Source organism: Mus musculus, chromosome 14 (assembly GCF_000001635.26).
Source record: "Mus musculus strain C57BL/6J chromosome 14, GRCm38.p6 C57BL/6J".
In the NCBI taxonomy this organism is placed as follows: domain Eukaryota; kingdom Metazoa; phylum Chordata; class Mammalia; order Rodentia; family Muridae; genus Mus; species Mus musculus.
This window is the reverse complement of record NC_000080.6, coordinates 30517539-30578486: the sequence shown is the minus strand read 5'-3', so window position 1 is coordinate 30578486 and position 60948 is coordinate 30517539. Positions and strand designations below refer to the sequence as shown.

At 48.4% G+C, this 60948-nt stretch overlaps 2 protein-coding genes and 1 non-coding gene across 5 annotated transcripts in view; all 3 read right to left on the bottom strand.

The window, feature by feature from the left end:
* Positions 1-3762: 3762 nt before the first annotated feature.
* Positions 3763-29356, bottom strand: Tkt (transketolase). Its single transcript, NM_009388.6, has 14 exons — positions 29107-29356; positions 19649-19766; positions 18622-18735; positions 17803-17900; positions 12808-12999; positions 11427-11545; positions 10130-10323; positions 9348-9512; positions 8375-8531; positions 8154-8284; positions 7441-7524; positions 7242-7335; positions 6157-6279; positions 3763-5150 (listed from the first exon to the last, which is right to left on the bottom strand). The coding sequence occupies exons 1-14, from the start codon at positions 29211-29213 to the stop codon at positions 4975-4977; spliced, it is 1872 nt and encodes a 623-aa protein (NP_033414.1). The 5' UTR covers positions 29214-29356; the 3' UTR covers positions 3763-4974.
* On the bottom strand, positions 6279-6338 carry Mir3076 (microRNA 3076). Its single transcript, NR_037237.1, has one exon. It is a non-coding gene; the product is annotated as a microRNA 3076 (primary transcript).
* A 22074-nt stretch (positions 29357-51430) lies between the features above and the next one.
* Dcp1a (decapping mRNA 1A) overlaps positions 51431-60948 on the bottom strand; it is a 47571-nt gene continuing 38053 nt past the window's right edge. For 2 of the 3 annotated variants that reach the window (XM_006519656.3, NM_133761.3), the window contains 4 exons: positions 58810-59568; positions 56832-56897; positions 55541-55759; positions 51431-55261 (listed from right to left, as the gene is read on the bottom strand). In XM_006519656.3, the coding sequence (XP_006519719.1) occupies positions 55181-55261; positions 55541-55759; positions 56832-56897; positions 58810-59568 (1125 nt within the window). In that variant the 3' untranslated portion in view covers positions 51431-55180. The remainder of the gene's footprint in view (positions 55262-55540; positions 55760-56831; positions 56898-58809; positions 59569-60948) is intronic. The other variant, XM_006519655.4, reaches the window with a different exon arrangement.

Sequence of the window (60948 nt, the reverse complement as noted above, 5' to 3'; positions counted from 1 at the left end):
TTTTTAAACTCTCCTTTTTTCTTCCTTCCTTCCTTCCTTCCTTCCTTCCTTCCTTCCTTCCTTCCTTCCTTCCTTCCTTCCCTTTCTTTCTTTCTTTCTTTCTTTCTTTCTTTCTTTCTTTCTTTCTTTCTTTCTTTCTTTCTTTCTCTCTCTCTTTCTCTTTTCCTTCCTTCCTTTCCTTCCCTTCCTTCTCTCTCTCTCTTTTCTTTCTTTCATGTGCATTGGTATATGTGTGTCTGTGTGAAGGCGTCAGATCTCCTGGAGCTGGAGTTACATGCAATGGTGGACTTCCATGTGGGTTCTGGGAAATTGAGCCCAGGTTCTCTTTAAGAGCTGCCAGTGCCCTTAACTGAGCCATCTCTCCAACCCCTCCGTTGTGTTTTACTATGCAGCTGGAGCCCAAGACAAGACATTCCTATAGCTTTGGACTCCTCTGTACTTCCGGACATTGTTAGTCCCAGTCCAGGGGGCTGGGAATGTCTCTCTCCTGTGTCAGGCTTGGGCTCTTGAGGGACAGCTCCTGGGACAAAGTTTTCCTGCCTTGTCAATTGGACCAAAGGGCTCATGCACCCCAAGGCAGTGACGACTTAGCCTATGTCCGTGCTGCAGGGCCTCCTCCAATCGGCACTCAGATGCCTGTGGGTGAGTTCCTGTTTCTGCACCATACAGAGGGTCAAGAAGCCTGGCTTGAGGGCGTCTACTGAGCCACCACGTGGGCTGGAGAAACCTTGTGGTGCCGCAGGCCCTCTGGTCCCTTCTGCCTGCGTAGGAAAGAGTCTCTAGAGTAGATGGGCAGAGATTAGGATGGGACAAACAGCCAGACACACGAGTGGTGTTGGATCTGAATGTAATTTACCAGTCGAGCATCAGACTTTTATAATACAGAATAAATTGCAGAACAAGGCACATTGAATTATTCCAGGTGCAAAAGGAGTGACTTCAAAAGGAACCAGATAAATGTATATCACCACCAGAGATAAGCACAGAAGCAAGGGGAGTGACTACAAAGGGAATTTGTAGGGACCAGATAAATGTTTACATTAGAGATTAGCACTTTCTGCCAGGCAAGAGTTTTACACTTAGAGTTAATTGCCTCAGGGTAGTTAACTCTTGACACGCCTCAAGAATAATGTAGTGTCACTGACCCCAAAATTCTCTAGGCCTCGTTAATTCTTATCAATATCTGAAGACTGTCTAATTTCAGTATAGTATACTAATTTGCTCTTGGCATGGAATGTAGTCTGTAATAAGAATTTCTATCTCAGTGAGAATTTTAGTCTCTATCTGTAAACTGCTGAGTAAAATGGCAAGTGCTTAATTGTTTACTGAATGGGTAAAGCTCCTTGCTGCTATCTGGAGTCTAAGAACACTGGGAAAAGGCTTTAGCTATGTTAGAATACAATCTTAAAAGGCATTTACTATAAGGTAAAGCTATATAGAGTGCACGTGGATCCATACACTAGACTAAAGTGGATTTGGAAAATTAATTTTATGGGTTAGGGAAATAGCCAAAGATCCGGGAGAAAGTTTCCTTGAAACTTTTTTCTCATGAGAAAGCTTTCAGACTTTCATCTGTTAAGCTGACTCCACCGGAGTCCCTGGCATTGTGGCTAACACTCCTGCCTGTATTTTATACTTAACTTATTTTCTGTGACTAATACTGCAAATCCACATGTCAATAAATCCCAGCCCCCTGCCCGAGGGGCTTGATTTCGGGATTCTCATCCAGAGACCGCTATGGCTTTCACCTTTTCCCACTCTCAAAGGGAGGACTCGAGGGGCAGAGGTCCAGATTCCTCCCACGTGCACACACCCAGGAAGGAAGGGGTGCTTGGGAGAGGTGAGGATGGATGTCACCCCAGCCTTGGAGCCAGAAATGTGGATGGCAGCCAGGGGGATGGTGGATAAAAGGCGCATGTTCCCTCTTCAGGGGTGATAATATGTCGCACAGCTTGGTGAGTCTACTAAAACACCATTGACTTTTATTTTGAAAGGGTGAACTGTACAGCATGGATCTCAGTAAACTTGACAGGGCAATGTTAATAACAGTCATCTTAAAGTCTAACAGCTAAGTATGCCGGGCAGCTTCCTGAGTTCTGGGCCTGACTCACTGTTAACTGTAGGCAGCCCCATGTCTGTAGTCACCGGAAACCTGGTGCTAAAGGCTACTTGCTTGCCCTGAATGAACTGCTCTGAAAAGCAACATCTCTGAGCCCTTACCGGACAGTGTACTGATGGTATTGTGGAATGTATCATAGTTCATCCTCCCGGCAGCCCAAGGGAGCTGCCTTTATTCCCATTCAACGGATGAGGCACAGGAGGCTGGGGAGAGGACTCTTCCTCCACAGTGCAGGAGGATGGAGGCAGGACTGGAGGCAGGACTGGAGAGAGCTGCTCCTTTACAGTTGTGATCTGGAAGGTTTGCGAGGCTCCCCAGCCCTGCCACCTATGCAGCTGAAGACTGAGAAATGAGCAAGGCACTTTCTTCCTGTTACCATGTCCCAGTGCCCACGTGGTGTGAGTGACAGGAGACCTTGCTTGCTTCAGCCGGCTACAGGAGGCTCTCGCTGGCCCAGGGAAAGTCCTACCTTTGTGCAGCCTTGAGCCTTGGCCCTGACCAGGCCCAGGAGCTACAAGGAAGCCTCAGGTGCTCATGGCGGTCTTCTCACCGTCCCAAGGGCTGAGGAAGAAGTAAAGGCTTCCTCAGGTTCCTGAGGCCTAGGCATTTGGGATTCCAGCACACTCTAGAAGGCTTCTCACTAAAACCCCAGACCAAACCAAACCAAACCAAACCAAACCAAACCAAACCAAACCAAACCAAACCCACAGCAGCTTCACCTACTCCTCAGAGTTCCTGGCTCCCTAAATGCCAGGTGTTTGATGTTGTAGACTGAGTGAGTTTAGGTGACTGTGCCTCAGGAGCACCTCTGCCCGTTTACTCCCCAGGCATCTATCTGGCTGCCTGCTTAAGCTTTAACCATCTCCTCAAGAGAGTGCAGGCCGTGGAGAGCCTGAAGGTGAGAGAAGCCACCTTCCCCATCTCTGCTCTGGAAGTCACATGTTCCCCAGACCCCTACCTCTTGCCATGTTAGGAACCTCATACAGGCTCCTTGAAGCCATCTATGTACAATTCTGCTGCCTGGCCCAGGCACCTGTGAAATCCTCAGAGCACCGCACCAGCTCAGGCACTGGCATTTCTAGTTCTTATCCCTCACCCCTCACTCAGCCTTGCACATCCCTGGGCCCACAGACAAGCAGCAGCAGGTGGGTGCAGCAGACCCTCTCCGGTGCTACGGTTGGGAGTACTTGTCCCATTTTCTTCTGGAAACATCTTTTCATGAGCCTATAACCTCTAGGGAGAACAGCAGTTTTGCTGACACAAAGGGCACTAAGCTGCAGGCACCTTCCATCGTCCTACAGGACAAGGACTTTTACATATGGTTGACTACATAGCATCCCCTTTAAGGAGGCCACAAGGACAAAAATGGTAGCCACAAAAACCCGAGGTGCAGTCCTTTACTCTGCATACTGGGCTGTAGTTAAGCCAACTTAAGCTCATCTCCGTGTAGGTTATAAATGAATGGTTATTTTATTTGACCATTACTGGGGGGTAACCCCTAATCTACTTTCCTAACTGCTGGCCTGGCTACCTCCCCAGCCGTGTGCCCCAGACACTTGCCAGTTTCTCTTGGCCATGTGCTCAAGGTCCATTCCCCCCACCACCTCAACTCCCAATCCCACCTACCTCTAATCCTCCAGTAATTGACTGTAGCCATTTTATTTAAACAATAGTTTTAAATTAAGGAAGAAGGTTTGCACAATAAAAGCCTGTAGACTTTTGGGTACAGAATTTAGCATTGCAATACATAGACCAATCCTTAGCACTCAGCCAAGTGGAATGCCTTCTAAAGTGGTTTCTTGTAGTAAGGATTAAGTAAAATGCATACAAAGTTCAGTAATGTCACTGTCACCTCCACCTGCTGTGAGCTTTACAGAGTTCAGAAAACACCATCCCTAGTCTCCTTCCTCAGATTCCTCTGTAGGGGTGTGCTTAGCACTGTAGTACCATAAATGGCCACCAGGTGGTGACCAAGCACCCAAGCTTTACTGTTTTTGTTCAGAACTACATAACATATTGTAGTTATGTCCAGACTCAAAACTCGTGGCTGAGAAGTTCCTCAATTGTCCTGACAGGGAGATGGCTTGCCTTCTTTTCTCAGTGAAGGAGAGTTCCTGACATGCGGAGCTCAAGGCCTCCCAGGGTGTGCCCTAAGATCACCCACTGAGGAGTCTCTGTCATCTCCCTGAGACAACCTACCTGCTCTGCTGTTTCTGGAGTTGGTACCATACAGTTCCCTGGCATGGAAGGATCGGGCCAGGCAACTCGCTAGCTGAGCAGTTTGTCGACAAAGGGCAAACATGCACATAGCTCAACAAATGGGCCCCATCCTCCCTAAGGGCACTGCGGAATTCCTAGGAAACAGCAGTGACCACCCATAAAAGGAGGAGTTGTGGGACCTTGGGGGCCATGGTGCAGCTATGGAGGGCCCAGGAAGGTTTTATAAGGCAGGAGGGAACTCCATGGTGTCATTTAGGGTACACTGGCAAAGGAAGGGGCTGGATCCTAGTTTGGCTAAAAGGCAGGCTGCAATGAGTGTCCCCAGTTATGACTTGGTGGGAGCAGTTGTGGCTTTGCAGAGGCTGAACTGGAGAAGGGGATTCCAGGGGACACCTAGATCCAGGGGACACCTAGATCCTGACCCCAAGCCTAGAGAGCCAGCTCTCTCCCTCTCTCCCCAGTCTCCTTCTCATACTGGCACTGGATATGTTTATATCACAGGAAAAAAAAAAGAGTCTGAGGATTAATTTTTTTCTCAAAACATATATTTACCTCCCCACTCAGTACACCTTCGCCACCTCTGCCAGAACCTCCCTGGAATGTGTAGTTCACCCACCCAGCATCCCATGCCCTCCCTAGCCCTTGGTGACAAGGCCTTTCACAGCTTGCACAATGGCGTCCTTGTCAATACCGAACATCTTCAGTAGCTCAGCTGGCTTGCCACTTCGTGGTACTTGGCTGACAGCCAGGCGAGTGACCGTCACTCCAGGTTCACCCACTACGGCAGCAGACACTGCCTCTCCTATGCCACCTGTGCAGAGGAAAGTCAGAGAGGTCTTAGTCCTGAGCCAGAGATGACAAAGACACAGCCCTTGCCGGAGCAGACATCACTAATCCACCAGGGTTCCCATGATTTATTCTAAGTCCAGATGTGCACTTTCTTTTTGTCACTTTTTCTTTGCCACTTGCCTGATTTTACACAGTGCTGGGGATTGAACCTAGGGCTTCATGCACACAAGGCAAGGACTCTACCATCAGAGCCCTACATCTATTTGTTTGTAGCTTTGACTGGCCTAGAACTCCCTATGTAGCTCAAGGTGGTCTTGAATTCAGAGATTCACCTGTCTTCACCTTCTGAGTCCTGGGATTTAGCCTCAACATTTAGCTTTATGTAATTAAAAAAAAATTGTTTTTAAACGTGTACCGAGTGTTTTTCCTGCATGTCTGTGAGCCACATGCTTGCTCCACGCCCTCAGAGGCCAGGAGAGGACACTGGGGACCTATAGATGCTTTCGAAGGCTATGTGACTGCCGGGTCTTCCCTGCTCCTTGAGTTAATACTTTAAACACTTCTTTATCTAGTATGTGTGTGCACACATATGGTACAGCTGGGGGTCAGCTTGACTCCCACAAGTTGTGCATTTGACCTTAGAGTCTCAGCTCGTCTCTCCTCAGAGGCTCCTGTAAGAACAGGCATGCACTTATAGAGGACTCAAGAAGACACTCGGTACTGTCTTTCCTGTTTGTTCCTGTCCAGCCATCTTACCTCCTTGATACGAGGCCCAGGAGTTCAGCTGTGGCCAGAAAACCCAGAGCCTTCATCAGTATAGCTGAGACCTGGCCTCTTCTGAGGCTTTAGGCTTTGGTATAGGGATCCAGCTAACCCATTTGCCGGCTGGCTCTACTCCCCGAGCCCCTGCCAGGCCGTGAGTGGCAAAGGCGGACTGTCCTCAGAGGAACTTAAAGTGGTGTCTACCTCTTGCCTCCCCTACTGCTCTCTCTGGCCTTCCCTCGCCAGGCTGGTGCAGCCCCAGTTACCTTCGTAGTAGTGGTCCTCCACGGTGAGGATCCTGCCTTTGGTTGCTCGGGCAGAGTCTAGGATGAGTTTCCTGTCCAGGGGCTTGATAGTGAAGGGATCCAGCACCCGGATGCTGATCTTATCTGCAAGGGAAGACCAGAGTGCGGCTAAGAGAAAGGCTGGCACTGAGCTTCCCCTGTGTTAGAACAGAACTCCAATGGCCCCTTATCCCGAATGGGGCGTCTTGGGCCTAAGAAGAACTACTCTTTGGTGGCTAGCTGTCTGTCCACTTACTCTCACCATTGAGAATAGCTCTTCTCCCTATTCTCTCCTGTTTGGGAGAGATAGTGGTCAGCTGGGTGCCCTGTGGACCGACTGTTAGAGCAGACTATGGGGCTCTTATCCTCCTATGCCTTTGAAGATAAAAGGAAGACTTCAGATATCTGATCTAACATAAAGGTTTTTGGGATAGTGGGGAGAAGAGCTGTAGCCAGAGTGACTTTCTCAGAATAAAAGCCACCTCACCACACCCAGCTGCCTAGACACCCTGTCTGGGTGGAGCTTTCTTGACCTCTCAGGCCCAGCTTGCTACAGCCTCAGTCCTGTTCACCCCCACATTGCACAGGCCACTCAGGTCACCCAACCAAGGGACCACCTTTTGCTTCCTGGTGCTCACAAGCTTGAGATGTGACGTGTCTGGCGATCTCACTGAGAGGACGAGGCTGACGCTCTGTCCCTACGGTATCACTAGCTAACAACATTATACTTATAGTAATAATAACAGTATGAATGCCAAGGCACACCTAAGGCCTTGGGACAGTCATAAAGGCTAAGTGCCAGTTTACACGTGGGGAATCGGAGACACAAAGACGGTGAATAAGTCATTTAACTAGTGACCGGCTGAGCTGTGACTTCAGTTTTCCTGGCAGGCTCCATGGCCTCCGATCTGATACAAAGGGATCATAGGTGAGGATAGTCACCAGTCCTAGAACATAGCATGGACATGGCGTAATGGCTCAAAGGGTGGCTTCAGTTATTGTCATCATGACTTAACTAGAGATTCTGTGTGACCAGCCTGTGACCTCCCTGGTCCCTTTCTTCTTACCTTTCTTTAGACTCTCTGCAGCAGCCAAGGCCTCATGCAGAGTTACACCAGCCCCGATCACTGTCACTTGGTCATCCTTGCTCTTCAGGACCACCTGCGGGTGACATGGGGACAGTGAGGGGCCAGAGCAGGGTCTGAGAGTAGAAGCAGCAGCAGGGTGGGTGGCTCCCTCGGGTTCTCATACACGAAGGGCACTGACCTTGGCTTGGCCGACCTGGAAATCCTCATTGTTGCTATAAATAATGGCATTCTCTGGGCGGCTGGTCCGGATGAAGCAAATGCCCTGGGATTGGAACAGATAAACTGAGAAACACGACAGCTTGGTCTTCTAGAGGGCCACCCTTCCTAGATACAAGCCTCATTTAGTCAGTCAATTATAACCTGGGCACAGTCATTGTGTCCTGGCGCTATGGCAAAGAGATGGGGCTGGTTCCCTGTAGCTGGTACCTCTGAACACAGGAGAAGAAGCACCCACAGCCTGGCTAATCTCAGACTGGAAGCAACTTCTAAAAGGTAAACTGGCTTGGCTTCTCAGTGGGGCTACTCCCCAGAATGCCTCGGTAAGGCTGGCCCCGGCTCTCGGGTGGGACACGGGAAACTCTGTATGCCAGTCTGAGGCAAGTCAGTTATTGTCCTGGACCAGAGACTCGGGTTACTGTCCTTCAACCCAAGGAAGGCAAACACCAGTGGTCAAGCTGGCAGAGTGCCCATCAGCTGGCAGTGTCTGCCATGATGCATGACGAATGGTATGCTTTGATTTTCTCAGTCTTGTTTCTTTAAGGTATACACACACGAGGGACATGGCCAGGAAATGCCTCCCTAGGCAGCAAGTGACCAGCTCTACCTTGCGCTGGCCTCCTCTTCTGCCTCTGTGGAAGAGCTAGCTTCCAAAAGAACAGCCACACGACTAACCTTTGTGTTGGCTGCTAACTCCACTGCCTTCTCTGTTGCAACTCCATCGCTTGGGTAAAAGACGGTGGACATGGGGACTGACCGGAACATGGCCAGGTCTTCGAGGGCCATCTGAGAGGGCCCGTCTTCCCCTGGAGTATTGAAAAGAGGCTGATGATTGGCTCCAGCTTCCAGCGTGCCCTCCCACACGCACTGGTGCTTAGCAACAGGTCTGAACTCACCAATGGACACACCACAGTGGGAGCCACAGAGGTTGATGTTGCTCTCAGAGATGGCGGCCATGCGAATCTGGTCGAAGGCCCGTGTGAAGAAGGCCGCGAAAGTACTGCAGAAGGGCACTGTCCGGTCACGTGTGGCACAGCCCACGGCAATGCTCACCTGAGGGCAGGAGGGCCAGATTAGCCCTGAAGAACAGGGAGCCCAGAACCCTCCCGAGGCCACATGTGGGAGGCAGAAGAGGCTGCGATCCTAGTATGCTAACCCTCGAGAGTTGCCTGGGTACCCGTGGCTCTGTCATCTGTTTCCCAGCCCCAAACTCCTTTGACTTGAAATGATTATTTCAAAACTCTTAAACTCAGTTTCCTGGGCATGGTGGCGCACGCCTTTAATCCCAGCACTCTGGAGGCAGAGGCAGGCGCGGATTTCTGAGTTCGAGGCCAGCCTGGTCTACAAAGTGAGTTCCAGGACAGCCAGGGCTATACAGAGAAACCCTGTCTCGGAAAAACCAAACAAAAAAAAAAAAAAAAAAAAAAAAAAAGACCAAAAATCAACAAGTTTCCTTTGACACCAGGATGGTTGCAATCTATAATCCCAGCAACTTGGGGCATAGGAGGATCGGGAATTCAAACTAGCCTTAGCTACATACTGAAATCTAGGGTGTCCTGGGCTACATAGGAGCCTCCTCCTCCCTTTTTTTAAAGGCTCTATAGACCAGCAGGTCCCCTTTACCTCCATTATCTGTCCTATATACAAGCTCCTCCCTTGGGAATAATCATCCCCAAAATTGGCTACCCAAGGTCAAAGGTCAATGTGGGTTCTAGTTACTCTGTGGTTTTCTTTCAGCTGACCCACGGCTGTCACTCAGCACTGTCAATACGGCTGCCCGAGGGAGAAAGAGGGCTTCCGCCTGCTGCTACCTGTCAGGATAGCCCTGCAGCTGTGGCTGTGTGTCCTTCACCCTACCCAGGCACCCACCATGTTTTGCTCGGCAATGTAGCACTCAATGAACCGGTCTGGGTGCTCCTTTTTGAAGAGCTCCGAGAAGGTGGAATTCTTGGTGTCTCCATCCAGGGCAATGATACGGTCACTGGCGTGGCCCAGCTTAGCGAGGGCCAGTCCATAGGCCTTCCGGGTGGCTATCTGTGGGCAGGAGCAAAGGCTCTGAGGACCACTGAGGCATGTGCGAGGATGGGGTCTAGAGTCTTGTCTGACTCTATGGGGTTTTGAAGCTTCCGAAGGATGAGAAAAATGGGAACCCAGGAGTAGTGCACGCTTGTAACTCTAGCACTAGGGAGGCGAAGGCAAGAGCATGCTGAACTTAAGGCGTCAGGGAACTGAAAAACAACAACACAAAGAGAGAAACAGAAAACGAGGCCAGGAACTGCACACACACAGGAGCACAAGGGCCCAAGAGCCAGAAGGCTCAGCTGTAGGCTGCATGGATGGGTTTATGCAATGAAAAACCTCGATCAAGACAGCTTTGCCTAGCTTTTGCCAGACTATGAAAAAGTCCTGATCTCTACAATCATTTCAACTAGAAGCTTACTGTGCAGCCTTAGGTAAGTCCCCTGGCCTCTCTGAGCCTCTACAGGCTTCATAACTCCCCCATCAGGGAGCAGACAAGGAGCCCGAGCTCTTAGGCCACACTCATCCTCACAGCCCCCAGAAGGCACATCTTGGCGAAGACCGTGGGAAGCCAAGGAAGCAAGTAGGCCCACCCCGGTTCCAGTCCATTCACAAAAGAGCCATCCAGGTACCTTGTCCCCCACTTTGTAGCTGGGTGGCGTAGGCATTCGGATGTTAGCAATGTCCACGGATGGGGCATCCTCCTGAGGGGGCGTGGCCAGGATCTTCTTTTTGCTCTGAACCTGGCTGTAAATCTCCTGGATAATCTGCTCGGCCATGTTTTTGGGGAGGGGCTTCCCGTGCCACGCCTCCTTGTCTTCAATCCCTGTAGGACAGGAGACAGGAGGTCAGGTAAGAATGCCCACAGAGGAAAATCAGGGCAACAGTGGTGTCACAGCAAAGGACTTCTGGCCACCACTCAGGGAAACGGCTCAGATAAACAGGAAGAGGAGGAACCATGTGGAGGCAGATGTGGGTCCCCTTTGCCACTGTCCCTGCAGGCCCTGACCCCAGGCTCCACATCCTTGTCAGAAGACACAGGGAGAGAGAAAGTACTGCCAAGTTTATCTGACACATTTGTGAGCAGAGTCGGGTCCTCTCAGAGCTTTACCATGCGAGGACCAGTGAGGCTTATCTATCTGAGGACACTTAATGCCACTGCTGCCCAAGTAGATCCAAGAACAGACCAACCCTTCCAGGCTGCTGAGCTACCTCCAAACCTGCACGGGTTGCAGGGACTAACTCAAAACTGTCAGGCTTAGAAGCAGACACCCTGACCCACCACATCATTGTACCAGCTCGTTTTTCCTTTATGAGACACAGTCTCACATAGCCCAGGTTAGCCTAAAACTCTCTTCTGTTCCACCACCAAAGTATTGGGACACAGACAAAAATATACCACATATTCCTGGTCCTATCTTCTGTCTTTTTTTTTTTTTAAATAACTATTTGAACTAGGTGAGAGTTCTCACTGTCTCTGATCATGTATACTCTGATTTTTCCATCTTTAAAGTAGGCAAGGGTTAAATGAGGAGGCCTTGGGATCCGGCATTCACCCCTGGTGTTGCATAGGGACTATGCCTGCTTCACCCCCAAGCAGGAAACCCTCATCTAGGGACTGTCGAAGGCCTCTGCCACACGCTACTCCATTGCACTGCCTCCTTGGTGAGAATTCAGGTCTTTCCAGGAGCTCCTGGGCTGTACAGTGCTATGCTATACTGCAGCCCAGGGCAGATGGCCAGAGCAGGCAGGGACAGTCCATTAAGTGACACCCTACACTAAGGTAGGGTACAGGGGTTTTTCCTTCAGGAAACTTCTGTCCGTCCATTTGGCTCAGTTGAGACCTGTCACTTTAAGGAGCAGCCAAGAGCAGGCATTTTTCCAGCTCAAGGGTGGTGGCTGTGGGGCTGGGGAAGCTCACATACAGACCTGTGATCCCTCGGCCCTTGAAGGTCTTGGCAATGATGGCTGTTGGTTGGTGCTTGGCCTGACCAAAGGCCTTGCACAGCTCCTCCACGCTGTGTCCGTCCACGATGATGGTGTGCCAGCTGGGGACAGAGGCAGCACAGGGTAAGGGGCAGCCAGGTGCCAGAGAACCCTGGAAAGCCCCCAGGAAAGATGTGGCCCGGCATCTGGGAGCTCCATACCATACCACATGCATACCATTTCACTGCCAAACTCCAGCTGCTAAGTCTAAGTCACTACTGTTTCCAATCTACACTCTGCTTCCTTTGCTGAGTTTTAATTTCCCTCTTTCCAAACAACCCAAAGCTTAGCTTATGCGCTGCCTTTTTTCTCCTGATCCACTCATTTCCTCCTAAGCCATATTGCAGGCAATGCACTGAGTTTGGAAGCCACTTGTTATTAGATTCACAAAACGCTTGGCTCAGTGTTTATTTGGAGGACACACCTGACCTCCGCAGATGCTGCCAACTCTTCTACACTCAATCACGTTATCCACCACATGTCAAGGAACTGGGACAACTCTGTGCACCTAGCTGGGGAGCGAAGCCAAGGACTTGGACATGCTAGGAAAGAACTTTACCATTGAGCTAGGCCCTCGCCATCACCTTTGGGCATATTAATGAAGATTGTATGTATGTAGCTCAGTGGTAGTAGCACTTGCCAAACACATGAGGCCCCAGTCCCATCCTCAGAAACACACACAGAAACTATAATTTGTCCAAGGTCATGGGTCAAGTTTACATAGGCCCTAGAGGATTATACTCAAGTTTCCAGCCACATATGATCTTGAAAAGACCCTGCAGGCTTGTTGTAGTCATTTCCTTATCTACACAACCGAAAGAATATTCCTAACCCCCACCTCTTCCCTTCGTAAGGTCAAGATACCTTGATGGCTGTACCCCCCAACAGTCACAACAAGATTCATTACAAAGGGCAGCCATGATGCTCACCCAAGTCCTCAAACCCTGTCCTTTAAATCCCCCTCAGGCAGTGTGGCCCCTCAGAGCCACCAGCTCCATCCAGAGTATCTCGTCTTTGGGGCTGAGGAGCCATGCTGAGGTGAGGAGCCTTCAGGCTGGCGCATGCTTCCCTGCTTTGCAGCACTTGGTTTGGAATTCACTGCAATGAAATCTCAGGTAGGAAAGCCCTGACATCAGGTCTCTAGGGGAGGAAGCCTGTCCCTAACCCCCAGGCTGGCTTGGGTCCCCAAACACATGGGTTTCCTGTCCCATCCTCACGGTCAACTTACGGAGCCTGTATACAACTGTGTCTAGGTGGTAGGCTGTACAACCATGTAAAAGAGCCCTTGCTTTAAAGGAGCCCCTCTCAGGCCATCCGTACGTACCCAAAGGCCTCACAGCGCTTCTGGTAGATGTCCACCTGGTGCTGCAGCGGGGCTGGGTCGCTCTGGCCCAGGCGGTTGATGTCAAAAATGGCAACGAGGTTGTCCAGCTTGTAAATTCCAGCAAAGGCCATGGCCTCCCAGACGGAGCCCTCGGAGACCTCCCCGTCTCCCAGCATGCAATAGACTCGGTAGCTGTGAACAAAAGGCAGGTTGTAGGGCTGGTCCCTCTCCCCTGGGAGTGTGAAGCTCTCAATACCACCCTTCCCAGAAAACCTATCAGGCAGCCTATGGAGAGCGGGCAACAGGGATCTGGAAGGGTCATCAGTATCACTAGGATCCTAATGGCTGGCCCACAAGAGATGACGGGGACAAGAGGAAACTAAGGAGACATGGTCGGAAGGACTTGAGAGGCAAGTCCTCTAGCAGGAGGGGAACTTGGGAGCCAGGCTCAGTCCACCTAGGGGAAGAACAGGCACAATTGCTTGGCATAGGAACTAGGTGTCTCAGAGGCAGGCTCCTTTGAAGCCCAGGACTTTGTCCTAGGCCTTTCTCCCGTGGGGCTTCCTCTCAATACAGGCAAGTGTGGTCTTCTCAAAGCATAGCGGCGAGGTACGAGCATGAAATCAGGACACGGCACTCAGAGAACACAAGTTTTGTCATGGAAGGGTGGGGCTAGAGCCAGGGGACTGGTTCTGAGAGTCCCAGAAGAGGTGAGGGTCTGGAGGTGAGGTAGCAGCGCCATAGCTGGTGCAGGGCCCTGAACTCAGTGACATTCTTGAGATGAATTCTCCAAATCCAGAGACCAAGAAAACATTCCACAGTCAAAGGACTTGTCTGAAGGTTACTGCATCCTGGACTGGCATCTCCTTGCTATATTAAAATACATGCAGGAGGGGTGATAGGATGGGGGTGGGGTACCCCTACATCTTGCCTGGTGTCCAACCATGTGGCTCCGGCTGGCCAGGCTCACAGAGGACATAGATACTCCCTAGCTGTTCCTGAGAAAGGCCCTCAAAGTGACTGCAGGCCCAGGGCCAGGCAGTCAGAGCTGTCAGCATGACTCAGCACTTCCGCAGCCAGAACTCCCTTCATGCTTCCTGCTTGGGGCTTCTCTTGTAAGGTGTTTGTTAGATGGGATCACTGGTTACCCTGGCTAGGAGGGACTATAACTTGGTTTTCCCAAGTTGCCTTTTCTCTCCCTGCAGGTTACCAGGGGCCCCAAAACCCCAAGGGAGCTCTGGCCTGACACAGCAGCTCCCCATGATAGAAGCCAAAGAGGCAGCCATGTAGGGATCCTGACCTCCACAAAGAGCTTCTTGGGGGGGGGGGGATATATGAATGGTTGTGTCACATGCTCAACACATATCCGGAAAGTCAGACAGGCACCAAGCGGGGTTACAGCATAGTCTTGTATGTCAAGATTAGGGACAAGGCTGGCCCCAGAGGGTCAGAAGACTAACGTGAGGGGGGGACCCTAAGGTCCTGAGATGCTAGTCTGAATAGATGTGGGGGTCTAGAGAAACCCTAGCTGGAGATGCCTGTCCTGTCCATTTGAATACAGGTATCAGTATCGCTCTCTAGAGATACCCAGCCAATGACAGAATTCTTAATACTAGACTTGCTCAGGGTTCAAAAAATTCAAAGATGTTGGGGCTTGGGGAACAAGTCAGTAGAAGAGTTGCTAGCTTACTATAATCAAGGCCTTAGCTTCCCTGCGCCCCCTCCCCCAAAAAATCAAAGATATAAGATGTGCTTAAAAACTTAGGCCAGTCCAAAACCAACAACAGTTTCAGGTTGAGGTGCCTGCCTAATGTGTGTGATTCCTTTTTTTGTTGTGAAGACAGAGTCTCACTATGTAGCCTTGACTCTGCTCTGCAGCCTGAATGGAGGGATTAAAGGCAGCAGGCAGGCTTAATGTTAATTGTGATAAATTCCATCTACTCTACTCTTTAGATAGCAGAAATAAAAGCTCTACTAGATTAGAGGAGAAACTAAAAAATAAATAAGGGTCAGGAGCTGCAAAGATGAATTCATGAGCTCGGATAAAGATAAAGCCAGTGTTCACACAGTAGAGCTATCTGGAAACCACTTCGCATAGAAGGCACGGCTAAACGAAATATAGTATGTCTACAGGACATTATACAGCCACTAAAACAGCCCTGGCTCACTGGGCATGGTGGCGCACGCCTGTAATCCCAGCACTCGGGAGGCAGAGGCAGCCAGATTTCTGAGTTCGAGGGCAGCCTGGTCTACAAAGTGAATTCCAGGACAGCCAGGGCTATACAGAGAAACCCTGTCTCGAAAAACCAAAGGAAAACAAAAAACAAAAAACAAAAAACTTCCTTTGCTCATTAAACACTGAGAAAATGCCCATGAAAGACTGTTTAGATGTTTTAGGGCTCAGCAGGTAATGGCACCTGATGCCTTATTATTCTCCAGTAAACCTCTGGCTTCCACACCTCGCCATGGATGCTATGCGCAAATGGGGCCGGGGAGGGGAGGGAGACTGTGTTAAAAAGCAAGATGTGAGAGCCGGGCGTGGTGGCGCACGCCTTTAATCCCAGCACTCGGGAGGCAGAGGCAGGTGGATCTCTGAGTTCGAGGCCAGCCTGGTCTACAAAGTGAGTTCCAGGACAGCCAGGGCTATACAGAGAAACCCTGTCTCGAAAAATCAAAAAAAATAAAAAAAAATGGGCTGGTGAGATGGCTCAGTGGGTTAGAGCACCCGACTGCTCTTCCGAAGGTCCAGAGTTCAAATCCCAGCAACCACATGGTGGCTCACAACCATCCATAACGAGATCTGACTCCCTCTTCTGGTGTATCTGAAGACAGCTACAGTGTACTTACATATAATAAATAAATAAATCTTTAAAAAAAAAAAAAAAAAAAAAAAAAAGCAAGATGTGAACTTATATTAGGATTACAAATTTGTAAGCCTTTTTATGAAGACTTTGAGGGCAAGAAATATATTATTAGATTTAAATTAGGGCAAGGGGTTAAGAAAAGAAACTGAAGCAGGATGATCAGAAATTCAAGGTTAGCCACAGCAACTTAGCAAAATATAGATAAATAATAAAATGAAGAGCTAAGGTATATGCATGCTCTCTCTCTCTCTCTCTCTCTCTCTCCCTCTCTCTCTCTCTCTCTCTCTCTCATGACTGCTCAGTGCTGAACTGGCAATATCAACATGTCATTCCATGAGGGGCTGTTGTCTTCTGGGAGATCTGAATTTTAAATTATGTTTTTCATTGAACAGCTCTCTAGGATGCAGGTCTTTTTGGAAGTGCTACTAAACTTAGAGTATTTTATCCTTGTAAATAAGAATTTTAGCTATGCAAATGATAGGTCACAAAGACTATTAGACGTGTGTGTAAAGTATTGTAGTTTTGAAAACCCTGGAACAATGTTTTATTGTCCTTGAATTTCAAAGAGTAACATACTAGGAATTTGAAAACACTGAGAAATTTTTTTAAAAAAATTATCATTGATGAATAAATGATCTTAAAAACAAAACTTTTAAAAGACCTTACAGGGATACCACGGCAGTAGCCCACGCAGCTCTATCGGGGTGCTACCGCTGGGTGCCTGGCTGGGCCTGATAATCTCTTGGTGCCCTAAGCGATCTGAGTCCCCCCCACCCTCTGGGTACTGTCTGAGGGCCCAGGTCTCAGCCAAGCCTGGCTCTACGCCAACACAGCCTCTGGGAACTAAAGCCCTTCTCTCTACACTGGCTTGTTCTATTATGTTGAGGTCAGAAAATGATCCTTCACGGGGAATTATTTCAAGCAACTGTAGGGAATAATTAACTCACATCTATGGTTCTAGGCCAGATAAAATGTTCTTAAACATGCACCTCATTCTCTGAGACACATCACCTCAGAGTGAATCACTTCTGGGTGCGGCTACGCCAGCCCTAAAGCTCAATAGCTGTCATCCCAGTGACCCTGGACTGGAGGCTGGGTACTGGAAGGATTGGGGCTCTCCCAGAGACTAACTTTGAAGCCCCCCCTGTCCCCGCAAAGAACTTCCTGCGAACAGTAGGTACTCTCCAGTGTGTAGGGAGAGCAGTCAAGCTTCGTGCAGCTGCCTGTCCTCAGAGGGACCTGGCTGTGGCCACTCTTCTGTGGCGTTGGCCTTCAGGGAAGTGGGATGTCCCTGGCTATGGGCCAGTCCCCTCCAGTTTTCCTCGGAAGCTCTTTGCCCACAGGGTACCTGGGGACTATGGGTGTGCCTTCTGGACACTCCGAGCAAGACCGGAGGATCTAGGTGAGAATTCTCCCTAGTTACTTCATCCTCACGCCTCTCCCATTCACAGGGATGAAAATTATCGAGCTGAAAATTAGCACTCAGCCTCGCTCCCACATGGTGGCCCGGAGGTACTGTTCTGACCAGTGGCTACGCCTAGCAGCCTGTACACTGTGCTTCCGAGACACAACCTGTCCACGGCAGATCACATGGCTGAAATCTGTCCTGAGGGCACTGGGAGTTCTACAAACCGCCACCAGGTTTAGCTGGAATAGCTAAACCTACCTACCAGGCTGTACCCACACACTGCAGTCTCTTTACCCGCCAATGGGAGGTGACCCAAGGACCCCGGAGACCTCTGGAACACAATTTGATCCTCTTCAAATGCAAGGGCAAGGAGTCCAGGCCAAGCTTCTTGGTGCCAGTCAGACATGGGGGTGGGAGGCAGGCTCCTCTGCTACTGCCAGGGTCCAGGCACTGGACTGAGTCTGTGTGGTAGCTCATGTACTCAGAGCAAACCTGGCCTGGAAGCCAGACTCTGGGGTGGCTCCCTCTGTCCTGTAAGTCTCTCATCTGAAAAGGTGCTGCCTGTATCACCAGCTTCGGGGCTTTGAGAGCAGAAGACGGAACGTATTTATCTTACTTAGCCCCAGTCAGGCAAGAAGAGCAGCCAGGGGGCAATGTGGGCCGGCTCAGCCTGAGCCACTGAGGCCCCCCTCTCAACGTTACCAAGTAGGGAGCGGGGGTTACCTGGCTTTGTCAAAGTATTTGCCTGTGTATGCCATCCCGCAAGCAGCTCCCAGGCCCTGGCCCAGGGAGCCAGTGGCCACATCGGTGAAGGCTTGTTTCTGTCACAAGAGAGATCCGGAGTTATTCAAGGGTCCAGTAAAGAGCTGTTTGTTTCCAACTTACATTCCCCTCCCCCACCATGTCAGTCAGGGCAGCATCCGCACCCAGAGCCAGTGAGTGCATCCCTCTCCGCAGAAGAAGGCCCTTCTTATTCAGACAGCAAAACCACTATGGGAGTGGGTTCAGTTCCAAACCCTGTCCCCTAGTGAACTATGTGACGTCAGGCTGGAAACTAAACCTCTCTGAACTTTAATGGCCTTGTGTATAAGCACAGCTTACCACATACAGAAGCTAGAGGTCAGCGATAGAGAAAATATAATAGATGATAGAGAGCATCCGGCCTTAGTGAACACCGACATCGCAGTGTGCCAGCGATGTGCCAGCACGTGCTGGGAGCAATTTGGTACAAACGGCTTCATTGCCTAGGTGCCTCTGTACCCACGGTACCACCTCTTTAAGTCTCTCTAGGGACCTCTCTTCTTGAGTGATAGTACCTACTCATGGCTCAGGGGCTCGTGGGGGGAGGGGGGGGTAAGGGAAGCTCGGGGTTCATCCTTGGTCAGTACAAGAACTTGCCCCGTGCTGGGGAGCACACAACGTGCTCCCATCCCTCACTTTCCCTCCTCATCATAGTTGGCTCCCCTGCCTCATTCCTCTCCCTTGCGCCTAGGACAGGAAGATGAGGCCGGGGTCCAGGAGGCTGCCCGTCAGGGGACTTACCGGGACAGGATGCCCGTCCAAGTCAGAGCTGATCTTCCTCAGGTTCAGCAGCTCGGCCTCGGGTAGGAAGCCAGCTTCAGCCCAGACTGCATATAAAATGGGAGCTGCATGGCCCTGTGGGGGTGGGGAGGATGCACAAGGAGGCGGTCACGGGCAGAGCCGCTGGGATCATTCCTACAGCGCATGGGCAGGGCCGCTGGGTTCATTCCTACAGCGCATGGGCAGAGCTGCTGGGATCATTCCCACCACGCGTGGAGCTTGGGGTCTGGCCGAGCAGGCCAACCAGGATATCCATTTCAGATGAGGAAGCCAGAGAAGAGAAGGCTTCTCCCCTTTCATTCCTCTCCAGATTCTTGGTTTCCAGCCCAAAGTTCCCACAGTCAAAAGTGGGTAGACGCCATGTCAGACAGGTGCAGGGTCACAGCTGTGCAGCCGCGGGAGTCCAGCACTCCAGCAGGCAGCAGCCACCCTAATCCTCGTTTCTGGCATGGAACATACTTGGACGGAGTTTTAAGCCCTACAGCCTGCCCTGGGAAGCGAGAGGCTGTCGAGCCAGGCCAGAGGACAGGTGGATTTGGGGGCAATTGTGGTATGGTCTGTGGCTGTGATTTTTACTAGAAGAGGAAAGGCAGGGTATCTGTACTCCCAAACTGCAGTGGAGTGTCACTCATAAGGAGAGCAAGCCTTGGTCCCCAGGATGCTAGCACAACAGGATTCAGGCAGAAGATAAGAAGGAATCCAGACCTTCTGACCTGGATTTGAGTGCTGCCTGCCGGTATCAAAACTGAGCACACACCCAGCAGAAGCACAGGTTCCGCTGCTGCCCTGTACCCTGCTTTGAAGAGTCTTTCTGATGTACCAGGCTACCCGAAGAGTGGAATTGGTTCCTTAGCTCCGGTTCATTACCAGACCGGCACAAGACATAAAGGAGATGTAGGACCAGCAGGTGGGCTAGGGCTCACACTGAATTCCAGGGTCCTTACCCGGCCCAACCCCAGGTAGGTGTGGCAGGCGGCAGGGCTCTTACCTTAGAGAGCACAAATCGATCATTGTGAGGGTTTCGGGGATCCAGGGCCTTGTAACGCATGGTATGGAAAAACAGGACAGCCATGATCTCGGCAGCGCTGCAGCATGATGTGGGGTGGCTGTGGCCAAGGAGAGAAGACAGACATGAGCACTGTGGCCCCAGACCCTGACCTACAACATCCATTCTGGCATGTGTCAGGGGCCTGAGGATGCCTGTTCTGAGGAGACTCACAAAGGCCTGGCCCATCAGAGAGAGCCACATGCTCCCACTCCTTAGAAACACGGTATGGGTTTAAAGGAGGCCACTGTTGATGGCTTAGGATCTGGTGTTGCTAATGGGTCCCAGGGACTGCCATGCCTTTCAGAGAGTACCCAGTATGAGGGTAGAGCTTACTCTCTACCTAGGAGTTCCTAGAGGGAATCTAAGGACTGGGGAGGGATAATACAACTGACCAAGGAGGCCCACCCCAAAGAGACTGCCCAGAGCTCACCTGCTTATGAGGAGCATTCTGCCCACCCCAGGGTGCCCTGGCGGTATAGGCAGAGGGATAAGGGAAGGTTGGTTTGTAAACCCAAAACATCGGACATTAGTTTTCTGGTTGTGTTTTGAATGGCCACTCTGAAAGCTAGCACTCAGAACCATGCAACACACAAGCTCCTATCCTGAAGGTAAAATCCCTTCTGCCTGCCAGAGGTGGGGCTGGCAAGAACTTGCCCTTCCAGTTCTGGAGTGGTAGGGTCTCTATTTTAGAGTCTCGTTTTGATAGCTGAATGGTTTTAGAAAGCACAAGGATTATATCCTAGAGACCAGATTAGTTTAGGTCTCACAGGATCGCTTGATTAACCTGGCCCCTACCCTGGGAATGGGGCCAGAGTCAGCCTAGCCATTCTCTATGAAGGTCAGCCTCTCCCACATGCAGCTCAGCTCGGCCCTGCTGTCGTTGTTCCAGACGCTTCACACTAAAACATGCCAACACGAAGCCCAAGGGCACATGCAGCCTTGGGTGGGGGGTCACAGCAGCGGCCTCCTCCCCTCTGGGGCTCCCCATCAGGTTAGGAGTAAATCGCTCTCAGCATAGACGAGTTAGTAAAGGGGTCCAGAATGGTCCATGCTGGTTTAGTTCCCAACACACAGTAGCCTCATACTTAACCATCTCTATGAGAACTCCTGGTCATGGGGGAAAGACACTACACCTGAAAAGAGGGAGGTGAGGACAAGTGAACGAGAAAGTCTTGCCTGTCTCACGGGACCCTAGTCCCCAGCTCCCAGCACCAACCTCAGTTGCAGAACACCCCAAACCAAGTACCCTTCCCACCTGAGTCCAGCCTCATCCCCAAGATGACTCAGCGGTTAAGAGCTCATACCCCTCTTCCACAAGTTCCAAGGTCCGCTCCCAGTACCCTTAACCCAGCTCCAGGGGTTCTGACACCCTCTGGCCCCCATGGGTACCTACACATGTATGCATATACCCACACACAGACACACAACTGAAAATAAAATAAATCTTAAAAAAAAAGTGAATGCAATAAAAATCTGAGGGGGAGGGGGAGATTCGAAATGTCTCGGCTGTTGTGAGGAAGCTTCAGTGGGGAAGGAAGTGCCCAGCAAAATAGGAGTGGGGACTCTGCCTACTGACCGCGGGGTGACACTTGCATGGCCACAACTAAGGACTCTCAGAGAAACTATATGGCACAGTGATGTTTGTGGCAGAGGAATGCCTAGGCTCACGAAGAGGACACATGGAGGGAGAGATCTTGTTGATTGATAAATAGAACAAACCATTGATTTAAGCTCTCCTAACTAGGCCCCAAAGAGGCAACCTGTAACACATCTGGCCAGCTGCAGATGTAGTCTTCATATCCACTAAGTACACCCTATGTGCCTTCTGAATGGGGGGGGGGGGTGGGCACAGGCTGCCACATACATGGGAGGTATGACTCACTCATCTCCCCGGGGCTGTCTTTGTTTATGAAGGGGATGCTATGAAGAGATGCTTGGGTAACCCAGTGAAAGCTAATGCAAATGTTGATTGGCCACTGCCAAACCTTTTAGGGCCTTCAATGACTCATCTATAGGCCAGGACCCTGGTTCACCTGAGTCACTCCATGCAAGAGAAGAGAATGAACCAAAGATTGAGAGAAGGTGCTGGAAGCTGTAAAGTGCTGAGCACCAGGGAGACAGACACGGCCACTCTGAAACCCAGGGACCTGTGGCTTCAAGGACTGAACCCTCCTTGCAGTCCTGGCCACCTGAGCCGATGCCTGCAGGTGCTATCTGTAGTTCACCTGAAGACATTGGCTGAGCAGAGGTGGGGGTATCTACCCTACCACCTGGCTCTTTGTGCTACACAGAAGTTTCAAATAGACTTGGCTGCTCGTTAAAAAATGCTGCCTTGGCCCAAGGAGCCATTTACTATCTGGATCAAGTGGACTGAGTTTAAAGAGCAGAAAAAAAGATCTGTGTGACAACGTGTACAGGGGTACATACATGCATGCAGGTAGCATTGGTGGTCTTTCCTCAGGCACTGTGCACCTTAGTTGATTTCTGAGACAATCTCCTTGGCCTGGGACTTACCAGTCAAATTGCTGAACCCCATGAAGCCCCCACCCCTGCCTCATGCGTATGGAATTATGAGCGGATACCATACCCAGCTTCTTCATATGCGTTCTGAGGGCTCTCAGGTCCTAATGCTCATAAGGTATGAGCTAACACTCTAGCCCAGAAAAAAGATTCAAAATAAAACAAGAGCTACAGATGGCTCAGAGGTTAAGAGCACTGACGACTCTTCCGAAGGACCCAGGTTCAATTCCCAGCACCCACAATGGAGGTTGACAATCTTCAACTCCAGCACCAGGGGATCCAATGCCCTCTTCTGACTTCTATCATCACTGCATGTACAACATCCATACACATAACCTAAGAAATAGAATCCCCAGAAATTCATGAAACAGTAAGCGAATATTTAATAGAAAGAATGAGAGCTAAGAGCTAGTCCTTTCTAAGTTATTATTTGCAGGAGCGGTGCTGAGGATTGGAGCCAAGGCTGCTGAGCAAGGCAAACCCTCTAATAACACACTACTCGTCTAGCCCAAAGGCTAGTGCATACGGGGAATGAAGCAGTTGGGAGACTGACAAGCTAGCCAACTTTTGTCTGTCTGTCTGTCTTCTAGATTTTAAGACAGGGTTTCTCTGTATAAACCTGGCTGTGAAATTCATTCTGTAGACCAGGCTGGCCTTGAACTCAGAGATCTGCCTGTCTCTGCCTCCTGAATGCTGGGATTAAAACAACAACAATGCCACCACCACGAAGCATTGTTGTTGTTTTAAGTAGAACTTAAGGTCCAAGTATATGGTAAATATTCTGATCTACTGGATGTAAATAGATTTGAAAACAGAAAACGTTCTGGGGAAATATAATTTACCCAAACTTGTTCAAGGAGAAAACAAAAACAAAAAACAAAAAAACAAAAAAACAAAAAAAAGGAGAAAACCTGAGGCACTTGGCTGTATAGAATGAACATGTTGGAGAGGCCTAGTCCCCAAGACCCAGCAAGCCAATGTACAGGTATATACACAGGAGTGCAATCATATGCTCCAAATGTACTCTACATGTTCCCACAGCAAGGAATAATCTGGAACCAAGCCTTGCATGCATCAATAGAATAGATGAATGAAATACAACGGGGCACCATAGCAGTAGCAATTCATGACCCAACATCAACGTCACCTCACTAACACAGCATGAAAACTGTACACCAGAGACAATACAGAGAAGGTATTGTTTGTAAATATATACACATGTAATTTATGCACATTATATAAAGAAGACAGAATAAAGGCGCATTCAGGGTGTTTTGTGGGATAGCAGGAGATAAGGAAAGATAAGGTGACAAAGAAGTCGCCTCCTTCTCTATCGACTCCCCATCTTATTTTGTGAGACAATCTTTCATTGAACCTGCAGTCACTAACTGGCTAGACAGGGTGGCCAGTGAGCTCCGGGGTTGCTCTAACAGAGCTGGGACTACAGGTGTGCATTGGAGATCCAACCTCAGGTCCCCACACTTGCATACAGCTTTTTTTTTAATGCACCCATCTCCCTCCCAACTTTATATTTGGTAAATTGGGTGTGGTGGTACACACTTGTAATCTTAGCACTTTTGAGGCAGAGGCAAGAGGTTTTCCCATGAATCCAAGGACATCTTGCTCTCTATAGTGTGTTCCAGGCCGGCCAGGTTTATAAGATAAGACCTTGTTCCTGAATAAATTCAGGGTGTCAGATAGAAGTCCCTCAGACACTGAGCTGATTCTTGCCCAGAACGAACCTAACCCTGGACCCCAGGCCATTTCTCTGGATCTTCACCCTGCTTTCCCTCCTCTGAACCAGCTAAGTTAATAGTTGCACTGATGTCATCACAGATCAAGTCTAATGGATTTTACATTTGGGGCTGGGACTGTCTGGGTTCTCAGAAGCCAGGCGACCTGTCCCGGCCATCAGCAGAGCTAGGACAAAGCAGGATGGTAAGAGAGACTGGTGAATGAACGTGCGACATACAAGTGATATGATAGTTATGATAGTGAGCTATAGAAAGAAATGAAAGAAGAATCATGCCACCACATGAACACATCGACATCTTATATCACGTGCAAGGAGCCAGCCCCAAAAGACCTCATTCTGTCCAGTTGCATTATGATAAAGTATCCAGATGAATTAAATTTATAGAGACAGGAAATCAGACCCAGTATGGGATGAGACGGAAACTGCAGTTGGGCAAGAGAGACCTTTCAGAGGCTGGAAAAATGTCCTAAAGTTAGATGTGATAAAGCCACTAACTTTGATGACTTTAGATTAAAAAAAAAACAAAAACAAAAATTAGCTGAGAATATAATTCAGTGGTAGGTACTTGCTTGGCTCTGGGTCCATTCTCTAGTACCACGAAAACAGAAGTGTACATTTAAAACCTTTCATTCTGCAAAGCCCCCCTCCACAGAGCTGTTACAGATCTGTTTGTAGAAGGAGAACAGTGTTCAGAAAGCCCAGTGAAGGAAGTTCTCAGGAGTTTGTGCTCCTAGACAAGTTGTACCACCTTTAGTGGTCATGCTCTTCACCGTCCACGGATGCGGAGCAAGAGGTCCCAGCGTGATCTCTGCTCTACCTCACCACTAGGTCTAAGGGCACCCTAACCAGCTCTGTTCAGGTCCCTGGCCTTTGGGGTGTCCCTGCTTTTAATTCTGTAGGACTAGGCTCTGGAGACGCTGGGCCAAGTCTAAGAGCCAGTTTGAGTTCAGGGGAAGCCATGAGGTCATCTCCAGCAGACCCTAACGTAGTGCCCACCGCTAGCTCCTAGCTTTAAGGAATATGGTCGTTAGCACTCTGCTGGCTCAGAGGTTACCCAGGCAAAGAGCCCAGTAGTCCAAGAGCTGCCAGGTGTCTTCACCCTGAGTTGAGAAACACTGTTGCTGCTATTGGGGCAATCTCAACCGCAAGGTTTTGCTCTTGCCTCAGTCAGAAGGCCTGAGGCAGCCTGAAAGGAGCTAGCCCTTGGAGGCCTCTTCTGCTTGAAGAAGCTGATTCCACACAGGGGCTAGAGTCCTGAGAGGGCCCTCTGCACAGTTGGTCAGAATGTTCCTGAATGCCAGAGCTGGGGAACAGGGAACTAACCACTTTCACAGCAGGGCTTGGGACCCAGGGCCTACTTACTCTGAACCCTCAGCTTCACCCCTAAGGGACCTGATTTGAAATCGACGGTTTTGCCGGGCGTGGTGGCTCACGCCTTTATAATCCCAGCACTCGGGAGGCAGAGGCTGGCGGATTTCTGAGGCCAGCCTGGTCTACAGAGTGAGTTCCAGGACAGCCAGGGCTACACAGAAAAACCCTGTCTCGAAAAACCAAAAAAAAAAAAAAAAAAAAAAAAAGAAAGAAAGAAAAAAAAAAGCGACAGTTTGGATGCTATTTATGTGTTTCCCATTGGAAGTTTGGTCCTGAGCATAGAGGTAGTGTGGAACCCTGGAAGGCCCTTAGCTGAACTTGGGCTATGCTTTCTGGAGGTACTGTGGTTTGTGGGACCTGCCCCTCCTTGGTCTCCATCTCCCTCTTTGGCTGTGTTTTTTCCTCTCACATATTCCCACCAGAAGCCTCACCTACACATGCTGTTTGAACTTCCTCCATCTAAAAACAACATGTTTAAACAATAACAAACCCAAAACAAACAAACAAACAAACAAACAAGGATTAAAATCCAATTTAACAACCTTGTCTTTGGGCTGGAGAGTAGACTTGTGGGATTAAAATTACTTTTTGCTCTTGTCAGGGACCTAAGTCCTATTCCTAGCACCCACATGATGGCTCACAACCATCCAGAATTCCAGCTCCAGGGGATTCAATGTCCTCTTCTAACTTTCACAGGTACCAGGCATGTACATGTACACATACATACATGTAGGAAAAACACTCATACACACAATCTAAAAACAAACAACAAAATCCAACCAAAATAAACAAATAAAATAAAACCCGTTTCTTTGGGGGATGGGGCGGTGGCACATGCCTTTAATCCCAGCACTTGGGAGACAAAGGCAGGCAGATCTTTCTCTGTGAGCTCAAGATCACCCTGGTCTACAAAGTTCAGGGACAGCCTGGTTTCTTTTTTTTTTTTTTTTTTTTTTTACAGCCTGGTTTCTGTTACACACAGAAACCATGCCTCCAGAAATAAAAAACCAACCCCCCCAAAAAAAACCCCAAGAAACAACAACAAAAACCTTTTTTTTCTGTAAAGTTAGACAGCCTCATGTATCTTGTAATAATTAATAATGAAAAAAAAAAAAGGCTAACCACTTTTGTAATATCCCATCACTTAAAGATGGAGAAATGGAAGTTCTAAGAAACTTCCTGACAAATACATCTGCTGTTCAGAACAGAGACAGGTTAGGTTAGATCTGTCTCCTGTGCTCACAAGCCAGGGCTGGGTCTACCCTATCCTCCCAGGTACTCACTCTCCTCAAAGTCTAAGGGACTAGCTGAAAGCTCAGACTACTTCCCCTTTAAGTCAGGCCCAACTCTGATGCATCCTCAGGTGGCACTGGCCTCCATCTGGCTAACACAACCTAGCCCTGCAAGTGAGGGCTGAGAACACTTAGCAGCCACAGCAACCTGGCCACTTCTGACAACGCCATTGGAGTTTCTTTGATAAAGCTTGGATGAGTTGGACCTCTGCCACAGCCGCCTCTGTATGCAGAAAAAGACCCGGGAAAGTCTGACCCGTGGACGCACTGTCCACCCAGCTCCCCACACAGAAGCCAGTGGACTCATTTTTGTGGCCTGGTGAAGTAAGTCTATTGTCTACAGTGCTGATGAGGCACTACGGGAAGTCTGTTCATTCAGGACTTCTTGCCATCCTGAAACCATCACCCAAAATTGTTCAAAAAGATGGAACAGACTGGTTAGGTGGCCAGTTCAGCTGTCTGCAACTGACTGGGTCAGAACTTCAGAACTGAGCCTGCTTTCACGTTATGAACTCTCACTGTAGTGAGCATCCAAAGAAACATTCACAGCCAAAATACATTCACATCTCAAGTCTTCCCCAAACACTTTCTGTACACGCACACACTCTTTGCACACACATTTCAAAATCATTCTTGTGACAGGGGTTGAGGAACAATGCTACTCCCTTCTGAAAAACAAGATTTCTCCAAGTAGTATTTTTCTGCAAGGGAAATATATATACCGAACTGGCAACCCGTACACTTAGCCTTTGCATGGGATACCCACCACTTCCATTTGTACACGGATTCTTTCAGAGTTCAATGACTGCCTAAGGCTACAATGTAAACAGTGTAACTCTGTAGCCACCTTCAACCTTTTCCCCTGGAGACCACCCCTGCTTTGGAAGTTCCTAAGAGCCATAAATGTTACTTAGTTTCTCTTCAACTGAACTTGGCTTTCCCTGCTCCTCCAGCCTGATGCCGCCCATGTGCCCAAGAGGACTTTCTGATAGGCCAGGCCCCCAGCAGGCAGTACTAAATAGCCACTGATTACCAGTCTGGGGAAATCAACGTACTACACTTCAGTGTCTTCATGTATAAACTGATTATCAGAATGCTACCCCAGGACGCTGTGTGGCCCAGGAATACCCACTTAGTTTCTCCCTGATCCTGGAAAGGTCTACATGCGTATCCAGCATTGTAGAATGTTCAGCTGCATAGGTACCAGCCAGTCAACTACTTTGACCCTCTGATTAGACTTCAGACCTGGAGGGAGATGTAGGGGCCAGTAAAGAACAAGTAATAAACGATGTGGATGTGAAGACCTACTCTGTGCTAGGTAGAGAGGACAGTGTCTCTGCCAGACACTGAGGAAATCCAGAGAAAAGGAAGTCAGGTCTCTTAATTGGGCAGGGAGCACCCTCTATCATAGGCAGCAATCTAAAGCCAAGACAGATAACAGGTCCAAAGTATGCATGGGAAGTTGGGTGGCAAAGGGTTCCCAGTTCAAACCTTCTGAGGACATCCCGTCTTAAAAGCACAAGGGCTAAGTAAGGAGGAACCCACGGTAAAAGGCAAGAGAAATGCACTCCTTTAATAATATGTTCTGTATGGAACTGGCCAAAATCCAGAATCCTGGTCTTTGTTCTAAGCTCACAGTTTGTCTGGGTTCCTAAAATCTCCCTCCCCAGAACCCCAAACCATTCCAAGAAGCCCAGATCTCTCTGTCTCAAGGTCTCATACCAGGCCCAATGGAGACCTTAGAATTTCTTGAAACCACCCAGTGTGCAAACACCGTTAGCCCAGAACTTCCTATTTCGCGTGGGCCTCGCCCCTTCTTTCTACAAGCTCCCTTCTCCCCAGACTCGCACTCCAACCTCCTTGCTCGGGTCTAAGCCTCTCTTGGTGTTGCATCGTCACCTCCCTGCCCCCACCCTGGAGTCTTCAGCAGCACCGGGACCCCAGCCCACACATAGCAGGAGAGGCAAGAAGTGTCGAGGAGGGGAGCGTGGTTAGAGATGCAGAGAAGGGTGGGCCCCCAGTCTACTGCAAAATGGTGGGCTCTACACACATTCTCTGCCTACATTGCAAGGGCTGAAATTCCAGCTCTCACTGTGACTTTGGACAACTGATATAAAGCCGGAATCTCAGTTTCCCCATCTGCAAACCAGTGGAACCAACATGCTGGTGGAGAGCTGGAGCCCACACGTGCTCAGGTTTCTCCCGCCAGCAGTCATGGTGGCCTCCGGGTTGCAGCCGCAGAGCGAGGAGGCGCGCCCGGGCGCAGCGAGAACCGGGAAGCCCGGGCCGGCTGGAGGTGCTCGCGAGACCTGAGGCCCACGCGGTCGAACCCGGCCGCTCCGGAGCAGCGGAAGGCTCCGCCATCTGACCGCGCCCTCGTGGCGACATCGTGCTACGCGACACGGAGCCAGGGAGGCCGCGGGACCCGGCTCCCAGCCCCGCCAGAAGCGCGCGCTCACCCTGAGCCTGCCGCGGTGGTGGCCTGGATGGAGCTGATGCGCAGGCGATTGGCTGTGTCCTTCAGGGCCTGGAGCTTCTGCTGATCTGGCTTATGGTAACCTTCCATGGCGTGGTAGGACGAGGACGAGGACGAGGACGAGAACGCTGAGGACAGAGACACAGAGCCAGCAGCGGCTCAGGAAGCGACCAGCAGTGACCGAGGACGGGTGCTGCGGGCGGGCGCGTTAAGACTCCTTAGGACCCGCCCATGGGGGGCGGGGCGGAGGTGGGGCGGGGCGCCGAATCACCCCAGGCCGACGAGTGGCCTCTGGCCACGCCCCGCATTTAGTGGACTCTCGGAAGTCGCCAGGCCTGGGGGCTCTCTCCCAGCACAGTGCCCTGTTGGAATTAATCACACACAAACAGTAGCAACAAAGTAACTTCGCCACTATTCCTGGTTCTAAGCATGGCTCAGAGTTCCGCGGCTGACTTGGGTAGGACTGAGAAGAGAGATACTAATCAGTAATTGCACTTTTCTAAGGAAAAGGTTGAGGCTTGGCAAGGTTAGATTGAGATTACAGGGTTGGTGGGTAGCGCTGCAGCAGATTATCCTCAGTCCAAAAAGATCCCAGACATGAGAATAAATATACACTGCCAGAAACGGTAATACTGAGAAGTTACTAGGAGTATGCTGGTCTCAGACTACTAGAGCCAACGGACAAGAGTGGATTCAGAGAGATTACTGGGTTTGCCTCTGTAGAGACAGTTAGCACCTACTGCTCTTACCAGATCTGGTGGAGCTGAGAGGACTGAGCAGCTGTAACAGAAAGCGTTGCCTTCACAGTCTCGTTGGATCTGTCTCATTGGATCCATGACACACACTCGGGTCAATACCGTTTCCAGAGGCGGAGGTTGTTGCAATTTACAGAGAGGATATAAAGGCAAGCCTGTGAGTGGGTGCTGGGCAGAGGCAGAGGAAGGCACCAGTACAGCTTTGGTCCAGGTCCTCTCTGTGTCCTCCACAGAGCTCAAACTCAGAGTCATGAGACAATGGGCCCTGTGCAAGTGAGCACCCCTCCCCCAAGCGCTCCCTGCCTGGCCTGTTTCCCAGGTGTCCCAGTGAGACTGCCAGTGTGGTTTGTTACAGCCCCTGGCTTCTGCTGGCTCTGCCCAAAGAGGCTGGCCCTCCTAGTGCCTGACTGCCAAGGGCTGGACCTGGGACTGGAGTGTTGTGGTCTCGGAGTGTTCCACTATCAGATCCTTGGCAAGGCAAGTGCCACCTCTGTCCTCTGCTCACCAACAGGTCAAGGAGGCAAACAAACCTCAGAAGCCTTTGGGCCTTCCAACCCCATGGACCTGAGGGCAGTGATTATTAGTCCAGTTCTTCATTTCTCCACCTGTCCAATGACACTGATGTTAACTTCCTCTTCCTCCTCCTCCTCCTCCCCCTCCTTCCCTTCTTCTTCTTCTCCTCCTCCTCCTCCTTCCTCTTCCTTGTTCTCTTCTTCTCCCTCCTCCTCCCCCCTCCTCCTCCCCTTCTTCTTCTTCTCCTCCTCCTCCTTCCTCTTCCTTGTTCTCTTCTTCTCCCTTCTCCTCCCCCCTCCTCCTCCACCTCTTCTTCACAGTGGAAAATTATAATCTATTTGGGAATGGAAACATAAGCTAGAGAGGTATATGTTTTTATTTCTGAATGTTCATTTCTATATATCTGAATGTCCTTTTTAAAATTATAAAATAGTTACAACATTTCTCTCCTCCTTTTCCTCCCTCCAATCCCTTCCATACATCCATCCTTGCTCTCTTTCAACTCTACACAAAGATCTACAGGCAACTAAGGAATCCTGAGAGTGGGAGAAGTAGTCTTCTCCCAGAAAGAGCATACCAAGTGGTTACCCAATACCAAATGGTCAACCTTGAAAACATACACACCAGTAACTTTCTACAGACTGAGTGGGTTATAGTTAGTAATATATATATATATATATATATATATATATACATATATATATATATATATATATATATATATATATATATATATATATATATATATATACATATATATATATATATGTGTGTGTGTGCATATACATGCACACACACACACACACACATATACATATATATATATGCATGTGATAACAGTAAAAAAAATGCTAACTGCTATGTACCCATATTAGTAAAGATGTTCCTAACTCTTCTTCTTGGCCGCTGTAGGTGTCTAAGATCTTGTTTTATCCTGGGGTTCCACATTGGTTGGCTCAGTTCATGATGGATTTCAGCCATAGTTCAGTGCCTTTGGTCCCCAAGGTCACCTTTGGAATCAGAATCCTGATTCTGCCAACATCCTACTGTTGGGGGTAATTCTCCAGTCCAAGGGTCTTTATTCAATACTTCATGAATCACATTTTACTTGGGAGTAAGACCTTGGGTTCCAACCTGGCCACCAGCTCCCTTCTTGTTCCCCTGTCGCCCTCAGATCCAAGATTCTTTGAGCCCCCTGTTCATATTCCCTGTGGTTGCCAGAGGAAACTCTTGCTGCTTCCCACCATTGTCCCTCCGTGGTCTCCCTCCACTACTGGAATGAAATTGAGCACATGAACCCTCTAGCCTCTCTCCCACTCTTGTTCTTGTGGCCCCACCCCATCCATGTCAGCACACCAGTGTCTTGCCCTGCTCTAAGAACATTAAGCTCCAAGGTGGAGAGATGGCTCCGTTGTTAGGAGTCCTTGCTACTTTTACAGAGGACCCAGGCATGAGAACCTAGATTTAGCCCGGTGATGTGGTGTATGTGACCTTGAAGACAGAAACAGGTAGATTCATTTGGCTCACTGGCCAGCGAGTCTAGCTAGCCAACTTAGCAAGCTCCAGGTTAATGACACTATCTCAAAAATAAATTAAATTAAAAATAGGTGGAAGGCACAGGAGGAGTGACACCTGAAGTGTGACACCTGAGGTTCTCTGGCCTCTACACACATGCACTCACAGAAGCACATATGCAACAACACAAAACTCAGCTGTGCATGGTGGTATCCACCTTCCTCCCAGTGTAGGGAAAGCTGAGCCAGAGGACTGAGAGCTTTGATTCCTACCCAGTGGTTTGTCCCTGGTGGACCCCGAGCCAGTAAAGCCCTTCTATGGGTGTTTCTCATTGTCAGGGTCTGAGGCAGGGACTGCCATTCTAGGTGCATTCTCTCTTCTCTTCTCTTCTCTTCTCTTCTCTTCTCTTCTCTTCTCTTCTCTTCTCTTCTCTTCTCTTCTCTCTCTCTCTCTCTCTCTCTTTCTCTCTCTCTCTCTCTCATTGTATGTTGCCTCAACTGACCTATAACTCACATTGTAGACCAGCCTTGGCCTCAGACTCCCATAGTTTCATTTGCCTCCGCATCCGGAGTGCTGGGATTAAAGGCATGCACTACCAAATATCTTATGTCAGTTCTAGAAGAATAGGAGGAGCAGAGCTCTAGCCTCTAGCTCTACCCCTGAAGACTACAATGACCTCTTGTACATAGTAGGGACTCACTAAGTGCCACTGAAATGAAAGTATTACTGTAAAGTGCCTGAGGTAACAGAGCCAGCAAGTGTCAGAACTGCACCCAAAGAGAGGTGTGAGGAGATGCCCCAGGGAGGAACCTGGTTGTTTCAGCTCATGCCCTCCATTCTAACCTGTCCGCCTTGAGACACAAAGGTGCTCTGTTGGAAGGTAGGAAGTAGCACAGATGTCCTGATGCCAGCATCAGGTGACAGCAAAGGGCGTGGCAACCTGAGAGCAGAGCCACACACTGAAGTGAGCTGTCCCTCTAGTCCTAAACAGGACCTCCCACAAAGGGCAGCCACCCTTAGAGTGCAAGTGCTCATAACCTAATGCCCCCTCAGCTGCCTCCTGGGACCTCCATGGCTACCAGAATGTACTGGGAGGCTACTAGGGGTGCGGAGAGGTGGCACCCACCATGGCATTGCTATTGGCATGGCTATATAGGGTATCACTTGGACAGTGATGATGGATAGGAAAGGTTGCCTGGAATGATGGAATGAAATATGGAACAACAGGGCTCTGAGTTCACCTCAGCAGGAAATTTTGGCACTGCTCTGTTAGCCTGGGCCAGGCAGTCAGTGTGGCAAAATGTTACACTTGGACCAGGCTGGAGGCAGATTTGACACGTACATACTCTCACACTCTCACACTCACTCACACTCACACATGCTCTTCATAGTAGTTTGAATACTTTTGGACCAGTGAGTAGCACTATTAGGAGGTGTGGCCTTGTTGGAGGATGTGCGCCACTGTGGGGATGTGCTTTGAGACCCTCCTTCTAGCCACGTGGTTACCAGCCTTTTCCTGTCTGTGATCAAGATGTAGAACTTTGGGTTTCTCCATTTCCATGCCTGCCTGGATACTGTCATGCTCCTGCCTTGATAATGGACTGAACCTCAGAACCTGTAAGCCAGCCCCAATTAAACCTTGTCCTTATGAGACTTGCCTTGGTCATGGTGTGTCTCTTCATAGCCATGGAAACTGTAACTAAGACACACACACACACACACACACACACACACACACACACACACTCCACCTTCTCTCACATTCTCTGACACTTGTCAAACACTGGCTCACACGTCCTCACCCTCACAGACTTTCACATACACTCTGAGAGGACACGAACAACCCGCTAGCCAGCTATAACTCGTCTCTGATGCTCTTGGATACCCAGCCTCTTCTCCTCACAACCCCTCGTTTTGTTCTCCCCTCAGCAGAGTGCTGCCATTGTCACACTTCTTCCTGGCCTCCTGCAAAGCCTCAGTGCCTTGGCTGAGGCCCTGGGTAAAGACAGAGCCCAACCGCCTGCTACCAGCCTCAACTAGAACCGCAGACGTGGAGGCTCAGGCTTTCTCGGCCAAGACCTGGCAGAGCTCACACCCTCTGACCCAGAACCCTGTGCTAAGAGGTGGCCCTGAGGGGTGCTCCCCCTATAGAAGCATCTGTGGTGGTAGTGGGCAGAGACTGGGGCCAAAGTGAAGACCGAACCTACTAAGTTGTTTCTTTTTAAAAACAGGCTCTCAGTATGTAGCCCAGGCTGGCCTTTAAACTCCTCAAACCTCCTGGGTTATAGGCATATTCTGCTATGCCTGGCTCCAACCCTCTTGAGAAAACTCTTTCTAAAGCACCCTGACTGGGGAATAGAGAGCAGAATGACCCATGTGGAAATGTTGCTCCTCGGTGGCCCCAGCAGAGGTGACCGACCTTTACTTGACCTCACTATGTAACTTCTGACCTGTCTCTATGGAGTTGGGTCCAGGACTTTGCATTGGTGGGTGACAAGACCCTCAGGCAATTGCGTTGGGGTTTTGGGAATTCTGGCAGTCAGCCTGCTCAGATGTCGGGTGGTGAGGCTGGACAGCCCTGAGCTCAGTGTTTTGCTGGCTCCAGAGAGCTAGCACACACCTGTAATCTCAGCACTTACGAGGTCGAGACAGGAGGACTGAAGGTTGGGGATGGGTTACAGGGGTGCGGTGGAGGTGGGGAGCTGAGACATCCATTGCACACCATTACCAGAATCATAGCAAGGGCCAGAAAAGCAGGTTCATCAAAACCAAGAGGGTTGTGCACACTTTTTATCCCAGTACAGGCAGGGGGATCTCTGTGTTGGAGGCCAGCCTGGTCTACACAGTCTACACAGTAAGTTCAAGACAGTCAGGGCTACCCAGTGAGACCCTGTTTCAAAATAAAATCCTTCTTTTTTTAAAAAGCGGGCTGGAGAGATGGCTCAGCGGTTAAGAGCACTGACTGCTTGCTCTTCCAGAGGTCCTGAGTTCAAATCCCAGCAACCACATGATGGCTCACAACCATCTGTCATGGGATCTGATGCCCCCTTCTGGTATGTCTGAAGACAGCGGCAGTATACTCATATAAATGAAATAAATACATCTTTTTTAAAAAGTACTTAAATGGATGATTCAGTGAGTGCTTGCTGCCAAGCCTGAGTGAGAGGCCTAAGACTCATGGTGAAAGCAAAGAAGTTCTCCCTGCCACACACACGAGGAGGGAGAGAGAGAGCGAGCAAGCTGGAATTTGATACTTTGTCAGTTCTTTTTTTCCCACCCTTTATCCCCCTGGTTTCATCCCTATCACTAGACAGGAGAGAAAGAAGGATTGGGGAGTGGGGTTGCGTACGAATTCTTCAATCTAATTTATTTGTTCTTGTTTCTTCATTGAGTGTAACCACTAACGAACCACAACCAATCCCACCTCTCAGGGCCGTAGCATTTATAAACCCTTTGAAAAGCTCCCAGAATTCAAAAACCTCTCACAATTGCAGAAACTATTTCCAGCTGGCAAAACCACACCTCTGCTAGAGCGCGAGGCAAATCGTTGTCAGGTGCTGTGGACAGTCCGAAACAGCCCATATTCCACACCTGGGAATAAAACAAAAACATATTTTTACAATTTTTCTGTGGGTTTTTTTTTTTTGGTTTGTTTGTTTGTTTGTTTTTCGAGACAGGGTTTCTCTGTGTAGCTCTGGCTGCCCTGGAACTCACTCGTAGCCCAGGCTGGCCTTGAACTGAGAAATCTGCCTGCCTCTGCCTCCCAAGTGCTGGGATTAAAGGTGTGTGCCACCACTGCCTGGCTATTTCTTTCTTTCTTTTTTCTTTTCTTTAAGATTTTATTTATTATTATTATTAAGTATACTGTTGCTGTCTTTAGACACACCAGAAAAGGGCGCTGTGAGCCACAATGTGGGTGCTGGGATTTGAACTCAGGACCTTCGGAAGAACAATCAGTGCTCTTACCAGCTGAGCCATCTCATCAGCCCCCGGCTATTTCTCTGTTTTTAAAGAAACCCAAATCTAGGGCTGGAGAGATGGCTCAGTGGTTAAGAGCACTGACGGCTCTTCCAGAAGTCGTAAGTTCAATTCCCAGCCACCACAGGGTGGCTCACAACCATCTGTAATGGGATCTGATGCCCTCTTCTGGTGTGTCTGACTGAAGACAGCTACACTGTAGTCATATGCATAAATTTATTTTTAAAAAAGGAAACCAAAGTTCTAGAATTCTCACTACACAAATGTAGTAAAAAATTGAAGCATGCATGTGTATTTGTGTGTGTGCATGCATGTGTGTATGTGCCTGATTCACATAGACTCAGAACTGCTGCAAGTACAGGCTCACAGCCTAGAGAGATTCGGAAGGGTGGGACTGAGAGACTTACAATTTCTTCTTCATCCATTACTTTTTTTTTTTCTTTCAGGGATTTGGTGGCAATGACCACAATTGGCTTTTATCATCCGAAGAAAGCAAAAGAAAATTCCATCTTGAAAAATCTACTGCTGAGGTTAGGGGCCTTCGTCAACATGCGCTTTCCGTTCCCCATGATTATGTAAAGCTGTGCCCTGTTTCATAAGCCAGGCTGCTGCCTAGGATGTTTGGGGTAGAGAGCAGAGCCTCGGGCTGTGGATGTGACCCTGCCCTCGTTTGGCCATTCGTCCGGATGCAGCTCAGGGTGAAGTTACCCTGATGTGCCCCGACACATCTGCCGTTCACCATCCACCATCTACCGAGTGGGCACCGATGAGGCGTGAATGGCCTCCAGCAGCTGCGTTCCTGAGTGACAGAGCTGGCATTGCTTTGGCAGCCCTGGACCCGTGTGTGCACTCCCAGGGCATGCCTCAGCTGGGTGCTGTGAGCCCTAAGCCAGCACAGCCCTTGTACTGAAGCCAATCTCCATGGCTATGGCCTTTGACACATTGCCAGGGCTCCTGGCCAGCATGGCCCTGGGATGAGTCTTTATGGGGTAAGTGCCTAGCACTGGACCCATGGTACCTTACAGTGAGCAGGCTTGTAGGCTGGCTAATAAATCTACTGCTCTCCCTAAACCAATATTTCCCCACAGAGGCATTTTTGGGATCTCTCTCTCTCTCTCTCAAAACAAATTTATTTTATTTGATGTGTATGAGTGCTTTGCCTGTGTGTATGTATGTGTACTACATGTGTGTATGTATGTGTACTGCCTGTGTGTATGTATGTGTACTGCCTGTGTGTATGTATGTGTACTGCATGTGTGTATGTATGTGTACTGCCTGTGTGTATGTATGTGTACTACATGTGTGTATGTATGTGTACTACATGTGTGTATGTATGTGTACTGCCTGTGTGTATGTATGTGTACTGCATGTGTGTATGTATGTGTACTGCCTGTGTGTATGTATGTGTACTGCCTGTGTGTATGTATGTGTACTGCCTGTGTGTATGTATGTGTACTGCATGTGTGTATGTATGTGTACTACATGTGTGTATGTATGTGTACTGCATGTGTACCTGGTGTCCAAGAGACCAGCAGAAGTAGGAATTGGATCCCTGGAACTGGAGCTACACAGAGGGTTGTGAGCTACTATGTGGGTGCTGAGAACGGAACCATGATGCAGAGGCCTCTCCTCTGCAAGAGCATCAAGTGCTCTTACTCACTGGACAGCTCTCTTCAGCGCTGCGAACACCTCTCATTTCTCTTGGATGAAATTATATAAAAAATAAAACTCTGAAATTTCTTATTATAAAACTAAGATATATTTAGTGTAAAAACCTGAAAAATAAAACCAGACCTGCAGTTTCTGATATTTGAGGCCTTCTTGGTCTCCAACTTAGTAAGACCCGGTTCACAAAAAAAATATTACTACTACTATTATTATTATTGTCTTAGTCAGGGTTTTTTTTTTGTTTTGTTTTTGGTTTTTGTTTTTTGTTTTGTTTTGTTTTTTCGAGACAGGGTTTTTCTGTATAGCCCTGGCTGTCCTGGAACTCACTTTGTAGACCAGGCTGGTCTCGAAATCAGAAATCTGCCTGCCTCTGCCTCCCGAGTGCTGGGATTAAAGGCATGTGCCACCACTCCCGGCTTTAGTCAGGGTTTCTATTCCTGCACAAACATCATGACCAAGAAGCAAGTTGGGGAGGAAAGGGTTTATTCGGCTTACATTTCCATACTGCTGTTCATCACCAAAGGAAGTCAGAACTGGAACTCAAGTAGGTCAGGGAGCAGGAGCTGATGCAGAGGCCATGGAGGGATGTTCTTTACTGGCTTGCTTCCCCTGGCTTGCTCAGCCTGCTCTCTTATAGAACCAAGACTACCAGCCCAGAGATGGTCCCACCCACAAGGGGCCTTTCCCCCTTGATCACTAATTGAGAAAATGCCTTACAGCTGGATCTCGTGGAGGCATTTACCCAACTGAAGCTCCTTTCTCTGTGATAACTCCAGCCTGTGTCAAGTTGACATACAAAACCAGCCAGTATAATTATTATTTTGAGATAGTGTCTCAGGTAACTCAGGCTAGCGTTGAACTCAGCAAGGTGACCTTGGACACTTTACTGTCATACCTCATCTCCTTTAATTTTTAAGGATTTATTTATTAGGCCAGAAGAGAGCACCGGATGCCATCATAGATGGTTATGAGCATGGTGATGTGGCTGGGAACTGAACTCAGGTCCTCCGGAAGAGCAATCATTGCTCTTAACCTCTGAGCCATCTCTCCAGCCCCTGCCTTCATCTCTCCTTAAGTGCTGGATCACAGGTGTGTAATAGCAAAAGAAAAAAAAAAAAAACTAAGGGCAGAGAGCCATGTATGATGGCAGATGCTTATAGTCCCAGCATTTGGAGGATGAGACAAGAGGATTATAGCAGGTTCAAGGCCAGCCTATGCTATGTAGTGAGTTCTAGGCCAGCCTGTGCAACATAGTGAGATCATCTCAAAAATGAATAAAAGAAAGTTCAAGGACATTCTGGCCTTAAAAAAAATGTAAAGACTGAATTTGTAGCTCAGGGATAGATTGCTTCCTTAGCTCCCACAAGGTCCTGGGTTCATTACAGAAAACAAAACCATGCATACTCAGGGAATATAGAAAACTCTTAAGTAAACTAAAATCATATATAATTTCACACAAAGAGGATGACTATTAACCTGTCCATTTGACAAATACTGCTTTTTGGTTTTTAGGCTGAACCAAGGAATTGCTGCAGAATAGGGTTGCCTCTCTGATGGTCATGTGAGGTTGGGATACCTATGCCTCTGTGCTGGCCATGGGAGGCTGAAAATGGATAGTCACTGTTATTATGGCTTTTTAAAAAAATTATCAAGATCATCAGAACATACGATTTCTCTTATTTTTCCCCTAGCATTTAAAAATTCCTCAAAGACAGCATAAAAATTATTATATTAACTAATTTGGTGTGTGTGTAGGAGGGGGGCATGCAAGCGAGGTAGAGGTCAAAGGTCAGCTTGCAGAAGTCAGTGCTGTCCTTCAACCATGTGAACCCAGGGGATTAAACTCGGGTGGTGAGGTTTGGTGACAAGCAAGCTTTACCAGCTAAGCCTTTTATGTCACAGGCCACAAAGATATTAAGTAGGTGTGCACTGTCTAATCACAAGGCTGTGTTGTGATCAGGGAAGTTTGGATTGCTTTCTGCTTTTCATATATCTTTGTCCTGGTGAGATGTTTTATGAACCAGAGCCCTACTCAAGAAGCCACTGGGTTAGAGGTTGGCCATCCTCTTAGAACTCTGGTTTGGCAAAGAGCTCTCCAGGAAAGCTGGTTTTGCTGACTTAGTCACCTTTGCCTCTAACTGGTGAGGTCCCATCCTGAGTGAGAAAGGATCTCAAAGACAGGGACCCAAATCCCCCTCAGTGTTGGATGGCTCTTTGACCATCACTGGATCTCAGATTCGTTGCATCTGTAAGATGGATATTCCACAAAATGCTCATTATAACAAAGGTTGGTGTCTCCTTTTGTGTCAGACTCTGTGTGCTAGGTCAGAGCCCGAGGGTTGGGGGTGGGTGGGTGGGTGGTGGCTCTTTCCATCTGGGAGAAGCAAATACCACTGGGCCATCTGTCAGTGTGTTCAGACAATACTCTCTTCAAGCAGTGGGATGGAGGTTCAGGGAAGTTATTGAAGCTACATCCTCTTTAGGTTTCTATTGCTGTGTTAAAGACCATGACATCCTGATCATAGTCAGTCACGGAGGGAAGCCAAGGCAGGAGGAGCTCAAAGCAGGGACCTGGAAGCGGGAACTGAAGAGCAGTCACAGGCGAGCTCTTACTGGTTTGCTCCCAGGCTTGCTCAATTTGCTCTCTTAAACTATCCAGGATCATCTGCTCGGGAATGGTACTGCCCACAGTGGACTGGGCTCTCTTACACCAATCAATAACAGTAACAACAACAACAACAACAACAACACCCTACGGACATGTCCACAGCCATTTAGTGGAGGTATTTTCTAAATTAAGGTTCTCTTTTCCCCAATGACTCTAGTTTGTGTCAAGTTGACACACGTGGCCAGCAAGCAATGGAATGAGGGGAAAATTGGGAATTTTACAGAGTTTCTGCTCTAGGGCATCTGCAGGCTCTGGACCCTGTGCAGCATCCAGGGCAGCCCCGTGGCAGGGAGGCAAGAGCAGTGAAAGGGAATCTGGCCTAAGGGAGAATTGTTGCAGCTGCTTACCCCGGCCGGGGCCAGCCCACCCAGGCATACGTGGCTCTCGCGCATCCTCCTTGTTCCTTTGCTGACTCTTTCTGTTGTTCTGTTTTAAACCACAATCTTTTTTTTTTTTTTTTTTTTTTTTTTTTTAAAGATTTATTTATTATATGTAAGTACACTGTAGTTGTCTTCAGACACACTAGAAGAGGGCGTCAGATCTCATTATGGATGGTTGTGAGCCACCATGTGGTTGCTGGGATTCGAACTCGGGACCTTTGGAAGAGCAGTCAGTGCTCTTAACCGCTGAGCCATCTCACCAGCCCCCTTAAACCACAATCTTGTTGAGATATAGCAAACACACCGTGAGAATCACCCTTGGGTTTTGATTTTATTTTATTTTATTGTTTTTTTTTTTTTTTTTTTTTTTTTCCAGACGCGTTTTCATTCAGTCCAGGTGGCACTGAGATCGCTATGGGCCGGGGGTGTACAATTCAGTGATTTGGAGTATACTAAATACAAGGGGGGTTGCGGGGGGTTATCCGTGCAAGGCGTTTCCCTATCCTCAGAGTTCTTCCCGTGCCTCAATGGCCACTGGTCACCGTGATGGATGGTAGAGTTTTTCCCAACAGCAATTCGTCATCCCACACCAGCTGGGCTTCTGGAATTCAGTCTGGCTCTGACTCTGTCTACTGAGAGGGAATGTCTGATCTCACAGGTTGAGGCTCAATCCTAGGCCACTCCATTCACGAGTCTGGATTTCCAGAACCTCCGGCCAACCAGTGATCCTTTCCAGTGATGGACTGACTTACTAGACTGGCTCACACTCAAGGAAACTCTCTGCTTCCATTCGTCCTTTTGTAATAAAGGATGAACACCAGCTTGGGAGATGGACAGGGCAAGGTCAGGAGTCTGGGGTACAAAGGTCCCATGCCCTCTCTAGGAGGTACCACTTTCAGTATCCATGTGTTCAGCAACCTAGAAATTCAGCAAATCTTGTTCAAGGGCATTTATTTAAAAATTTACTCATTTTTTTAAAGGCTCTTTCTTTCTTCCTTTCTTTCTCTCTCTCTCTCTTTCTTCCTTCCTATCTTCCTTCCTATCTTCCTTCCTATCTTCTTTCTTTCTTTCTTTCTTTCTTTCTTTCTTTCTTTCTTTCTTTCTTTCTTCTTTCTCTCTCTCTTTCTCTCTTTCTCTCTTTTTTTCTTTCTTTAAAATAGGTTTCACCATGTTCCCTGGTTATCTTGGAACTTACTCTGCAGACCAGGCTAGCCTTGAACTCAGAGATCCACCTGGCTCTACTTCCTGAGAGCTGGGATTAAAGGTGTGCACCACCACTGCTCAGTTATTTGCATGTTTCTATGCACAAGATGTGTGTGTGTATGTGTGTGTGTGTGTGTGTTTGCGTATGTGGAGGATAATGTGGCAATCAGAGGACTTTGTGGAGTTGATTCCAGCATCATGTGGGTTCTGAATATGAAACCCAGATTGTCAGGTCAGCCCTTATTTAATTTTGTTTGAGGCAGGGTCTCAGGTAACCCAGGATGGTTTCAAGTTCTCTATGTAGTCAAGGGTGATCTTGGCTTTCTGATTTCTTATCTCTCCCTCGAGAGTACAACGCCATGCCTGGTTTATGTGGTTCTGGGGCTCATAACCAGGGCTTCCATGCATGCCAGGAAACTGTGCTAAGTGAGCTACCGCCCCAGCTCTCCAGAGCATTCAGGCAAAGCCAGGTGTGGTGGGGCAGCATCTGGGAGCCAGAGGCAGCAGGACGGATTTCTGTAGTTTGAGGCCAGTCTGGTCTACATAATGAGTTCTAGGATAGCCAGAACTACCTTGAGAGACCCTATCTCAAAAAATAAAACAAAAGAAGTATTCACAAAGATATTTTTGAGTTCAAGGCCAGGCTGGTCCTTATAGCTTATTCTAAGTCAGCTAAAGCTATATAGAAAGGTTCTGTTCTGTTTGTTTGTTTGTTTTGTTTTTTAAAAGAGCGTTACTTGTTTTTGTGCTGCTGGGATAGATCCCAGGACCCCATGAATGGCAGGCAAGCATTCTGTCACTGAACTCCATCACCTCAGCTCCTAAGAGATGTGGCAGAGCTTGCTGTCCAGCCTCCTCTTCACTTCCAAGAGGAGAGGTGGATGGGGCTGAAAGTTCTAACCTTTAACCTTGAAATCATTTGTTTTCCCACACCTGAAGTTGTCTGGGGCTCGGCCCTAAGTCACCTCATTAGAACAAACTCAGCTGCTATCAAGGGGGATGGGATCTTTATGTTTTAAATCCAAGTAGAAACTTATGTATATTTATTTATTATTTATTTGTGGGGGGAGAGAGAGAGAGAAGAGAGGAGAGAGAGATAAGACCTGGTTCTCTGCTTCTACTGTGAGGATTCCAAGATGGAATTCAGGATCCCAGGTTTGCATAGCACGTGTCTCTACCCACTTCATCAACTTGCTGGACCCAAAGGAAATCTTTAAGAATAGTGCTCATGGTCTGGAGAGATGGCTCAGCAGCTAAGAGCACTGACTGCTCTTCCAGAGGTCCTGAGTTCAATTCCCAGCAACCACATGGTGGCTCACAACCATCTGTAATGGGATCTGATGCCCTCTTCTGGTGCGTCTGAAGAGAACCACAGTGTAGTCACATACATGAAATAAATCTTTTTTTTGTTTTTTTTTTTTCCATTTTTTATTAGGTATTTAGCTCATTTACATTTCCAATGCTATACCAAAAGTCCCCCATACCCACCCACCCATGAAATAAATCTTAAAGAATGTTCTTGCTTTCTCAGCACTGCACTAAAATCAAACACTATAGAGGTTACCATGGCCTATGCAAGGATGACATGAAAAGCCACAAAGAAATCATGTATTTCTAAAAAATAATTAGTGGGGATTTTTGTTTGTTTGTTTTTTGTTTTATTTTTAAAAGTATTTTGAGATAGGGTCTCTCTGTGTAGCCCAGGCTGTCCTGGGACTCACTCTGTAGACCAGGCTGGCCTCCAGTTCAGAGATCTGCCTACTTCTGCCTCCTGAGTGCTGGGATTAAAGGCATATGCCACTACTACTTGGTTTATTAATAGATTTTTAGTTTAAAAAATTGTGACAATGGTGGTGGTGGGGGATAGGTATGCTGCTGTCTCATTCCAGCATGTGGCTCGCACAGACCCACTGAGGTTGTCAGGCTTGGCAGCGTTTACCCACTGAGCCGTCTCACTGGCCCTCCTGTAGTGTTGCTGTAAAGAACAGAACTGTGGTTGCTGGGATTTGAACTCAGTATCTCACAGGGATGTTTATGGATCGTGCAATCATCCTTGCTCTTTCTTAAGATCCTTCTATACTCCCTTTCCCCGCCCACCCCAAGAGCCTTGGGCCCTTAGCAGCTACCTACCCTCTACTTCTCCCCCACCACACACACCGCCTGCGTGGCCATCGTTTCTCTTCATCTCTGTAGTTACCTTTTCTGAATATGTTACGCAAAGACTACATGGACAACGTGGGCTTTAGTCTGGCTGCTGTCACTCAGAATGATGTCATCTAGGTCCTTGCAGAGCACAGCGTGCATGGGTTAGCTTTTTTGAGGGTCTCAACTTGTGCTGCCTTGTTGCTGTGAACTCTGGGTTAAATGCTGACAGGAAGATTGTCTGTCTGTCTGTCCATGAGGGCGGGCATGTTTCCAGTTCTTTTGGGTGCATGCCCAGGAATGAAATCTTTGACTCATATGACCGTTGTTTTTTCCTTTTCTCAGACTCTTGCCTTCACCCTCCAGTGCAGAGGTTACAGGGGTGAACCCCTATCCCCAAACCAGGCTGCTCTTGTAGTTTTTTTTATCATTTGAAAAGCTTCTCACCTGTTCTGCAAAGTGGCTAACATTTTGTAACCTCACCAATGATACATGAGGATCTTGGTTTCTTTTTACTTCTTTTCTTGCCCCAGCCCCTCTCGTGCTGGAGAGCAAAGTCTGATCTTTGTACTTGCTGGGTAAGCATTCTACCTGAGCTGCAAGCCCAGCCCTAAGCACTTCAGGGTTTCCAGGCCCTTGTCAGCCTTTGTACAGGATCATCGCTGCTTTCTTTTTTTCTTTTTTTTTAAGGATTTATTTATTATATGTAAGTATACTGTAGCTGTCTTCAGACACTCCAGAAGAGGGAGTCATATGGTTGTGAGCCACCATATGGTTGCTGGGATTTGAACTCATGACCTTCAGAAGAGCAGTCAGTGCTCTTAACTGCTGAGCCATCTCACCAGCCCCATCGCTGCTTTCAACAGAGTATGCACAGAGGGAAATCTCAGGGAGGCTTTGACATTTCTTGCTTTTTCTATTTTATGGTGCTAGGACTAGGGCTTTTGAGAATCTAGGCGAGAGCTTTACCACTATGCTATAATCGTATTCCTTATAGCTTAGAAAGTGTTACTGGACCCAGACAGCTGCAGCAGGAGGTAAAGGAGTTTGCTCTCAAGCCTGCCCACCAATGTTCCATCTCCAGGACTACAAGGTCAAGTGTTGGAATGACTCTTTACACGTGTGTTGTGGCCTGGACACACATGCATAAATAAATGTAATTTTAAAACTCACATGTGGGGAGCTGGTGAGATGGCTCAGTGGGTAAGAGCATCCAACTGCTCTTCTGAAGGTCTGGAGTTCAAATCCCAGCAACCACTTGGTGGCTCACAACCATCTGTAACAAGATCTGACGCCCTCTTCTGGAGTGTCTGAAGATAGCTACAGTGTACTTAAATAAATCTTAAAAAAAAAAACCTCACATGTGTTTACAATTGTGTGTGCATGCATATGTGTGTATGTGCATGTTAATAGTCATATGTGCCTGTATGCGTGTGTGTGTGTGCATGTTTGTTCATGTTTATGTGTGTGCATGTGTGACTGTGGTCAGTTGAAAGAGCTAAGTTAGCTAGTCTGTAGTTCCCAGTTATGCAATGAAACACTAACTCAGGTGTGGCCGTGCTGGTATTTTGTAGATGTGGTTATACCCCGGACGCTCCGGTGACTCACAAGAGAGGATAGATAGGAAAAAGTTTCTCTGTGAAGAAGAGCTTCAGTGCTGAGAGTCCCGCAGTCTGACGTGGTTCCAACTTGCTGGCCTCCAGGTGGATGGGCCCACTCTCTGAATAAATCTCGCAGTGCCCATTTACTGTAGGGCCTATATTTGGGACAGGGTCTTTTTTTTGTGGGGGGTGGGTGGGGTGTTTGAGACAGGGTTTCTCTGTGTATCCCTGGCTGTCCTGGAACTCACTCTGTAGACCAGGCTGGCTCAGAAATCCGCCTGCTTCTGCCTTCCCAGTGCTGGGATTAAAGGCGTGCGCCACCATGCCCAGTGGGACAGGGTCTTGTTACAGATCCTAGGCTATCCTTGAACGCTTAATCCTCCTGCCTCAGCCTCCTAAATGCTGGGATTAGAAACCTGTGTTCCACTGGGCAGTGGTGGCGCATGCCTTTAGTCCCAGCACTTGGGAGGCAGAGGCAGGCGGATTTCTGAGTTCAAGGCCTGCCTGGTCTACAGAGTGAGTTCCGGGACAGCCAGGGATACACAGAGAAACCCTGTCTCAAAAAACAAACAAACAAAAAAACAACAACAACAAAAAAAAAAAAAGAAGAAGAAGAAAGAAAAAAACCTTCATTCCCAAGCTATCCCTTTTCTTTCTGCCCCTGGATTAATCCTGGTACAGAAAAAGAAAGATCAATCATCTGCCATCTGTTTCCCACTGGGTAAACTTTTTCAGGGCTTTCATGCTTTACTCACACACGCATGCGCACACATGTGTTGCTTGCAGCTAGCACCTTGTTTCAGTGAGAGAGGGCTGCTCCAGGCAGAACCTCACATGTCCAGACTGTGGCTGGCCCTCTGAGTCATCCCGTAAGCCCATCCCAGCACTGCTGTCCTTGAACATACAGCAAAGGTGCCAAGTCATCGTACCTTGTAATTTCCGAAGTCAAGTCTTGCCTGGCAAGTATGAAGATCTCTCTCTCCCTACCCTGCCCCTAAGAGCCCTGTGAGTAACTCCACTCATGCCCAGCCCAGCCGTGTATAGGATGGCCCCTGAGCAGAGCCCACAGAGGCTGCCCACCCTCCACCTGGGGAGTGCTGGCATTAAAGGTGTGTGCCACCACTTACCGGCTATTTTTTCCTTTTCTTTGGTGTAGAGATTTGTGTAGCCCAGGCTAGCCTTGAACTCTCTATATAACCTTGAACCCTGAACACTGGTTATTAACTTCTTGTTTGCACCTTCTCTCTTCTGGGACCACAAGTGTGTCACATGTGCCTTGTTTATGTAGTGCAGAGATTGACCACAGGGCTTCCTGTATGCTAAGTGAGCACTCAACCAATGGGCAGCCCCCAGCACCCTGATGGATAGCTCTGCAGCTATGATGTGGACACAGTTCTGTAACTTGTTCCAGGACTGGTCGTTTCATTCTTGGCTAGCTCAGTAGGCCCCGTTATCTCAACGACAGTATGCGTCTTCATCTCTAAATGACAAGAGGGAAAATGATCCTTTGAACCTATCCATTGACCTATCAGGCAGCACAGCTGCAGTCATTTAAAAATACAATTATTCCAGAGATCTAGAGGTCCTCTCCATGTCTCACAAACCCCCAAAGAGAAAAGGGTAGGCTCTTCTACCCCACCCGGTCTAGCTGGGTGAACTTGAAGTGAATACATCTTTATTCATGTCACTTCCCAGGAACTAACACAGGTCTGGCCCTCTCCATGGAGCATGATAGGTTAATATGCATGCATGGGTATCCAGTGTTATAAAGCACAGAATGGCTGTCATTCCAGTCTTTCAGGGGAAGAGAATGACAAGCGGCCTATGGGCATGTGGCCTTGGCTTCTCCCACTTGCTTGCCCACTGATCCTTTGCATTCTCCAAGGCAGAGCCTGGGAAAGCCCTGGCGATCAAAGGTGCCGAGTTTCCAGCCACCACAGCACAATGCCCATTATTAAAGACTCTAAAGTCCTCCAGGAGAATTAATTAATAATCTCAACGCCTTGGGCTGGAGCCAGTTTTTCACTGTGCTTCTGGGCACGAGCCCAGGTTAGTTTGGGTGATTAGAGCCTCGGAACCTGGTTTGGGGCTGGGGTGGGGTGGAGCTCATTGCTAACATTCCTTCCCTGAAAGAGACTTAAAGCAACATCTACTCCTCCTCGCAAGGTCCCAATGACAAACGGAGGTCAGATGAGCCTAGGTGAGGAGTTACTTACAGGGCTGTGGCGACTCTTCTCCCGGTGCACACAGAAGCTGCACTCAGGGCTATGGCGGGCGACTCTTCTCCCGGTGCACACAGAAGCTGCACTCAGGGCTATGCGGGCAACTCTTCTCCTAGTGCACACAGAAGCTGCACTCAGGGCTATGGCGGGCAACTCTTCTCCTGGTGCACACAGAAGCAGCATTCGGGAGGGATGAGGGCTTCCCTGTAGCTGTGTGCATGGAGCCCTGCCCTAGTTTCCCCAGACCTGTCCCCAAGCTCCATCTCCTCTCCCCAGGCTAAATGCAGCCTCGGCAGGTGCCAGAGAGCATCTGGATACTGTTTCCCTGGGCCAGGTGGGGCGAAGAAGAAACGTTAACAAGCCCAACCAGGATCAATTTTGCAAGGTGGGGATACAGTGAACCCCCAAGATGATGCTTGCTTGGCCCAGAAGACAGTTACCACAGGGGTTGACCGAAGTGTGTTGTGCCCTGGACAGGTAGATGCTGAGCAGTGAGCACTTTAGGGAGGGGAGGTGCTACACAGTGAAGACCCAGATGGCCTCTAGGAAAAATGTTTCGTAACTGCTCAGGCAATGGGAGAGCTAAAATAAAGCATGCTATCATTAAATAACTTTATTCCTAAGTTAAACAATTGTGTGTGCACAGAGCCATAGGTCATGTTCTCCATGAAGTCCAAGTCAGAATACCAAAGGGGAATTATCTTTCTATAGGGATGAAGGGCCAGCCATGGCGGTGCTTGTCCTTATTGTAGCACCTGGGAGACAGAGGTAGGCAGATCCTGTAGCTGTTTCTTTTTCTTTTTCTTTTCTTTTCTTTCTTTTTTTTTTTTTTTTTTTTTGGTTTTTTGAGACAGGGTTTCTCTGTGTAGCCCTGGCTGTCCTGGAACTCACTTTGTAGACCAGGCTAGCCTCGAACTCAGAAATCCGCCTGCCTCTGCCTCCCAAGTGCTGGGATTAAAGGCTTGCGCCACCTCGCCCGGCTCCTGTAGCTGTTTCTTGGCAGCTCATACACAACTCTCTGGAGCCCTTTTCAGATTGGTCAATTGATTATGGGCCATCTCCACCCCTTCCGGAGCAATCATCCCTCAGGGGTGGGGGAGTTGAAGGAGAAATGCGCACCCGGAAGACACATGAAAATGTTCCATAAAAACATTAAATAATGTTTTTCTTTAGTGGAATTGTGTTTTAAAAGTCTGAGCGTGGCACCGCTCCATTCAGCAAGCTCACAGGGGGTTAGAAACCGCTTAAGGACTCTGCATGCCACGTGAATTAAGAGTTGTGTTGTCTGAAACATTCCCCGGCTTGCTTCCTGCTTCTGTGTATGGTGTGGGGTGCATGAACATGTGTGTGTTCATATGTGTGGAGGCTCAGGACTGGAGTCTTCCCCAACAGCTCTTCTCTCCTTTGAATACAGAGCTCTCTGCCATGACTCCACCTTTGCCTTCCAAACACTCAGTTACAGGAGGGGCAGCCACATCGGCCTGGCAGCCCTGAGGATTCTGGTCCTCACACTTGTACAGATACTATGACCTCAGAGTCACCTCGCCAGCCCCAGTGGCTGCTTCTTTCTTCCATGCTCCCTGCCTTCATCTCCATCGACCTCCAGGACTGCCCCGCCTTGAGCTCCTCTAGCCCAGTGGTTCCTGACAGCCCCGAGACAGCCCAGATCCACATGGCCCTTACTCAAGTCAGACTTCCAGCAGCACCTACTCCATGAACCAAGACATAGTGCACACAGTGAGAGAAAACATTCCAGAAGACTCCAGAAGCCCCTGACCTTGTCTTGTTTATTTCTGAAATCTTATTCTACTGAGTTTAGTTTTTCACAATATTCCAATGAAACCAGTGACCTAAACTCCCACCTAGCCGTTAGTGTGTATGTGTGTGGGGGCTAGAGACTGACATCAAATGCTTTTCTCAATTGCTGTTCATTTCAATTATTTTATTTTTTTCTAGCTCTTCCTGGCTGTCCTGGAACTCACTTTGTAGACCAGGCTGGCCTCGAACTCAGAGATCCACCTGCCTCTGCCTCCCGAGTGCTGGGATTAAAGGCGTGCGCCACCAAGCCCAGCAGATTCTTTTTGGTTCCTTGCACTTATATGTGTGGAGGTCAGAGGTCAGTGGGAGGAACTGGCTTTCCTTCCGTCATGGGAAACGACCGGGAGATTAACCCTCACTCAGGTCATTTAAGCTTGGGAGCAGGCGCCTGCACTCACGGAACCATCTCACCGGCCCTCCACCTTACTGTTGGAGACCAGAGTCTCTGGCCCCCATTGTCCCACACAGGGATGCAGCTGCTACTGGCCTTTACTGTGTGCTGGGGCTCTGAATTCAGGTCCTCCTGTTTGTGGGGTAGGCACCTTACCAATGGGGCCCTCCCCCAGGAACCCCACTCTCCGTATCCTGACAGAGGAAAAGCAGCAACTGAGCGGGCTACTCTAGCTTGCAGCCTAGCCTACTAGTGAGCTATGAGCTTGAGATGGCCTTCAACTTCTGGTCCTTTTGCATCTTTTTCCCAAGTACTGCACTTACAGGTCTATATATCATATGTTCTATATAATTATATTAGTAATATATTTATGCAATATATTAATTATAATTATGTACAATATACACCAATATACTGTATAATATACATTGTTATATAGTATATGCATTATATGAGTGTGTGTATGTGCGTGTGTATGTAAGTGTTCTACCAAAGCTAGCTGGATTTGCAGCTGAATTCTAGCTTTTAATGACTAGCAGTGAGACCAATGACTCAAGAACCTAGACTCTAGAGTAACTTGTTAGGGAGAGGATGGAGTGAAGAAAGGATTTTTAGAACAATAACAGAACAAAGCAGGCTTTTACTATGCAGCTCTGGCTGGTCCATTTGGATTCAGGGTCTCGTCCTGCCTCTGCTCTCCTGAGACAGGTCTCATCCATAAATCTCACGCTCAACCTGCCCAGTGCTGGGAGCCATCATGTGTGTGTGCCGCCGTGCCTGCAGAGTAGCTCAGTGCTAGGGCATGTTTAGAATACACAAAGCCCTGGGGTGAACTTAAAAAGGAAACATTAAATATTGCAGGATTCCAGTTATAAAGAAAGCCAACTTCGATCTTAACCTGCAATTGCTGTAATGTGGTCACCTGACACACTAAACCTCTTCCTTACACACACCTTTGCCCACGTGGTATCCGCCTGCGTATGTACGCCTGTAGGCATGTGTGGAAGCCAGCAGTTGTCTTCCGAAATCACTTTTCCACTTTGTTTGGGATAGGGTCTCTCTCTGAACCTGGAGCTGTGTGTAGTCTAAACTGGCTAGTCAGCGGCTTCCCAGCACTGGGGTACAGAGGCATGCCTTCAAACCTGGCGACAAACAGAACAAAAGGCAGGTGCTGAGGGTCTGCACTTAGGTCCTTATGATTGTGCACCAAGAATTTAACCACAGAGCCCAGCCCCATATAAACATGTGTGCCTGTCTGGCTTCTCTGGCTTCAGAAAACAGCTGTTTTCTGGAGAAACATAAGCCTAAAACAGGTATGTAGGTTGTCTTGATGTTGGCTGGTTTGTTCCCTGCCCTTACTCCACCTGAGCAGCACAGGGCTCTGGCAAGGTACACCTTATTTGAGAGTTCCCATTTCTACAGATTAAATAAAAAACACAATTAGAATTTTTAGTAGGTGCTAAAACTTGGTTTTGAAATTTTATTAAAAAAATATATTTGCAAACATATAAAATTTAGGATGAAAAATGCTCATTTTGAAACATGTAATAACTTAATATTTGCAAACATACACAGATGGTATAAAATCCACACCACTAAAAAGGTTAATGAGGTGGTACTGCGCTCACGGAACAAAAGCTTCGCTCGAGGTGGCGCGGGGCTTCTTGCCTCCCCGGAAGGGCTGAGAGCCCGGTGCAATGACGTCATGGGAGCCCCACGCCGAAGCAGTAGAGAATAAGACCACTCAGCACGTACAGCAACAACACGTGTCTTAAAGATTCACAGATAAAAGGGAAACACAACTTTGCATTTTTCCCCACTTCAAAGTGATCTGTATTGCATTGCAGCGTTTGAAAGAGTGAAGTCAAATCGGAATCCTATTGAAACATTGCACATCTCTCCTGCTGAAACTTGAAATAAAAAAACAACAAAACAACCCCAAACCTAAACCCCACAGGCTCCTGGAGGCCCTGGTCCTCATGGAAACTCTCCTCGTGAGTGGCCTTCAAAGCCCACTGTAAGGTGCTCTGCTCAGACCGGAGCATTCTGGATTCTTGAACAGGGCGGGCAATGCTGGTACTGAAGAACAACAAAGTCAGGCAGGAAGAGACACATGGTCCTCAGTAGGTGTGCCACGAGGACACAGGACGACGCAGGCTGTGACCCCTCAGTGCCTGACTCGCAGGGTCCTCCTGTGCCCGTGCCCTTCCTTCTCTTCCCTCTGAGTTGCAGTATGATGGCCGACTCCGCTGTATGAGCAGGTAGGCACCTTGAGTTTCATGTTGCATTATCAGTGTTACAATGGCAGTTACGGCCTCTACTACTGAAATGAGAAAATTTCAAACGACATTCTTTGGGGGAAGAGAGCAATAAAGCTGCATGGTTTACAAAGATTATTTACTAGTGGATTCAATGGCATTTATAATTAATTCCCACAAGAAGATCCAGGCCACAGATATAACCAATGTTTGCATATGCAAACTCTGGTCCTAGGTATCTAAGCCAAGCCTGGGCTAAGGCCTTGACGGGTTTGGAATGAACATCACTGTCCAGGGCTAGCTGTGGACAGTCCGGACGGAGCCTGCAGGGTATGCCTTTCCTGATACTGATGGCCACTTGAGATTTAGCACTCAAAGTCAAGTAGATCAAGCGGGGCCCCAGAGAGGTAACAACAGGGAACAAGGCAGCCTGAGAGGGACTGGGGGATCAGCTGGGGTGTTCACCCATTCAAAGACATAATGTTAACTACAACAAAAAGAGCAGTGTCACTCATCGGTGACACCCAGACAACGCTGCATGACAAACTCTGGGCTGCTCTTCCCAGACCCTTTGACCACTGGGGTGAGGGGGTGGGGTGTGTATACAGATGGACCAAATGGCCTGATAAGGTCTTCTGGATTCTGCCAACTTAGCAAGAAGTATCTCCAACGTCTCTTTCAGTCACACTAAGGTTCCAGAAGACACTGTAAACATGCAAGCTAGGCTAGCTAGCAGCGGGTCTGGACAATATGCCTGAATGAGGAATAAGGCAACAGCGCTGACTCTCAGGCCAGACTCATCCAACCGCACCTATGGTCAGGCTTGGCCCAGCTATCTGGGGACTCATTCTGGCCTAGCTTCCTAGAAGTCATGATCTGGAACTTCTGGCTTCTGAATTTTAAGTAAATGCTTGGAGCATATAAATCTCAGAGCTGAAACAGGTTTACCCACTTCAAGTCTCCATCCCTTCGGCACCCAGAAGTTTGTATCTACACTGAGGAAGCCTTCCTTCTCGGAGGTTCTCCTGCTTATCACAGTCATTCCTAGGATTAAAGTGTGAAAGTGTCAGGTCTGACTGCAGACGCTCTTTAGGGTACCCACTCTTCACCCTCACATAACACTACACACACTCAAAAGCATCAGTGAGATTCATACCTATGGAGAAGACGCTTTCAATCATCTGTTTACTGATGTCCACTGAGACCACACTTGGGGGTGATCAAGCCGACAGGCACGTTCACTTTATGAGAACAGCCCTGTGGCTCCCTGACCACCACCTCCTACTGTCAGCAACATTCATCACCTCACTATGAGTTTACCTTGCTTAGATGACACGTGAACAATTAATTTTTGGTTGCTATATTTACACACTATCATGAAACTATCCCTAACTTAGTATGAAAAAGTCTAAGCTTCCCTGAATTCTGCACACTTCACACATAACTAGGTAGACAAGAGAAGACACTCAACTTAGAAGCAGAAACATTGTCCAGGAAGCATGGTGAGATCAGCACAAGCCAATCAAAATGTTCTTTAGGCTAAAAAACTAAGACCAAAGTAAAAGAAGTAATTAATAAGTAATTTTCTAAAACTTCAGCTAGAAAGAATGAATCGATGAGCCTTTGATTGAGTTCCCATTAAAGCTTAAGCAACTGTCCCGGCGGGACCGCTGCGTCTGTCAGCATTATTCACAGCGAATCCTTACGCTAGCTGGTTGAGCCAACTGGGTTCTTACCCATCATTAAATAGTGCTCAGAAAAGTAAGCAGTGCATTAATTGGTTAAATACTAGAAAATGACCTGTATCATAGAAACGAAGACACTTTTCATTCAAAGAATATCTCAAAATTACTATTGCTGAAATAATCAAATTCTACATTAAAATATTACCAAACACCATTACATGCCATAAAAGCATAAATAGAAACCATGGCAGATCAATAGCAGCATCACAAAGCATCTTTACAGTTCTGACTGCGGCCAGAGAGCTCGCAGCCTAGGATATACTGTGAGGTGCTAGGTCTCACACTTGCTTTCTGACTCCAGAGTCTACAACTAAGGAAGGAAGGAAGGCAGGCAGTGTGAGCACAGCTCCCTTTCTGCATAGCTTTAAACTGCTCAGCACATTTGAGGAATGGAACCAGAATGGCTTTGTCAGAATGGTCCACTGGTCCTTTTGCCAAAGTGTTAAGGAAAACAATCAACAATAACTTGAACTGTGTTTAGACAGAAAAGGAAAGTAAGGCTGCGCTTCACACACAAACTTGACACTTAAACTGCTGAGAGTTCACTAAAATGGAGCCTTCTGGTAGGATCTGGATCTGTGTGGCCCCGGCCTCTGCTTCAAGGGTGTGAAGCCTCCTCCATCAGAGCCCAGCCGGCCTATCCCAAGAGCTGTGCTTCACCGGAGTTTGCACAGGGCAGGACCAGGGACACTTACCGGAACACAAAGACATCCCAGAAGTCTTAAGGCCCAAGCGGGGTGCTCATAGAAAATATACTTCACTTGAACAAATACCTTCCAAAGAGTCAACTTAAATTCTGATCCTTAAAACCTGAAGCTACTCTGTGAGCTGACATTAAGTTCTTCTAGGAGTAGAGGAGGGAGGGCGTGGGCTCCACTGAGCTCTGCTGCAAGGCTGGTGGCTCCTCCCGAGGCCTGGAAAGCAAGCCGGCAGTCAGGCTCCTCATTCCACCCACTGGCTTGTAGCTGATGAAAACACCCACGTCACTCAACACAATGGTCTCTTGTTGTTTTGTCAAACAAAGGTTTGCTGGTGATGCTGCACAGTGAAACCTCCATCATCACTGAGAACGTCTCTAGGAAACATCCTTACGGACAAGGCTCTCAGGCTCCTCAAGCTCCATGCTCTGCTTAGCTGTTCCATGAGGAAGCCTGCGTGTCTTGAGGCGGACCCTCTCCCTTCACATTGCCTTCACTGCAGTCATAGGTTGTGGTTGTCTTTGTTCTTGGTCAGAACCTGCAAGTAAACTGCATGAAGCGTACTGAGGAAGCTGGAGTCATTCTGGAAGAGAAGGCAAGGAAACATTGCCTGTTACTTCCTCAGAACTCACCCCATGCTAACCCCTTAGGAAAACACAGAACTGATTGGGGGAACTAATTCCCCAAGTAACCTGCCCCCAGAGGCAGTTACAATGACAGTCCAGGTTTACAGCCATTATTCCACCAGGAGGCTATGCCTGGGGAAAGAGGCTACTGCCAAGGCAGGTTTCTGAACTTGCACCAATATACACTAAGCCTTGTTAAGATACAAAGTTAAAGACAAAGCTGACACCCTGCATACCTTTATTAGGTGTATCAGTGTGTCCTGGAGCTGAGACTTGCTGAGGATAATGGAAGGCTTTCTCTGACTCTCTGCTGTCCCAACAGTGAGGGGAGAGGGGGAGCTGGCTTTCCTCTCTAGGTCTGCGGCCCTGGGAACCGTTTGCTGGAACACACTGGGGGACAGCAGGACTGAAGATACTGCTGTGGTGGTTGCAGGAACCAATGGAGAGCCTGCAATCTGCCGGGACACAGAATAATAGTCACTTTTGTTATCTGAGACACTTAGCTTACCCTGCCCCCTTCCCTTAAGATTTTATTTTATGTGTATGGGTGGTTTGGTAGCATGTATGCCCATGGTGTGTGTGTGTGGTACCCATAGAAGCCAGAAGAGGGTGTTGGATCCCCAAGCAAGAGCATCGGTGCCGCTCAGCAGCCACAGAGCCAGCCCTCCAGCCCTCTTAGCTTGCTTTTTGGTATAAAACTGGGCTAGTTACTTCTACTGATGGCCACACAACAGGACAGGCTAACCTAAAGCAGACAGAAGGCTAACCTCTGAAAATCCAGGAGAGGGGTACAGGCTCATAAGCAGGTGAGCAAGTGCCATGGAGAACTGTGTCTGTCAAGGTTGGTGCATGAAGGGGAGTGGTGGATAACAAGGCGGATGCTTGAGAAAGAAGGAGTGAAGTATGCAGGCTCAGGAGCTCTGCTATCAGAAGTGAGGGATTGTGGCAGGACAGTGCCTGTCTCCTGGGACTCTTCACTTTCTAGGTCAAGGAGTACCTCTTACTTAGAGAGACCAGGTTGATACAGGCCCCAGCACCTACCCACTTACAAATGATCCACATGGCCCACCCAGTGCCTGACACCCTCTATACAGTCAAGAAGACATCTATACAGAGTTAACATAAGGTCTTAAGCCACAGCAAGGAATTTTGCCGAGAAGCAGAGCAACTCTGTCCCAGAAGGGGCATCTGAGACAGGACAGAGCTGGAATGTTACAGCTTTTCACTGAGGTAGTAAGAACCCATCTTACAACAATAGAACCCAAAAGTGTTCAATGTGATCTCTGGGGGTGGGGGGCCCCCTGGGCTAGGGAAATGGCTAAGTGGGTTGAGTGCCTGCTACATCTGCACTATGTTGTCTTGTGAGGACATCTGGATGGGTATGGTGGCCCAGGCACAGGGGGGTAGAGACTGTAAGTTGGCTTGGCTCAAGCAGAGACCCTGACTATTTAATATATAAAGTGGACACTCAGTTCCAGCTCTGGCCTCCACACAGGTACACACAATTTGGGGTGGGGGCATCCTTACCGGGATGGCACTGGGTAACACCTTAGGCTGGGAAAATACTTCAGGATCCTGGTTTTGCTGCATAGACTGAAATGTTTAATGGGGAAAACAGAGAAAGAGATAGAGCAAGCTTCAGTTAGTTGCATGTGACAGAGCAATATCAAGGAATGGTTCAGAGCCGAGAGGAACTTGTTGGTAATGCTCCCAGTGAATGAGCCTCGGACAGCAGCAGCTCCTGTGGAGGTTCTTGAGAGCATGTGTGGACAGAACCTGCCAGGTGACTCTAAGAAAAGTGTGACAGCGACTGAACTCAGGGTCAACTCTACTAGTGAGCCCTATCCTCAGTCCTGGGATTTGTTTCTGTATAGAGGTTAAGGGTTCCTTGAATTTGCACTCTTCCTGCCTCAGTCCTCTCAAGCAGCTATCATACACAAGCAGAATGTGTACAATATAAATGATTAAGAATTTGCTCCTGCAGCACTGAAAGCTGAACTCAGGACCTCGCATAAAACAGGCAAGTGGCTCGACTACTATGTCCGCAGCCCCAAGCTCTTCAAAGGTTCTCTGAGTCTGGTTAGTGGCACTAAACAGCCTTCATCCTAAGTATACTGTAAGAGACAGAGAAGGTCCTTTTGTTGTTTGGTTTTGAGACCTGGGTTGTTCAGGCTGGTCTCTAACTTGAGACCCCTCTGCCTCAGCTTTCTTCACTATGTTTTTATAGGTGTGAATGCTCATGGTCTTTGGGAAAGAATTAATGCTGCCCAGTAAACACAAGACAACTCCATGCAGACCAGGGTTTTTTTGTTTTGAGAAAGGATAGTCCTGGCTAGCCTGGAGCTTGCTATGTAGACCAGGCTAGACTTGAAATCACAGATTGCCTACTGAGACTAAAGGCATTTGCCACTATATCAGGCAAGAAGATCTTAAAATTAGCTATTGCCATGTAAATGAGTATTTACACATATGTAAGTGGTTTCTGCCAAGCAGCATGCAGGAGCGTCACTGTCTTCTAGTGCTGAGTATGGAGAAGGCAGGTGCAGATCATTACCTGAGCTTCCAGATCAACTGAGAGGTGGGGCAACCCTTTCCCTCACAACCAGAAACCCAAACAAACTCCCTTCATATGTTTCTTCCTGCAGTCAGTCCATCAGAGCAAAGGAAGAGGAGCGAGAGCACTCCTGGCCCGTGACACCTACACACAGCACAGGCCCTGCCCGCGCGCACATCATTCCTTCCTTCTTGTGTCAGACCCAAATACTGACAGGCAGGCAGCAGTCACAGAGCAGCACACCCCACTCCCTTCCAGCTGTGGCCATGTGATCATCACACTCTGCTCGTTTTCTCCCTGGTAAACTTGCTATTGAAGGGCAAACCTCTCCTTTACCCTCTCTACCAATCGACCACGAAGCCTCCCTGACCGGATACTTTAAAAATCTCCTTGTCCACAGTGCTCAACCCAGGCCCCTACTGCTCAGGCAAAGTGATTGACAGCTTGTCCTGGAACAGGTGGCCAGATTCCTGTTTCTGACATTACCAACAAGTCACTCTTCGTTCAGAACCTTTCAATGCCTTCCTAAGGTCTGAAATATAACTCACACTCCTTAACTACAATGTAGTCACCTTCCAATGCAAATTCCTCCAGGTCTGTTTACACAGCAAATCTGAGTTACTACAGAACCTGGAAACCCACGCATGCATATACACCTGCGTACAAGTCTACATGCCAAGATCAGTTACAGACCACAGATAGACAGACAGGGCCCCCTCACCCCACAGAGCAAATTTAGTTATAGACCATGGAGACAGACAGATAGACAGACAAGACAGACACACACATCATCTTTAGTTGGGTATGGCTGCTGCACAAAATACACACACACACACACACACACACACACACACACACACACACACACACACACACACACAAAGTCTCATGTCACTTAAAGCTGAGGCCTCTGTAGTCTTGTTTCTCTATGCCCTCCTGCTCCTGTCTTACCTGGAGGGTTGGAGCAAGCACCATGTTGCTCAGGGAGGCTGAGACTGCTGCTCTTGCTGCTGCTGTCTTAGAAGAAGGCTCTATGAAGCTCTCAGGGGTGGCCAGTTGGCCAGCTGCCGAAGAAAAGCTGGGCGCCATGGTTCCTTTTCCAAGCGGCTGTGCTTGTATTTGGTCATGCTGTGGGGTCAACCTGAGTTTCTGAAGCAGATCAACGCTTGGGAGGGCTGTGCCAGCTGGGTTTGCTAGGCTCACCGGGGCTCTGAAGGGGCTCTGGCTAGCAACCAGACTGCTGTGGCTTAGCTCAGGGACTGGCTGGTTCAGGAGTGGAGATTTCTGCCTGGGTGTGGTCTTTACTGCTTGTATCATGGTGCTATTCCGAGGTAAGTGGGGAACTTGTGTGGTAGGAGCTTCAGCTGGCAGAGTGGGGCTGAGGACAGGGCTCAGTGGGAGTGTGTAGCTTGGGGGATGTTTGTCACCCGACTGTGCAATGGAGGCGGGAGTGATCAGCACTGGGGTGCTGACTTCAGGCTGAACTGTGTGGTGAGCGGCAGAATGGATACCCAGGTTTTCAGACTGAGGGGCTCCCCCTGACTGCTCAAAGGGAAATGGGAGGAATGAGCTGGGCTCTTTCTGTGATGCATCTCCCAGCAGCTTGTCTGTGTCCTCTGACTCTAGACCCATAGCTGTTGGTTGTTCCTTTGGCAAGGAGGTTCCAAATAACTCTTCTACTGTCAGATGTTTATGACCAGACGGAGCAGACTGAAAAACAAAAGCAAGTGACAAAATCAAAGAGAGGCGCAGAAACCAATGTAACTAGGATTCTTTTCCATCATGTGCACATATGGAGAAGCAAGGACAGCGGATGAAAACAGCCTGGAGCAACCTGAGGTGCAGCAGGGCTCAGACCACCTTCTAGCAAAGTCTGTAGAGTGACAAAGTTCCGTACGGAGAACAGTTTTAGCATTTACTCTGTTTCCCCTGGTGAATGTGGCTAAGGTTGGGGCTATACACAACAAAGTTACCCACACCGAGTGTCCACATTAGTAACACACTGGCAAATGATGCCAGTGCGAGAGGACCAAACTCTAAGTGGCTCACTTTTATTGTTCTTGATAGAACGTTAGCACTGCACTGCAGATCCTAAACACCTAAGGCAACTTTAACCACTCAGTACTCAGTCATGACTCCCCTACACCCTCAAATTACAGAATCCTGAGGAAAAAGGAAGACATTTACACTGAATTTAGAGGTGTGTTTGTGTGTGTGGGAGCTGGAGCGATGGCTCAGCTTAGTTAAGAGCACTGGCTGCTCTTCTAGAGGTCCTGAGCTCAATTCCCAGCAACCACATGGTGGCTCACAGCCATCTGTAATGGAATCTGATGCCCTCTTTGGTATGTCTGAAGACAGCGACAGTGTACTCATATAAATTAAGTAAATAAAACTTTAATAATAATAAAAAAAAGAAGTTGGGGAAGTGGTTTAGTGGTAGAACTCTTACCTAGCATATGCACATGCATAAAGAATATATTTTTTATCCCTTTTTGCTATGGCCTTATATTTAGAGTGAGATTCTGAACCTGGAGCGCGCGCGCGCGCGCGTGTGTGTGTGTGTGTGTGTGTGTGTGTGTGTGTGTGTGTTTGGTATTATGAGACAAGGTCTTTCCACACTGCTTGGGCTGTCCTGGAACTATGTAGACTGGATTGGCCTTAAACTCAGAGAGATCCTCCTACAGTGAGTCTACATCCAAATCCCTTTATAAATTACAGGAGTAACAACAATAGTATCCTATCAATTCACAAGGCTCATTCCCTCATAGTCTTACATTCTCCAGATCCCACTATTCTCAAGTACTAACTGGAAAATTTACATAACTGTAAACATAAAAAAATATAATCACAAATGTAACTGTGACAATTATTTCACAGCTCTACTATGAAGCCAGGCTGGCCTTGAAGCTTCAACAATTCTGGTTCAGCTTCCTGATTACTGAATGCCCAGTAGTTTAAAAAAAAACCAAAAGCCAAAAACCAAACCTATTCTTTATGCTGAAACAAGACGGCTAGAGATTCTGTGACAAAAAATGAACTAAAACGTGCATGTGGTAGTTCATCCCTATAATCCCAGGATGGGGAGGCTGA

What these genes read in the sequence shown, in the direction of transcription:
- Tkt (NM_009388.6), bottom strand. Translation starts at nt 29,213, where the DNA reads ATGGAAGGTTACCATAAGCCAGATCAGCAGAAGCTCCAGGCCCTGAAG. An exon ending in ATCGATTTGTGCTCTCTAAG is followed by an intron (nt 18,736 to 19,648) that starts GTAAGAGCCCTG and finishes CCACCCCCACAG; the next exon opens with GGCCATGCAGCTCCCATTTT. An exon ending in AAGCGCTGTGAGGCCTTTGG is followed by an intron (nt 11,546 to 12,807) that starts GTACGTACGGAT and finishes CTCTGTCCCCAG; the next exon opens with CTGGCACACCATCATCGTGG.